This window comes from Rattus norvegicus, chromosome 5, assembly GCF_021556685.1.
Source record: "Rattus norvegicus strain SHRSP/BbbUtx chromosome 5, alternate assembly SHRSP_T2T, whole genome shotgun sequence".
In the NCBI taxonomy this organism is placed as follows: domain Eukaryota; kingdom Metazoa; phylum Chordata; class Mammalia; order Rodentia; family Muridae; genus Rattus; species Rattus norvegicus.
Genome location: NC_141538.1, coordinates 126,527,922 through 126,600,010, shown reverse-complemented (window position 1 = coordinate 126,600,010; position 72,089 = coordinate 126,527,922). Strand labels below are relative to the sequence as shown.

General features: G+C 43.8%; 1 long non-coding RNA gene and 2 pseudogenes across 2 annotated transcripts; 2 read left to right on the top strand and 1 right to left on the bottom strand.

Moving 5' to 3' along the window:
* Nucleotides 1–20,712: 20,712 nt before the first annotated feature.
* Nucleotides 20,713–23,352, top strand: LOC148005956 (large ribosomal subunit protein eL21 pseudogene; annotated as a pseudogene).
* A 20,925-nt stretch (nt 23,353–44,277) lies between these two features.
* LOC120102941 (uncharacterized) lies at nt 44,278–48,522 on the bottom strand. Of its 2 annotated transcripts, none has more exons than XR_015621016.1 (4): nt 48,336–48,522; nt 48,036–48,129; nt 47,459–47,553; nt 44,278–45,143 (listed from the first exon to the last, which is right to left on the bottom strand). It is a non-coding gene; the product is annotated as an uncharacterized LOC120102941 (long non-coding RNA). The 2 variants fall into 2 exon arrangements; XR_015621017.1 differs by lacking the exon at nt 44,278–45,143 and adding an exon at nt 47,059–47,346.
* A 5,601-nt stretch (nt 48,523–54,123) lies between these two features.
* Actb-ps9 (actin, beta, pseudogene 9) lies at nt 54,124–54,641 on the top strand (annotated as a pseudogene).
* Nucleotides 54,642–72,089: the final 17,448 nt, after the last annotated feature.

Sequence of the window (72,089 nt, the reverse complement as noted above, 5' to 3'; positions counted from 1 at the left end):
TGGCTCCTGCCTTTGATTGCCGGCCTTCTCCAGAAGGGGAGCTGCTGAGACATTACCCTTTTTAGAGTATGACCGCCTTTAAAATTAGAAAAAGTCATCGCCTTGATCTGTCTTTTCCAGTCTTCTCCACGACATCATAAAAACAACAAGAAGGGACCCACAGGCATAATCTTGAGTGCGTTTCCGCTCCACTCCCTTCCTCTCTCCTTCCCTTTACATCAGCACCGCCCCTCCTCCAAACACACAGCCCTTGCTGACAGTCTAGCGGTTTACACCACCATAGCTTGTTCATGTGAGACTTCTGTCCTGCTGAGGTGACTTAGAGGACCATGGGATCCTGGCAGAGAGCAGGCTTGAGCATCTGGTTCAGACGCTGGTTTCTTTGGTAGCATCGCTTTACAGACTACTTGTTAAAACCCTAGGCCAACACGATTAAGAAATTCAATAAAAAGCGAATGACTGAAAAAGTAAAGGGGAGAAAGGACAAACTACAAACTATTGTTTATCAAGTAAATTCAACAGCTGTAAAGTTTCTGTGACCACTTGGTTACAGCTTCTAAACGCCGAGTCCCGATTTTGAGATCTGGGTGTGGCACGTGTGCCATATTCTGAATATCATGGGCATCTGATTCTTCCTTTCTCCCAACCTCAGGCCTCAGAGAGGCAGCTCAGTGGAGCGTGGTAGCCATGCTGCTGTAGGTGTCTGTACCCACACACAGGGCTCCATGTCTCTGAGGGGCACATTCTTCCATTCTGAAAAGGGGAGAACGCTTGCCTTTCAAGTTGACTTAGAGGAGTAAATGGGACGCTATATAGAAGAATACAGTTCAAGGCTAGTGAGAGGGCTCAGTGGGGGAAGGATGCTTACCACCAAGCCTGATGACCTAAGTATGGTCCTTGGGGCCCACAGGGTGGGAGAGAAGTTTTCTTCTCAGCTACACACATGTGCTGTGGCACATGCACATACACGCATTCACACATATACAGTAATGAACACATTAAATAAATAAATATACCCAATAAAAATAGTAATTTATCGAGAGCACCAAATGAGAGATCATGACCCGGGTACAGGGTTGCAAGCGCCCATGGATTGCTTTGAATGACATATTTCATCATGGAAGTGTTTACGTAAGCCTTGTTTACAGAACGAAAGAAAGTGATAAGTTATTACATTTAGCAAACTCACTCTCGAATGCATCATGTCCTCCTCAGTCTGATTGATCCTTTTGGCCTCCTACCCCTGGGCCAATTCCTGCTCATTACTTTCTTTCTGATTCGTCATCCCTGGCTGTTCTCGCACTTTATTCTGCGGAACTCGTGGCTTGTTTATCTCACCTTCACAAAGTCATTTATTTAATACTGTTTGCAATTTCCTAATAAGGTGCAGAGCAGTAACAGGTGGCCAAAATATTTGCACACATAGATTTTCCCTGTTCGGGGTTTGAGCTTGCCATTGTGTGGAAGAAGCAATGTCTACCGGAGGACTGACCAGGTGTGGGCCTCAGAAGTTACGGGCATTTCTTTCTAGTACCAAGGTCCAGCAGGGAGAAAGAAGAGCTGGCTCCCCTCTCTGTGCAAATGGCACAGGAATTTCCTGTTTTCCACTAAAGCTTCAGGTTCTCCTGGATAGCAGGAGGTCTGAGGGGTGGAGGTGCGTGTACAGAGGAAAGGAGAAAGTCAGAGCACAGGCTAGCATGGGGGAGGGGAACAGGTAAGATGGAGGAAGACGATTTCAAATCATGAACCTTTGACTGTCAAAGCCATGAGGCTCCTTGTAAGTCTTGGCCTTCAGGACTTTCGGAGATGCCCGAATGTCATATTCCAGTACATAAACCCCAAAATCAGGTAGCCTGGCCTCATCTATTCGTTCACAGCAGGGTAGCTTCAGACCCACTTCTTGGCTCTCTGTGAACCACAATGTCCTTGTAAATTGGTCTAATTGTAGAAAATCCTCATTGTAAGGGTTATAAGGATGGATGGATGCCCACAGCCCATGTGAAGGGCTTAGGTTAGCACCTGGTGCACTGGTGCTATTTGTGAAACAGTTGCTCTTCTTTGACCTTGGGGGGAACTGAGGACTTGCATAAGGATTCGAGAATGTAGAGCAATAGTGGGGGAACCTAGAGTAGAAGTACAGGGTTGAGGTGTCAATCGGGGGAGTTTGGGTTTCTTTAAAAAACACAGAAATATTATAAGAATGTGTTTTAATCCCAGGTGTGGGGATATGGGGATGTTTCAGAATGTCTGTAGCAGATGACTATGATTTGCCTCATGCTTTGGCAGAGGTGTGATTTTGCCAGCTGCAGATAGTTTCTGTGATTGTGTGGCATTTGGAATTCTGGGAACTTTTCAGAGGGTATCTAAATGCTAGGGCCCTGAGAGGCAAGGTGGGTTGTTGGTTGGCTGTTGTTGGTTTGTTGGTTGTTGTTGGTTTGTTGGTTGTTGTTGGTTTGTTGGTTGTTGGTTTGTTGGTTGGTTTTTGGTTGTTGGTTGTTGGTTATTGGTTGTTGGTTATTGGTTGTTGTTGGTTGCTGTTGGTCACAGTTTGTTAAGTAGTTATGGGCAAAGAAAAAACAAAAAGAAGAAACTAGATATCCTGATGATGAAGATAAAAATTACCCCAAGGACTTTAATACCCATAATCATCAGGAAGTAGTCTAACAATAATGCCTCCCCCTTTCTGACCCTCTGACTTTCTTCGGGGATCTCTAGGGGTTGGAAGAGTGGGAGAAAAGGGGTAGAGAATGGAGGAAGAAATAAGAACCCACAAAGGACAGATGGTTACATGGTCTCATATTTCACTGGGTTCTCTTTTCTTAAAAGACAATTTCAGGCCTGAAAGATGCATGCATTTAGTGTATTTTCATCCTCCTGTTTAACATGTAGCATCTCCCTTAATTTCCACAATCCCTGGGAATATTTTCCAAACCCCTATGGGTGCCCAGAGCTACAGATGGTTCTGAGCCATAGCCTTCTACTGGGTAGCTTCTTATTCACCGGGGGTAAAGTTTTATTTATTATTATTCATTACTATTTATTAGTTAAGCACAGTAAAAGAAGAACAATGATTACTAATAACACAGAGAAATTGGAGCAACACTTTGTCATGAGGGTTATTTTTTTAATTTATGAATTGTTTATTTTTGGAATTTTTCACATAATATTTGTAGACTGCAGTGGCCATGGGTAACAGAAACTGAGGTAATGAAATTATGCATGGAGGTAAGGGGATGGTACAGAAAAATCTCAGCACAGAGTCTTGGGGAGAGCCTCCAAATGACTCAGCCAGATGGTATTGGGGCCAGGGAGGCGCATGCTCTTCTGGACTTTGCTCTCCTCTGGGCTGTGTGTAGATGGTGCTTGAGATGTAAGTGGAGGTGGGCTGAGGAGAAATGCTCATGTATCCCATCCAGACCTCCTTTGGAAGCTTTCATCAGGCTAAGAGCATGAGGACTCAGTTTCCCCAGGGGAAATAGAAACTAATTAAAAACAAAGAAGCAACAGACAGAAACAGTAACTTGGTTTTGGCAGAGCATGGCTCCTTCAGCTTTTGGAAGTTATTACAATTGGATAGGGGCATTTTCACTGAGACTATTCTAAGGTGACAGGGGTCTGGGGTGACCAGTCAAGAGCATAAGATCTTGAGTTAGCTGGGCACTCTTATCCATAAGCCTCCTTGGAACTTCTTCTCTTTTCCTCTTTGCCTGTGTACTCACTGCTGGAAGTACATAAGCAGAGCTCTGTACTCCAAGAGAGGGCCTGGAGAGGGTCTGGGAAGGGTCTGGGGAGGGCCTGGGAAGGGCCTGGGGAGGGTCTGGGGAGGGCCTGGAGAGGGTCTGGGAAGGGTCTTGGGAGGGCCTGGGAAGGGCCTGGGGAGGGTCTGGGGAGGGCCTGGAGAGGGTCTGGGAAGGGTCTTGGGAGGGCCTGGAGAGGGTCTGAGGAGGGTCTAGGAAGGGTCTTGGGAAAGCTTGGGGAAGATGTAGGGAGGGCATGGAGAGGGAATCATAAATCCAGTCCCAACCCCTCCTCCCTTCTTTCTTTGGAAATAAAATGAGGAACATAAATACCCAATTTGTTGTTGGTTTGAACATGCTTGGCCCAAGGACTATTAGGTACTATTAGAAGGTGTGACCTTGTTGGAGCAGGTGTGTCACTCAGGGTGGACTCTGAGGCCCTCCTCCTATCTGCTTGAAAACAGTCTACTCCTGGCTTCCTTTGGATGAAGATGTAGAACTCTGGGCTCCTCCAGTACTATGCCTGCCTAGACGCTGCCATCCTCCACTCTTGATGATAATGGACTGAACCACAGAAACTGTAAGCCAGTCTGAATTAAACATTGTCCTTTATAAGAGTCCTTGGCCATGATGTCTCTTCACAGCAATGAAAACCCTAACTAAGACTTGTTCAAGTACTGCCCACCATTGCTTTGCTACAACAGCAGAGTGAAAGAGCCCAGTAATTATTATTCAGCACTTTCTATGAAATATTTGTGGATTCTCCTCCAAAATCAATTATTTTTGAATGCATAAAAGGTTGTCTGCTCAGGCTCATAAAGTCTTTTAACATGAACTTACATTTTGGAGGATATTAGCTTTTGGGAAGCAAACTTCAGTCATAGCTCTTTCCTCATAGGTGTGCCTAGGAAGATGAGTTCTCTCATACAGTGTGCTCAGAGCAGGGGTGGTGCATGATCTAGGCAACACTATAGACGCTTTGTTTTAATGGCCCTGAAAGATTCCCCATACTCTTCAGTACAGTGCTTCTTTTGAAGTGGGAAATGAGGGAACTGCCCAGAGGAGGGATTCAGGAGACACTGGATCTAAGGGGTTTCTTTGATGGAGTAGAAGACACACTTGGGTTTCTTTCTGGTCCATTCATGTATATGCTTCTTCTTTGTAATAAAGTGTCTTTAAGGCTCTGTGAAATGTAAATCTCCACTTACCTTACAAGGAACACTCTGTGATACTCAGGAATATGAAAGAACAGAAGACTGGGCTGAGAGCGGGGAGCAAGCCTTGTCTTCTAGACCTGGTTTTCTAATTAGTCACATGACCTTGGGCAAATGGCCTATGTTTACAATATCCCCAGTTCATCCTCAGGTTATCTAGTGAGCCTGTACTTGATCTTTGGGATGACTGGATAACCTTGTTTCAGTTTTTAAAGATACCATCTTCAGGGATACCATCTGCTTCTTCAAAAGTCACCACTGGGTCTTCATTCTGCATGTTGTCCCCTCTTTGAGATGGCTTCTGAGCAGGTTCACCACTGTAGACTGTAACTAGGTTATGACCATAGATGAGCCATGTATTGTGCTTGTATGAATCTGAGGGATTAACTCTACCACCATTGCAGCAGAATGTGCTCCAAGGACCCTTCACTCTTGAAACCAGGCCCAGAAATCTTACTCCTTTGGAAACTCAAATTCTGGAAGCACTTAACCTTCTTTTCCCTCCATCCAAATGTCTGCATAGTGGCCTGGCATGATGCAAACACTTCCAGCAGGCAGCCGGGGCTCTCACTTGTGCCAGGGGGCTGCTTGCCCAAGGTTGCTTGGCAAGTCTTAATTCTAAGAGTAACCACCTCCCACACATCTACTCTTTCAACTTTCAGTCTTTTAAAGAACACTTACAAGTAGATTCGTGTTTCCTCTTCAAACAATCTTTTACAACTAAGTGTGACATAGACTCCTCCACGAAGGATAAAGCAACTGAAGCCCAGAAAGGTGAACAAAGTGTCCAAGGGAGTAAGACATTTATCTGCCAACTCTGGGTTCTGGGCACTTTCTTTACTATCCAAATATTTTTAAATGGTGTTTTGTCTTAAAGTTCCCACACCTGGCCTTAATGCCACATGAAATGGCTGTGTGTAAAGTCAGCACTGTGGAGTTGGGAGGGAATTGGGTGGGGAAGGAATCTCATGTTCACGGACTTTGAAGCTAGATGGGGATAATTTTTTTCCTTCTTTGAACCAGGGTGAGGAAATCTACAGACTAAATCTCTGCTGAGAAAAAGAAAATAATGTTTTACTCATTTTCTTTTAAAGGGAATTGGGCTGCGCTACCAGGGTATTCACTTCTAACGTATTAGTTTCAAGGGACACAAAGCCTGTTGACATGAGAACTTCTCCATGGACGTGAGAAATAAAACATGCTATTGAGAGGTTCCAAAGGCTTGGGACACTTTCTTCTCTTACTTAAGGTCTTGGTTTCTTTTCCCAAGCAAGGAGGTGGGTGTAACTCTTAGTTCAGACTATGTTTGACTGTTGTAACAACCAGTCCTCAAATATCAGTGTTTTGAAATAACTAAGATTTATTTATTCCTGTCTTGGGTGGGCCTCGGTTGTCTTTTTCGTGGATCACAGTGGAAAGAGCAGTGCCTGTCCAGCACGTGCCATCATGGCGGAAAGGGGAGAGCATGGCAGACCTTTCTTTGTCCACTCTAATTTCTGCAAGAAAGATACACACTTTCCTTCATATTTTTATTTTTACAAATCGTCACATGGAAAAACCTGATGCTAACAGAGTTAAAATTATTTTCTTCCATAGGTCAAGTAGGGAGGGTGTTTAGGAAGGAGGAACTTCAACTTTAGCATTAACACTATTTAAAAAATGGGATCCAACTACTTCCCAAACTTTTGTACTTGGGTGTTCCTCGTGTAAGTTGATGTATCTGCTACAGCGCCAAGGTGTCTATCCAAGTTGGTCCCTAGTTCAAGTGTGTGGAAAGTTGGCACCTAAAAGAGGGAAGTTAAGATGTGAGAGCTCATTACTACACAGGGTGGGCTTGCTGTGAATGTAGGGGTATCCTGTTCCCTTTATTATCTTGTCCCCTGCTTTCACCATGGGATGATGCAGCATGATGACTCTCACCAGATGACAGTATCCCCAGTTGGTCTCCAGAACTGTGAGACAGGAGAACTCCCCTGCTTATAAATCACCCACTCTGTGATATTGGTTTAGAAACACAAAAAGTAATAATGTCCCAAAACTGAGTTTATCTCCTTTACCCCTCAAATATACCCCATATGTCTATGTCTCTTTGCCATGGGAATGTAACTATTATGGCTTCCAGACCTGAGCAATCAGCCTTGGTCTTCTCCCTTGGTCTTACTGCCTAGGTGAAGCAGCTGGTTAAGTCCTTGATTATGCTTCTGTGTCACCCCTTTCTCTCATCTCTCGCTCTACACTTTGTCACTGACATTGTCACCATTGGCATCGTTGTCCTCCTCCTCCTCTTCCTTCATCTTTCTTCATCGTCGTCCTTGTCACCATCGTCGCTGTCATTGTTGTCATCGTTGTCGTCATCATCATCATCATCATCCAAATTGGGGCTGGTGAAGTCTGGACCACAGTAGTTCTTGTGGACTTCACTACTAATATTGGGTATGGAACTGAGGAGCAGAAAGACATGGTACTGACTCAAAGCTATTATAGCTCCAGTAAATTATTCCTGTGGGATCCGCCCACTTAGAAGAGATGGGTCATATCAATCTGAGGAGAGTTGACATCTTCCCTCACCCACAATACAGACTTCTTCAGTGCTGCATTTTAAAAATCATGAACAAAGATGACGGAACGGAGGGATTCTCATATAATAGCCACAGGTTTGCATCTCTGCTATCTTGCAGCCTTGTCCATTTGATGGAAGGAATGTGGGTCAGTTTTTCTCACTACTGCTTTTCTCCAACAACTGCTCCCTTGGCTTCCCAGACTCTGGCATCTCTGAGGGGGCAGATGCAAGTGGAAGGGCAGGCAGAGGTTGGCCTCAAGCAGATATGCTAAGCCTCAGGCAAGTCCATCTGGAGCCCTGCGGAGTCTCCAGATGGTGAGGAAGCTTAGGGAGACAAATGTCAAAAAAGGACCTCAGCTGTGAATTAGTCTAGAACCTCTACTTAAATGTGAACCTTCCAAGTGTCTAAGAAATGCCATGCAAGATTGGCCAGCACCCAGGACACCTGCACTGCAGAGCCATATTCTCCCAGTGAGGACCTCTGGGGTAGTGGAGAGCCTGCTTAGGGGAGCGTCTACATTTCTAATTTGTTTTATGCATTTGTTTCATTTTCTTTAACCATCATAGATTTCACCACTCATTAGTGTTTTGCAAAAACACTCCAAGTACTTCTAGAACTCTCTATGGTATGTGGAAACTGAGTTTAGAGTTAGAAGGATCACACTGTTGGGAGTCTGCTCTCCTACTTGTGTTAGAAGACTTGGGACCAAATTCTGGTTGTTTTTTGTAAAGATTTATTTTATATATATGAGTACACTGTAGCTGTCTTCAGACACATCAGAAGAGGGCATCAGATCTCATTACAGATGGTTGTCAGTCATCGTGGTTGCAGGGAATTGAACTCGGGACCTCTGGAAGAGCAGCTAGTGCTCTTAACTGCTGAGCCATCTCTCTAGCACCTCAAACCCTGTTCTTAAACTCACTTAAGTACAAATTTAGGCTACGGCTTTGTCACTTCGAGTCTCAGTCTCCCTACTGCAATAGAGTGTGATGATGATATGTAACTTTGAGGCCATTTGTTCCTTGGAAGACTTTGTTAAGGTGTGTGTGAAGTTACCTAGCACTAACTTCATCTGTCAAGTTTTCACAGACTCATGGAAGCCCTTGTTCAATGTGAGGGACCAAAGACTTCCAACAAGCACTGGCCTGGAAGTTCACTTATATATGTCTTCTCTGCTCACCAATCAATATGTGCAAATTCACAAGAGGTTATTCAGGGAGCGAGTGATGAATTCTTCCCAGGTAGTCATGGGAGACCCTCCAGAAGGGGAAATTTGAAGAATAAGTTTTAAAAGATGAAACAGAACTTTCTAGGTGAGAAATTAGGGTAATTTTAGAGAAATATAATACTAGAAGCATATGCATGAAGGCATGAAAATGGATAGTTGTGTGAAAATTAAAGTAAGTAATTTAATACACACAGTAGAAGCAGGGGTGGGGGATGGTCAGAGTGAGGAATGAACAAATAGGGTGTGAACCAGGCCAGATCACTGCAGGAGCGAGAAGCTTAGCAGTGGCCATTCACCCTGAGCCGGAACTCAGAGCCTGGTGGCTTGGAGTTACATAGATGGGGCTGGCCTGACTGACGTGTGGCACACTCTCTAACTCTGCCTTCTGCTGTCTTCCCAGCCTTTTCTCTGACATGCTGCTTCCCTTTTCTGTATCTGTCGCCTGGAGTAGGAAGGCTTTTGAGTTTGAGAGGTTGGACGCAGAACTCAAAGTTGGATGTGAGCTTCAGACCGATGGGGTAGGTGCGTTAGAGCAGGAATATTGGCAGGAGAGAATCCCGTAAAGAGACAGTAGTGAGAGATCTGTCTGTCCGAGAGATGCCGAGCTCCTGATCTGAGGCATGGCAGAGGACTTGGAGACAGGGGCAGATCTGAGAATTCCTGTTGGTACAGAATCCACAGGACCTGGGGTAAATTTGGGTAAAGAGATTAAGAGAGAGGAGAATCAGACTAAAGAGTTTGAGAAGACCAACTGTCTCAGGACTGGTGTCCCTCGAGTCCTTCCCAGTGCCTGACACAACATAGAATCTCAATAAATAATTCCTGAGTAAGTAAGTGAATGCCAGAGGAAGTCTAATGGTTTCCAGGACTCTAACCTTAAAAGGAACACAGACTTCACAGCTCTGGCTTGAACGTGAGCAGCACACCCCGAATGATAATGAAGTCTTGACTCCTGTTTTCAAGTCACACCCAATCTCCATGATCCAAATAGCCCGTGGAAGCCTAGAGCAGGAACTTGGCTGGCTCCCGAGATGCATAAATTAGAAGGACTAGCTAAGGGGGATGCTGTCTGCCATTTCCCTTAAGAGACCTGGGCTGAAGAAGTGCAAACAGTGAGTTCCTTAACTTTGGGAGATAAAAGTTAGAGGCTGTCCAAATCTGAAGCTTCTAGAAGGCTGGGCGCCTCCAGGCTCGCCCCTCTCATCACTGAAGCAATAACAAAGATATTACCGACAAAATAAATAAGGGCTCTGTGGATTGAAGAGATAATAATTTTGCTGGCCAAATATGAAAATATCAAAGGTCCAGGAAAGGATACAGCTTTGATGTACAACCATAAAGGCCCATTTTATGCTGTAGCCAGGAGTATTTCAGGGTAAAGATGGAATGATATTTTTATGCTGCCTCTGAGGCATAAAGGACACTTTATGAGTGAAAGGAAGCCAACTTCTCAGATGGCTGCAGACTGGCAGGTCCCTAGTTTGAAATCTAAACACTAACTCAGATTCCAAAACAAAATTCCTCCCTGTGCCCCTTGCCCAGGAGAGATCGGCTTGGATTGTCAGAGTCAATAGAGTGGGAGGTCTACCCCAGGGTGAGGCTGATAAACCCCAGTGGCTCCAACTGCAGCAGGGCCTAGGGACTCTTTAGATGCAGAAGGACCCATACTTACCAAGCTGTGAAGGGCAGGGAGAGCATCGGATTGCTAAACTGGGAAGAAAACAGTGGAGGTCTGAGGTTCTCCAAGAGCTCTTACTGAGTGAAGAGTAATTTGAGGAAAAGTTTGTCCTCTTCAGATTTATGCTCAATAGTTTCTTTCTGGTGAAGATCATCATGCCATGGTCCTTCCCGGCTTCGATTTGTCTCCATTGCTCTGATGTGGTGATGCACACAAACATGTTTGTGCTGCTGCTGTCTCACAGATGAACAGTTCTGGGTGGACACAGCTACGGAATTGGAATTTTCTCTCCAAGCAGAACATCACCAGACACACACAGAAGGGGCCTTACAAACAACTGTTGAATGAATTAGTGAAGTCTTCTGTCTTTTTCTACTGTTCTTTTTCAGTACTGGAACTTGAACCCAGGACCTTATCTATGTCAGGCAAGTACTCTGCCACTGAGCCATTCCTCCAGCCCTATTCAGGTCCCTAAGTTATACTAAGACCTGGGACAGATGGTTCAGGGCTGCCTTTCTTCTTCCATGGATCACACGGTAGAGGGCAAGAATGGTTAAGGCTAAATACAAGGCAATATGTAGGAGGTGCCAAGCAAGTACCTAGGCAAGCCTACTGGAGGAGGGCAGGAGATGATGTCGTAGTCAAAATGGTGTTATACTGATTTCTGAAGGATGTGTAGAGGCTGTCTGGGAAATGACAGGGGGAGAGAATTGTCAGCTGGGCACGTCACTTGTACCAAGTTATAGTGCAGACCAAGTGGCTGAGTCAGAATATATCAAATGAATAAATTGCTTACATTACACCACAGTTTATTTTTCTGATGATTTGCTCAAGAAGCCAGTTAGTGAGTGCCTTCTAGGCTGTCCAGATGGTTGAGTGGGTAAAGCACTTACTACCTAAGCCAGCCAACCAGAGTTTGATCCACAGAGCCCACATTAGGGTGGATGGAAAGAACCAATTGCACAAAGTTGTCTCCAAATTCTGCACACACATCTTGACCCGTGTACCCCCCCACTATATGATACACATATGCACATCACAATGAATAATAATTTCAAAAGTCTCTTCCCATGAATGAATTGCATGTGGACCTGTTTTGTTTCTTTTTTTTTTTTTAAATGGACATGTTCTTGGGGATTTGAGCAGCTGCCATAGGGACTTGGAGCAAACCAAACAAGACACACACAACCCCTCATAGAGTTACTTCCTCTTGTGAACACACATATGGCTGTTTAGGAAGGATTTTCGGTGTTGCCTTTTTGGGGTGTTTGGAGGTAGGGAAGATAGGATTCAGGTATTGTATCAGCCACTACCAGGCAAGTCACCCACCTTATGCTTCTCAGTGGGGATAGCTGAGCTCTGAGAACCAGATGAAATAACTTAGGAACCAAAATCCACAGTAAAAGAATAAACAAACAAAGGACACATGGGGGGCTTTTCCTGCTTCTCATTAAATTTATTCTCTCTACCTATGTGTTGTAAGCAGGCAGCATGACTTCCTCTTCAGTGCACAGTCCTGAGTTCCTAGGTCAGGATGCAGACTACAGGACAGTGCCATCATCCCCCAGTGTGGTCTTTTCTGTGCCACTCCTCCTTACCTCCCCTGACTCCTCCTGACAGCCACTGATCTGTCCTCTGTTACTCTAGAGGACACCTTCGTTCACAAGGAAAGAATAGCAGATCAAGGGACTCATACAGTAAGCAACCTTTTTGAGGCTGACTTCTTTCCCCCCAGCATGGTACCTACAACGTCCACTGAAGTTTTTACACTTGCCAATTCACCTTTACTGCCAAGTACTATTCTGCTGATGGCTGTAAAGCACCTTCAACTTCCCTTGCTAAAAGGTCACGTGGGTTCCATCTACTTTTTAACTGATTGCAGCTAGACTGACTAAACACAGTGTGCAGAGTTTTTGTAAATGTCAAGTTTTTGTTTCCCCAGCACGGCTTGCCAGCTGTGGGATTGGCGTAACCTGCCGTAAACATATGGTTAACTTTGTAACAAATGTCAACTTGTTTTTACTTTGCACAACTACCAGTTTGTGTTCCCAGGAGTTCGGTTTAGTTTTGAGGAGAAAGAATGCAAGGCCCAGAGAACTGAAGGGGCTTCAACTTGACCATAATGCAAATGAAGGAACGTCTGAAAGGGTCCTAGACTGCCACTGACTTCCATTCCAGTACCTTTCTCCTAGATTTGACTCCATTCATCTTTTGTAGGTGGAGTCTAGCTGTGTGTTTGTTTGTTGACATTTTATAGGTTGAAGACAGGTGGGAAGATGGGTTTCTGAGGCAACAGGACTGCCTAGCCTCACACAGCTCAGGGGCAGTGGTAGAATCCACTCCCAGCTTAGTACATATTTCCTCTGGGTTTCAGAGAGTTAGAGCAGGAGTACATGCAAATGAATCAACGTTTCGAGCTTTGTGGTCATGCTATATTACAGGGGAAACTTTCCATGCTTTCACAGTGTGAACTGCATGTTTATTAAAAGCTATCCCTCAATTGCTTCAATTTTCACGTTATTAGAGAGCTTGGCTCACTTGTCATATCATGCTCTCTGCTTGGAATGGATTTTTTTTTCTTCCTTATTTGTTTTTAGTTGGGATTGGGGCCAAGTAGGGAAAAGACGGCTTTAGGTCTGTTGCCCGCTAGCTTGCCAGGCAGTGTCTGCCGTGCCTGAAGCTTCCTTCCTGTGGTCTGTCAGGAAGGAGCCAACACCTTTCCTACCACACAGATGATTAAAGAGGGCAGAAAATCCACTCTAATCCCAGTGTCCCAAGAGGACCTGCGACTCCAGTTTTGTTATAAAAGGTGTTGGGGATGATTTAAGGCTCAAGAAGAGAGAGGCTGACTGATCACTTTCAGAATCCTACTTGTATAAGGAACTTGTGTATGTTTTTAGTGGGCTAAAGCTCCCCCTGTTAAACCTGCAGACAAACAGAAAATGGTAGAAAGCATGGTAGGATGGGAAGGAAGAGAAAGAAAAAGAAGATGATGGGACAGAGAGAGTGAAAAGAAAACAAGAAGAGAAATGAGACAGTGTGTGTGTGTGTGTGTGTGTGTGTGTGTGTGTGTGTGTGTGTGTGAGTGAGTGAGTGAGTAGGGGTGGGTTTAGACGAACAAAGTGAGAGAGAAAAACCCCAGGCTTGAAACTAGGTAGTTTATTTTGCTAAGCTGGTGTTTGTTATAGATTAGCCTTGACTAGCTAGAAGGGCCAGGGTAATTGGACCATGCTAATTAGATCTTCATTTCACTTTGCCTCTGTTTGTTTGACTGCTTAGTTTATGACTTGGCAGAGAGCTTTATCGTACACACTCTGCTAACTGGTTTATCCGAACTGATATTGAGCATGCACAGAATTGACATTGGATTTGCTGCTTCAGACCACACAGACGAGGGCAGAAACTCTTTCATGTAAATATCAGAGTCAAGGTACAGTAGCAGACATGGCAGCAGCGAGGTGCTGTGGACCTCTTGGAGTCCCAGGGACAGCAGGGTTGATAGACACTGTCCAGGTTGAGTCCGTGTAAATGACACCCTGACATGGCAGGGTGCCTGGCTGGAGAATGGAGTCCAGTCAGGCAGATAAGAATTCAGTTCCTTTTGTTCTGGACTTGTCTGCTTCTGGCCCAGAGATATGTAATGAGCAAGAAACTGCACAATAGAGCCCCACCAGCCACATCTTCTCCCCTGTGTTGGAGAGTATCTGAGTTAGGGATTTTATTGCTGTGAAGAGACACCATGACCAAGGCAACTCTTATAAAGAGAAAGATTTAATTGGGGCTGGCTTACAGTTTCAGAGGTTTAAAGGAAAGCATTTAATTAGAGCTGGCTTACAGTTTCAGATGTTCAGTCCATTATGGTGGGAAGAATGGCAGTGTCCAGGCAGACATGATGTTAGAGAAGGAACTGAGAGTCCTTCATCTTGATCCAAAGGCTGCAGAAGGAGATTGTGTGCCACACTGGGCATAGCCTGAGCATATAAGACAAGGCCTGTCCCCACAGTGAACACTTTCTCCAACAAGGCCACACCTCCTCCAAAAGGCCACACTCCTTATGGTCAAGCATTTACACGTGCGAGTCTATGGAGACCATCCGTATTCAAATCACGACATCCCTGGCCTGCATAGGCTTGTAGCCATAACATAATGCAAAACGCATCAGTCCAACTTCAAAAGTCCCTCTAGTCTATCATAATCTCAACAACGTTTAAAAGTCCAGAGTTCAGTCTCTTAACTGTAATCCCCTATAAAATCAAGATATAAAAGCAGATCACATACGTCTAACATGTCCTGGCACAGGATATACACTACCATTCCAAAACAAGGGAAGGGAGGACAGCGAGGAAATACTGGACCAAAGCAAGACCAAGAACCGTCTGGGCCAACTCCGAACTTCACAACTCCATGTCTGCTGCCAAAATGGTCCACAAGTCTCCAACCCCTTCTGCTTTGTTGACAGCAACACACTTCTTGTGCAGTTCTACTCCATTAGCAGCTTTCTTCTTCTTCATCGCCGTTAGAGATGCCGTGACTCTGGGATCTTGGCATCTCTGAAGTAGTCCAGGCTCCACTTTAACAGTTTCACGCCATGGCCTCTCTAGGCCTTCATGCAGGGACACCCCTGACGCATGCCTGGCCTCAGCAACTTTCCTCAGCCATGGAGGGAGATTCCATGTTCCCTCTCTTTCTAGGCTTCCATTTGTAAAATAAGATAATGCCAATTACCTCATGGGGGAGAGGCAAAGACTTAAAGAAGTGGTAAGGAAGGTAAGAGTTAGCTTTAAGAAAGTGTTAGTTCTCCTCACAACCCCTATCTGTGGAGTAATATCTGGGAAAGACAGATGGACCCTTTTATGTTGGTGAGAGAGCTAACGCTGAGTTACACAGTGTCCTAACCACTCATCCACCCGGTTCCCATCCCAGTCCGACACTAGGACTTGTGCAAGGCACCTTTTCTTCATAGATTTTAGACTAGTGAGTTACAATCCCAGTCCTTTACAGCTCCCAACACCTCTGCTCTCTCCTTTGGGGCTCGCCACCAGTATATCCCTGATGTGTTTGCTTCTGACTGACCATCACTAGCTTCACCTCTGATGTCATTCGCTCAGGGTCTGTTCTGCAGCTCCTAGGCTTGGTGCTGTCCATGTGCACAGACAGCAGATGGATCATCTCGGGGACTGTGCCTTGCCCTGCTGAGTCTCCTGCTTTATCTGCCTGGTGCAATGAAGCTCTCCGAGTTCATGAACCTGACTTCTCTTCTTAGGTCTCTAGCTCCTGACAGAAGTTTTAGTTGTGTGAATCTGGGCAAGATACTTAAGCTCCACTCCTACAAAGTCTAACAACAATAGGAAGGCAATATTCATTTAACATCAATCAGGTTGTTAAAGTAAGAAGATGTCAAGAAGCTTCAACACTCTGCAAGTGTTCTTAGGCCGTGTGGAGACGAAAGAACCAAAAGTATCTTTTGTTTCTACTAAAAAAGTCTCTGTAATTCTACAAGTCCCCTGTAGGGGGCGGTGCTGCCTCCAGTTGGGAAGCTCTCAGTCTTCTGTAGTTTAATCAGAAAAGGACCCAAAGCCAGCCCCCAAACCAGATATCTTGTCTGGTGATTTTCGTTAATGTTTTATCTTCCAATGTTTTTTTCCTTTCTGCCTTATATTTTAATACACTATCAATTTTATTACATCAACCCTTTGCTAAAAGAAACCCACAGTTTGCACCTGAAGGTTACACGTGAATTTTCGAACCTGTAAGCCATTATCTTGTATGAGAACCATGGGGAAAAGTTTTCCCAATTATCTTATGGGCAGAAACCCAGGCGCTTCAGTGCTGTTGAAATCCAGAATTCGGAGTGAGAAGTCAGCACAGCCCGTTTCCTCCACCTGGACTGGTTTCCTGGGATTCTTTAGACCAGACAGGACGACTTAGTAATTTTAAGAACTTAGAAACGTCTGAGCTCTCCTTTCCTCAGCTGCATTTATGTGGGATTTTTGATGGAAATGAAAGGTGTGATGCGTGTGACCCCATCTCTACAACCGAGTTCAGCGATGAAAAACTTCTTGCAGATTCTCTAGGGCAGAGCGCAGAAGGTGCAGGACCTTGCAGGGGAGGACTCTGTGAGATAGAAGTGCGTTTTAAACTTTCTGCTTCCACAGTATTGGTTAGCGTGTTTTCCAGTGAAAGTTTTCACGGTCTGCTGGGAGAAGCTCATTCCCAGCGGGCGATTCTCGTTCAGCCATTGACGAACTATCTTTAGACACTACCGGGGAGTTTTGCTCTTTTCTTTTTAATAAACTGCTCCCTTTGGAGTAAAGGTCTCACTGTTTAGTCCAGGCTGGCCATGAAGTTGTGATCGTCCTGTCTCAGCAGGCAGTTTCATCATGATCAACTTAACCCTTTGCCTTTTTATAACAGCATTCTATGTATGGAGTCCTTACTGAAAATACAGTTTCCTTAAAACTCATTCTAGCTCCCTTGTGCCCAGTGAACCATGGAGGAGGGGTGGAAGTTTTGTGTTTGTTCTGTCATACAGTACGTCTTTCTTCCTTTCTTCTGTATAGCTGCCATTGTGGGGACACATGGCCCAGATGCCAGGCATCTGGGTCTTGAATCACCTTAGGGAAAGACTTCTTGTTGACCATTTGATTGGATTATGGAGTGACCAAGAAGTAAATCTCTAATCTCAATGGCTTAGCAATAAGGCTGGTCTGCTACAGGCGCACTGGTTAGCCTAACACAATGGCTAACTCCAGGCAGGCTGTGAGCAAAGTAAACAGATGAGCACACCTCTCCTCTAGCCTCCTGCTCCTACCCACCTGCTCCTGAACGAACCCTCCCAACGTGCAGACAGCCTTTTGAGCTTCTTTCTCAAATGTAGTTAGAGTCTGGAGTCTAAGTCTTCTGCTAGTGCCATTCTTAAAAGGCAAACTACACAGTGATATAGATATTTTTTCTAGAACTTATCCCATGTGAGAAGGTCATCTTGAAGATGAAGAAGGTAAGGCTGAGTGGAGGAGAGTAGGGATGATGGGACCTGTGTTTTGGAGCTGTTGTTGAGATTAAATGACAGCATTGATACAAAACAGCCAGCACATAGAAAGTGCTCAATTAACATCAGTCCCAGAATTATTTCTCCCAGAAGTAAGTAAGTATGTATGTATGTATGTATGTATGTATGCATCATCTATCTATAGATTTATAACACATCATTATATATTATATTATACATGCTACAGAATATATTATATGTAATATTACATATTCTACGTGTATATATATGATATATGACATGATATATCTGATATCTGATTATATAATATATGACATGTATGATATATCATATATTGATATTTTATATAACACATTATAATTTATATTGTACTGTAACATATATAATTTTTCAAAAGAATCACAGAATGTGAAGGATGGTGGCTCAGGGACTGGAGAAAGTCAAATGGTCACTTGCTGGTCTCTCCAGGTTGGGTTGCAGCTGAGATGAAATGTCACCTTTCTGAGCTTCCAGAGTGCAGGAAGGAAGCCTCGTTTTCCAGTCCTGCTCTTCTTCCTGGGTCCAGTTTCTCAGAGTGGCAGCGTGGGCCTGCATGGCCCCCAGCAATCCCTTAGCTCTGCCAGGATGGAATTCCAAGTTAACATGAGAAGCGTGAACTGCGTGCAGAGAGAGACTGCAAGGCGGGCAGGGAGCAGCCTGGACTGGAGGCTCGGCTGTATCAGGTGACCTGTCCCAAAGGATGGAAGCTACATGTCAAGGTCATCTGGGAAAGATTTACAGCCCCAGGCCCATAAATAACCCCTGGATGGTGGAGCCTTCAGACACCCATGACATTGCACCCTAGGATAGGAGCGAAGACCACTCTGTTTAGAAGTCACTGTTAGCATGCATGCTGGCACCTGCCTTCTTTCTCTTCTATTATCCCCTCCCTAACTTCCTCCTCTCCCTGTTTCTCTCCCTTCTCTTTTCCCTCTTTCCTCCTCTTCTCCCATCTCCTTCCTCCTTTGCTTCTCTTTCCTCCCTCTCTTCCTTTTCTCCCCTTCTCATTTCTCCTTTCTTCTCCCCTTCTTTCACACATCTTCCTTCTTTTCCTCCCCTTTCTCTTCCCCTCTCCCTTTCTTCTTCCCTCACTCTCTCCTTCCTTTTCCCTCTCTTCCCTCCTCCCTCCCTCCCTCCCTCCCTTCCTCCCTCCCTCCCTCCTGTTTGTCTCTCCCAGTTTCACCCCCACCAACCCTTTCCATTTTTTTCTCTTTCTGTTTGTTTTTGCTGCTGCCAGCTCATTGCCCTTTTGGCTTTTAAGCACTTTGTGTCTTTCACATCTTTCCCACAGTGCGTGTGTTGTAGCCTAACTTCCTGGTGTATTTATGCATGCTTTCCGGTTTTAATTAAATGGACAGCAGTCGTACCAGGGGCTGGACTGTTGCACTCTTTGATTAAGCAGTCCTGCGGGCCTGGTAACTGTACAATACCAGACTGGCTGGTTTAGCGACTCAGTCAGGAGGGTGCAGGCGCCCTGCATTTAGCTATCACATGCACTTGAAGTCGTGGCAGAAAGGGGTATCATGGAGAGCAATTTAAGGAAATTTGGGGGGAAAGCTGAAGTTGAAGACAGCTAGGTTCTTTTCAACACTGTTTACATAGTACTTAGGGTAATTACAAATTTGAAGTTTTCGGGTACAAAAATCATTAACTCTGACATTCTAATCAACCTTGGAGTTGACGCCAATCTGAACCTTTGGCTACTGAGTAGACTTTTTTTTTTTTTTTTTTTTTTTTGATATGTAGCTGTGTGATCTTTTTCTCTGAGTAGAAAATTAAGGGCACAGTCTGGAGTCATATGGAGAACGTTAGCATAGCATTTCATTCTCAAAGCGGCCTTAATTATAATTACCGGGGTACAGTTCAGGGACAGATGGGGACTCTTCCATTCCATCTCTGTATTATGTGTAGTTAGACTACTTTGACTAGAAAGTGTGACATCCCAAATTCTTATCAAATGCTCAGATAAGTCTTTCCACTAAAAAATGTCAAGTGAGAAGTGAGCCCAACGTCCTGAGCTCCTGGGATATGGGCATTGGCGTCCTGTAAGACCCAAGTACTCGGCTGCCCAGGAAAAGGGTATCAGGGTCCTACCCACAGCGGATGTTGCAGGAATTTGGGGCTTTACAATGCCAGAGATTCAGTTCCTAGCATTCATTCTAAACCTCCATTGTTAGTTTATTCCTCCTGTCCCCCAAAATCCTCTCTAGTCACGGGTGCTTTGGTTGTTGGAAACAAACCCCAGTGCTTACTTTTCTGGTGCAACACAGAAGTTTACCGAGGGTAAACCTTTGAGAAGGGAAAGCGAGCTCGTGTGCTTCCTCTTCCTATAGAGAAGGCATTTCACCGCTTTGTCCCATCCATCTCAGTCAGGAGCCACCTTGGTGTTTGATTTTGCTTTCCTTCTCTGAGGAAGGGTGGGACAAAAGGTAGATAAGAGGAAAATGTAAGAACAACCCCTCCCCGAAACGACTAAATCCCACCAATTGAATCCTCCAAATGTAAGAACAAGTGATTAGAGCTGGTTCCTTCTGAGTCCTCTGTATTGAAGCTGCCAAGTGGGAGGGTGGTCAGCGGAAGGTAGATAGTTCTGTTTCCTTCTACTCAAGTGGAGCTGAGCCTCCAGTGGTGGAGGGTCAGTTACTTAGCAGAGCTGAAGTCTCTGTGGGGGTGTCCCTTTTTTGAGCATCATTCAGTTTCCTTCCGACTGCACATAGCTTTGTAGTCTCTGAGCCAGGCAGGTTCTCACTCCTGAGACATCCAGTTTGTAACCCTGGAGCTGGCATCCAATGTCTAAACGAGAAGGCATCTTCTTAGTGTGTTGGAGTGTGAGAGGGGAGGGTGGAGCATTGAGACCCATTACTGGGAGGACTTTCAGAGCCTCTTCAGTACTGAACAGCCTTCACCAGGAGACGGACTGGAGAACTGGAGAATGGCCTGTGGGTCTGAGCTTTGGAGTTCTCAGCCAGGGGCAGAAAACCTCACGGCTTTCCCACAGACCTCAGGCTCCTAGTCTCTCTTTCCAAGGCCACTAACGAAGAAGCCCTCCATCAGAACTTCCTTCTAGCCCGAGCTCCTAAGCATGTTTGTGACGCTCTGACCCACAGCTGTGTCACGCAGCCAGCTCCCACCAGCTGGCTGTGGCCTTGTGACTCTGGGTTCCCTGATTTACAATTGTTCCTTGTTGTCTGGGTAGCTCTGTCCTAACCACTAAGTTCCCTTCTGTCAGCCACAGACCCCCGAGACATGGGGCATACCAATGGACTTCCTCTCTGCCAGGCCCCGGTTAGTCTTTTCCCAGGGACTCCTGGCTTACCTTTTGCATGAATCTTTTGCTTCCCACTCCTGACCTGGGAGCCACACTGTCGGAGCAGCGGTGCCCTTTTTACTCTGTTTTTTCTGGGTTTTCCTTCTGTCTCCCCCCTCTGAGATTCCTGATGCCCTTCCACCCCCTTCACCCTTTAGAATAGAGTCTATCTAAATAACCTCTTCATTCAGTTTCCTTCAGTCAACACACAGAATCTTCTATTCCTTGCCAAGACACTGATGGAAGAATGTTGGACTGTGTAATTGTGGTTTGTGGTTAGCATGGATGCCCTTAAAACCCTCCTCCTGAAACCAGGAGTCGTCTAACCTAGAGAGATGGCTCAGCAGCTAAGAGCACAAGTGCTCCTGCGGAGGACATGAGTTCAGGTCATACCACTGTGTTAGTTGGCTCACAGCCACCTAGAGCTCCAGCTACAGGGAATGTGATACCCTCTTCTAGACTCTGTAGGCACCTGCATTTATGTGCCCTAATGAGCCCACCCCCACTCTATGCCATCCATACACATAATTAAAAATTTAAAAGGTGGTAGAGAGATGGCTTAACATTACTGGCTGCTCTTCTAGAGGACCAGGGTCCCCAGCACCCACATGGCAGCTCACAATTGATCATGCACCATCGTAATCACATAGTGATCACGACGAGTGTATAAAAAATATGTAGGATATAAATCCATATTGTCCACCATTCTTTTGGAATTAACATGTGTAATGCTGAAATATCTCCCTGGTAGATTTCTATAGTCTAGAATGCCAATAAATAAATGAATGTGTGTGAAATTTGGGTTTTAATTAACCTCTTTTTCCTTTTCAAGGCTTATTTTTAAGGTGTGTGTGTGTGTGTGTGTGTGTGTGTACACATTAATGCAGGCATCTGTGAAGGCCATTGGACCCCCTGGAGCTGGAGGTACAGGTGGTAGTTAGCCACGTGACATGGGCGCTGGGCACCGTGCTCCAGTCTTCAGGAGAGAAGGGTGCAGTCTTAACCACTGAGCATCTCCAGCCCCAACATCTTTTTAATTACCGTCTGCCTTAAACCTATGATGTGATGATTTTTTACAAGTGTAGACACCCATGGTCACCACGTATAGGTCAAGATAACTCTCACAGAACATTCATAGGTGCTTTCACATCCCTCCGAAGCAGCACACTTGATAAAGGCTCGCATTGTTCTGGATCCTCTCACCTCCGACTCACTCGGGCTGCCTGTATAATTCATTAAATGGGATAGCTCAGTCGAGGCTCACTGGCATTGAGCCTCTTTGTCTTACTATATCACAGGTTGGGAGGCTCACATGAGGCAGAATAATAGCATATTGTTCTTCAATGACAGCGTTCATTCTGTGTGTGTGTAGGGGGGGCTTGGGGGATCTCCTGATAAAGTTGCTCTGAGCATCATTGGATAACGTGTCTTTCACTTCATATTATCTAGATGCCGAGCTGTTTTGGTCATGGTCTCTGCATCTATTAGCTTTGACAGAAGCTCCGAGTTTTGCAGAGGTGCGAGAACCATTCCCGTTGGTATCAGCGGTACACAGGCCTGGCCCCTCCAGACACACTGGCCTGTCTGCTATTGTGAGGCTTTTTGTTTTTATCGTTTTAAACTTTTGGTTTTTATTTATTAGTTTTTGTGGCTATGTAATGACATCTCATTGTGGTTTTGATGTGTATTTCCTGTTATTGAACATATGATTATTCACTATCTTGGCATATTATGAAATACTTCCTTAAGTATTTTGACTATTAAAAACTCTGTTATGTGCCCTGATGTTATTGACTTCTGTGAGTTCAGATGTTTTAATAAAAATATGAATTTTTTAATATACTATAGTGTGTGTGTGTGTGTACATGTGTGTGAATTCTTACTTATTGGATCATATAGCTTGCACAGACACATGTGCATGAGTGTGCACGCAGGGGCCAGAGATTCATGTTGGTTGTGTCTGTCTCTCACACTAAAACTGGAGCCCCCCATTTAGCCACCTTGGCTAGGCAATGCTTTGGGGAATCCACCCATGTGTCCCTCTGTCCAGTCCTGGGATTACAGGTACACTCTTGTCTTCTATATGCATGTCAAGCAGCTCAACTCAGGTCCTCATGTTTGTACCAAGTGCTTTCCCGACTGAGCCATCTTCCTGGACCACCACTTAAAGGCATTTTAAACTTTAAATTTTAATTTATTCGCATGAATCTACAAGAAGGGTGATATTGTAGACATCAAGGGAATGGGCACTGTTCAAAAAGGAATGCCACGGCAAAACCGGAAGAGTCTACAATGTCACCCAGCATGCCGTGGGCATCATTGTAAACAAGCAAGTTAAAGGCAAGATTCTGGCCAAGAGGATCAATGTGCGGACTGAGCACATCAAGCACTCAAAGAGCAGAGACAGCTTCCTGAAGCGTGTGAAGGAGAACGATCAGAAGAAAAAGGAAGCCAAAGAGAAGGGCACCTGGGTTCAGCTGAAGCGCCAGCCTGCGCCACCCAGAGAAGCTCACTTTGTGAGGACTAACGGAAAGGAGCCTGAGCTGCTGGAGTCCATTCCATACGGATTCATGGCCTAATGGACACAAAGGAAATAAAGGACCTGGACTGCAAAAAATATTTTTAATTTATGTGTATGGGTATTTTGGCTACATATATGTCTATGTAGCACATGTGTGTCTACTGCCTTGGAAGGTGTCAGATACCCTGGATCTGGAGTTACAGACAGTTGTGGGCCACTGTCTGGCTGCTGGGAATTGAACCTGGGTCCTCTGAAAGAACAGCTAATGCACATAACTGCTGAGCCAGTTCTCTGAGGCACCTTTCTGATGAGCATAAAAAGTTAATGTTACTGATGCTAAATGTGTGTTTTGTTTAGAGATATTTGCTCATCCAAAGTGTACATGAAGTTCAGTAGATTTTGTTATTTTATTTGTTTAGTTTTACCTGCTACATTTGAACCCAAAGGATTCAACAGAACTTGGGTTTTGTGTATTTCGGAACTTAAGGCTCATTGCTCCTATATTAATAGTCAATTATCTCAGCACTAATCCTTTCTCTACTGTGCTGTGAGAACTAGGTTTAATCATGAGACCTTTTATGTGTGCATCTATCCTTGGAATTTTTTTTTTCGGAGCTGGGGACCGAACCCAGGGCCTTGCACTTGCTAGGCAAGTGCTCTACCACTGAGCTAAATCCCCAACCCTATCCTTGGAATTTGATTTTACTTCATTGCTTGGTTGTCTACCCCAACACTTTACCTAATGTGGATTACAAAGAGTATAACGTCTTAGTTTCTTGTACTCTATTCTCTCTTCAGTTTACAGTTGCTGGGTCAGGGTACTGCATCTCCATAGAAAATGTAGAATCATCTTACAGAGTCCATACAGCGAGAGCCCGTAGCCTCTACCAGGTTTGTCTGCTTCCCACCCCTGCCTGCCTTTTCACGTGTTTGCTTCCCTCCTCCCACTCCTGTAGTCTTCCCTGAGGGACCCCCAGAAAGCTGGGATATCTGGGAAAATGGAAATGCTGCAGAGCTCTGGTCCTCCCGGGGCCAAGCTCAACAGTGACTAGCTGGTGTGGATATGTAAAATCCCTCTTTGGTGGTTTTGTTGTTGTTTGATTGACTTATGGATTGATTAATTGATTTCTGGGACAGGGGTCTCACCATGTCTTCCTGGCTGGCCTGGAACTCTCTGTGTAGATAGAGATGCCTTTGAACTCAGAGAGATCCACCTGCCTCTGCCTCCTGGAGTTAGGTGGACCACCCCTCTGGGTTCCACATTGTCTATCTAAAAGCCATGCTCACCCATGGCCTTCCTTGAAGGGCCATGTTGAAATTAGCCCTTTACTGGGTTTCATTCACTTTCACTTTGTTTATCCATTTCCAGATTGTTATTGTTTGTGCGTTTGTTTCTGAGAATATAGTAATAATAAAGTCCTCACATGTAATATTTGTTTTAGGGGTTTCCTAAGACAACTGAAGAAAGAAATGACTGGACATGTGGTTGACGCTGCCCTGGATGTGGAGACAGACTGGTGAGGAACTGGCAAAACTACAGCGTTAAGTTCTCTGACATGTGGATGTTGCCTGTATTTCAAGTCACGCCAGAATTTATTATCACAGTACTAAAGGTTTTCTGATGACAAATGAGTCTTGTAATTCTTTTATTCAAGTAATTCATATATATTTGTTTTTCTTAAATAATATTTATAAAATTATTTTATTGTATATTGATATTGTGATCTGTTTATGCTAATACTTTTTCATATGTTTGATTAAATTGCCTATGTACTTATTGTATTGTCTAGAAGTCTACTTATCTCGTTGTCATTCTTATGCCTTTCTTCTCTTACATTTTTGCATCATTGAGAACCTTCTAACATAATCTTGAATAGAGGAGACAGTGCAAACAGCAAATTTTAGTTCCTTGGCACTGTAGCCATATGATTCTTGCAGTTCAACTCCTTAGGAAGCACATATAGGCTAGCTGTATTGATACTTCATATGTTGATTAAATTTTTTTGTGAACCCATGGAAAGTATGTAATTTATTTATTGTCACCTATGGAACCTATGGATTTTTGACTTAGTGTATGTACCAACAAGGATATATATGGTATACCATTACATATAAATTATATATAATTTGTATATAAACATATAATAAAATTTATGCATTTTTGATTTAGTATATATGTGTGTTTGTATGTATGTGATTATATACCAATCAGAAAATGGAAGTGGGTGGTTTTATGATTTAATTTTGACAATGTTGCATTCAGTGCTGAGTATTCGTTTTTTTAAAAATGGATGATAATATCTATATGTGTACATAATGTGTTTGTGTAGATGCACATGCAGAACTCAGAGGGGTAAATTCATGCAAGTGCCAGGAATCGAATTCAAACTCAAATTATTAGCCTTACGTGGTAAGCACCTTTAATCTCTGAGCCATCTTGCTGTCCCCTGTGCTCAGTGTTCTTTGCTTGGAGAATCTATAATGTATTCTACACAAGGAAACTACACAAATAAAATAGGATGAAGTATAAGGAACGATTTAAAAATCGCCTATGTGTAGGATGGAGAGATGGCTCGGCACTAGGAACCCTTGCTGAGCAAACTGGAGGACCAGACTGGACGTCAGAACCTAAGTGAAAGACATGCACAATCCCACGAATGCCTGTGATCCCAGCACTGAGGAGGACCCAGACAGGAAGAACCCTGCGGTTTGCTGCCTGCCGGCCTAGCTGAGGAAAAACTCCCACAAAAATCTGTGAGCTCCAGCCTCAGAAGAGACCCCATCTCAACGAAACAGGCAGAGTGATATAGGAGGACACCAGACACCCTCCGCTGGCCTCTGTGTGTACTGTACACACATGTGCACATCACATACACACACATGCACTCATGCATGCACACACGCACGCACACGCACTCACACACACAACTACTCTCTGCTGCAGCACCTCTTCCACATGAAGTCCTTCATTGCTTGCTGGGAGACAACTAATGTGAGGCTTCCCAGAGGCCCTGACAGAAGGACAAGACCAGTTCTGTGTCCTCACTCAGGACAGACTAGACAAGGTGGGGATTGGGCCTGGGGTCTGGGCCTTGAAGAAGATGAATTTCCCATTCCTGCGAACCTAGCTTTTTCCTTCGAAGGGCTGTGGCTATCAGTTCTAAGGCCTTGTGTCTGAGGTGTCCTATGGGTTTTTTTAAATTGTTGATTCGATTTTCTGCTGATCATTGCCCATTTTCTCCCTCAAATGGTGTATGAGATGCTGTGCTCTTTTACAAACTTGCTTAGCATTAGCCGTCAGCTTCTGCAAGACCCCTTTTTCCCATCTTTTGCTTTTGTCCTCTTAATTTCTCATCCTCTGTCCTCCCCTCAACTCCTTCCCATGGGCACCTCCAGGCTCAAGGCTGGCTGTTGTCTGACCCTTTTCAGATCACCATTTCCAGGTTATGACTCGGCATTCCTTACACAAAGCACCCACTTCCTTATTCCCGTGGGTTCCCAGCAATTCCTTGACTCTGATGAACTTGGTTAAAGGACTTGCAAGTTCACTCTTATTTATGACATTTGTTGTTTTCATTTTCAGTTCAGTGGCTTTCTCGGGAGTTATTAGAACAGGGTGACACATGTCTTATCTGTTCAGCACTATATATGAAGTTCTAAGCTTACACTAACGTAGACTTTCCATGTCTAGACTCCTACCCAGGATGAAAGAGATCACTCAGTGTTACTCAATCTATGAGGCACAAAGCTCCCATGTTCTCATTCACTGATTTAGCCACGTGAAAAAACGTTTATTTGAGGACATATTATCTACCAGAACTTGCACTAGTCATGGTCCACCTTACATTTTCTTTAATTATTTTATAATATGTGTGCATATGCGTGTGTGCCTCTGTGTGTGTGTGTGTGCATGTGTGTGTGTAATTAAGAAGACACCAATAATTTGAGAGGGATATAGGACATGAGCACAGTTGGCAGGGGAGGAGGGATAGAAATGGTGCAAATACAGTATTTGTGTATAAAATTCTCAAAAAAAAACAAATAAATTAGCAACACCAACAAAATCCATAAAACAAAAGTGATGCTTCACAAATCTAACTGGGAGGATGAGAAGGTGCAGAGTGGTAAGGAGCCTGGTGAGGTCATGGCCCCTGGCTGGCAATGTCTGAAGGGTTAGCATGTTTCTCTGGAGAGGAACATTGTTCTACAGGATTCTGTTAGAAGCTCCTGATTTGGAGTAAAACCAGGAATGAACTTTCAACATGAGCCATCCAAGAGCAGCATGGGCAGCTTCAGAGCTCTGAGCACTTGTTGCCTGTACTTCAGCACAGCCAGCACTGAGGCCCAGACTGCTTCTCGGGAGCTCATAGCCCTGCACTGGAAATGGTGCACTGTGTCACAACCAGGCATTTTTGTTTGTGTGCTTGAGAAGGAAGTTCAAGTTGGCCGAAGGGTGGAAGTAGGAGCATCCAACTGCTCCTCTTGTCTTTGGAGGAATCTGGATGACAGAAGGGTCTACAGACAAAGGAGATAGTCCTGTGAGGAGAACAGAGAAAGGGCCAACTAGGCATGTGAAGAAGTCTGAAGCTCAAGAGTATTGGGCAGATCGTTAGTGGCATAGATGGGCTAATGAGTGAGGAATGCTTTGGTCATAACTCGGAAATGGCAATCTGAAAATAGTCAGATCACAAATGGTCTTGAGCATCCTCAAACTCAGCTATTCTCTGAGGTGTTGTGGTTTGTCCTGAAGTTATCTGTATTTTGATGCTAATTCCACTGCCCCAAGGACAGCTGCCTAGTCAAGTACTCAGGAATCAGGTGACTTCACCAGAACCTTCTCTCCATTGATTTTGTAAAGTACAGGTGGGGGCAGGTACAGGATAGAAGGAGGCCTGTCATTGGAGGAGAAGGAAGGATAGGTGGGAGAGAAGTTTGAAGGAAGAGGAGGAGACTGGAACAGAAGAAGAGACAGGAGAGAGGAGAGAGAGGGGCTGAGAAGCCGTGGCAGGACAAGATGGCAGGTGATGTTAAGATTCTGCTCTGTGTATTTACAGGTTGTTATTAATGTTCTCAAGGGATGGATAGTACCAGGCTTTGTATGTTTAAGTGGGCAATTATATCTTACCAATTGGATCTAAGATTATTGTGTTGTGTGTTCTTTTATGTGAGGGTTTGAGTGTAGGAAAGTGTGTGGCTGGGCTGTGTTTCTGCCAAGATATCTAGCAGATATCTTGGGGCACTGCGGTGCGGACCTAGCGGGATAAAAGACAACTTTACTTTTTTATTTTTATATTTTTACAACAACACTGAGGACCACAGAGTAAAGCCCTGTGCTGAGCCCCCACTCCATCCCCTTCCTGCCTCATAATGTCTCTTAGCAGGCCCATCCTCAGTCCCAGGGTGGGTCATGTGTTAATTAACAATGAAATGCTTGCTCCTCTCTAAGCCTGTGCAGGCTTCCTAGGAAGACATTTTTACAAAGGACACCTACCTGCCTTCTATGTCAGCAGCTCCCATGGTTCCTGTGGTGTCAAGATTCTTGGACCCAATGAAGCTTCTCTACCTCTTGGATGGACCTGCCTCATCACTGCTCAGATCATACCCCAGGTGCCCGCTTCTCAAGCATGCAATCTATCCATTCCTAGAGTCTGTTAGAGATGCAAGGAGTTGCATGTGCCAGGAAGAGCAGTGCAAACCAGGATGATTTGCATGTAGCTCTTTAGCATCCAGTGGTGTTTGTAAAAGATCTTTGTAGAAGGCTAAGGAGTTCCCCCACCTACAATTAATTGATTAATCAATTAACTAATTAATTAATTCATAAGACAGACTTAATTTTATTCCTGTGTGGGTCTTTGAAAACATGGTAAATGGTTTGTTATTTAGCTGAAGTACCAATTAAAGCACATAAATTCAGTGTACTATCACCTCTTGCTATCTTTTCAAGCAGTTTCGCTTCTCCTAAGAAAATGACTTTCATGTTTAATATTATTGAATGGTTTTTAGTAAATAGCTCACTTTAATTATCACATCGACTGTCTAAGGAATGTGTCTTAATTAAATTTATTCTGCTTTAATAAAAATACCCCAGCTAAAAGCAACTTAGGAAAAGTTTGTTTCATCTTATATGTTATAGTCCATCATTGAAGAAAGTAGGACAGAAACTAAAGCAAAAACTAATTAAGCAGAGTCCATAGACAAACACTGCTTGACAGCATCCTCATAGGGTCCTGCTTAGCTAGCTTCTTTCTTATACAGTTCAAGATCACCTGCTCAGGGAATGGTGCCACTCACAGTGGGCTGGGTCCTTCTATATCAATTATAATAAATGCTATCTCTCACAGACACACCCACAGTAGTCAATCTGTTCTAGGCATTTTCCTTCTTAGATGTGTGAAAATGGTACTTAAAGCTAAGCATCAATATAGTATATTTTATGTATGTATGGCACATCATACTATTGCTACTGGTCAAGACAGGTTTGGAGTACATGCATCCAGGCTCCAGGGAGTCCATGGAGGAGTCAAGAGAATCTTAGAGGCTAAGTGAGCACCAACTCTTGTTTCAGACAACATTCATGTGCTATCCTCCAACAAGAAGATTTTTTTCACTCACTGGAGCTGAAGATACCATTTCCTTGTCTAGGTTCCTACAATTGCACATACCTTAGCTCTGCTGGTGGAGAGCAGTTGTCTGTTTTGTGCCTGTGTTCACACTGAAGAACAAGAAGAGGTCTTAAGAGAAAGGTATATGTCTCCTCCACTGGCAGCCATTGTGTGAGAGACTGGGTGTACTCCAAATGCTTCACAATTGGGGAATGCTGAATGGCTGAAACATTTGGATACAGGGCATTTAATTCAAGTCTATGTATATGAATATTAGAAAAGGGGAGGTCAGTTAATTGCCCTTAGGGATCTTGTTTTATATTGAAATTTATTAGAAATTTATGATGTCCTGGTCATTGCTTTAGGCACAGAGTAAGAGTAATGCCACTGCCCCTTTGGAGCATGTAGTGTAGTTATTGATTAATACTTTAGCAAACAAACAGGGAATTAGTTCATGAATAAGAAGACAGAGCAATACCAGGCACTGTCTGAAGAAGTGTTCCGTGAGTGCTACAAAGATAAGAAGGGAGCAAGGAGACAGGACTAGGAGGCAGTGGGAGGAAGCTGTTGTAGTGAACTTGAAGAAAAAAAGAAGAGGGTCTGGAGGCCTTGGTTTAGCTTGGTAGATGAACCCCAAGGGGCAGATCTTGAGAAGGACTGAACTTAGCACATTTAGAATGACCTACCGTTAGCCTGGGCACAGCTGCTGAGAGAAATAGATCAGGGCAGTTGGAGCTCAAGGGCTTCACACAAAAGGAAGGAGGTGCGAGCTTATTCCCAGGGTGAACTTTTTGTTGTTGTTGTTGTTGTTTTAACCACAATAGAAACACCATTTGATTTGTAGCATGAAAATATTTTTTTTCTGTCTGTTTTTATGTAGAGCGCAACATTTGGGCCCTCGAAATTTGTTTCCCTGTTCCCAGTATACTTAAATGTCTAGATAAAAGTCATGAAAATATTAATGATAAAATATTCTATAATACTTTCAATTTTTTTTTACATTTTTGACCACATGTGAATGCCAGGCCTTGAGTCGGGTTCTCTCTCTATTATTCCTATAGAAGTGTAATGAGAAATGAGTAATAATCCCCTCCTAGTTAGGAGATGGTGATGACGGTGGAGATGGCTTTTCTACATGGAGGGATGAGTGGAGTTAGAGTTTGCACATCAGGCAGTCGGTCCTATCTACTTGGGTTCCTCATATCCTGGCTCCCTACTTCTTATTGTCTAAAAATCAGCCTCTAGGGCTTTGCTAAAACATGTGGAGGTATCTATGTAGAGGCCATGCAAATGAGCTATGGGTATAATTCTCTGTGAATATCCTAATATTATATGTGTGGATACTGAGTGTAGACATGAGTTGCATTGGTCTATGAGGCAGGGTGGGAACCCGGCTCTGTTTTATTAGAGCCCCTACCTGTAGAGCATTCTGCAGTGAGGGGAATGGGTCCTGTCTGGGCTTTGCAATCCAGTGTGCACTAGTCATCTGTGAGTTCAAATGATTGTGCCTAGTGAAAAGGAGAAACTTTTGGTTTTATATAATTTTACTTAATTTAAATGTCCTTAATAGCCAGTGGATATCCTAGAGAATAGTTTAAATTTTATCCTGAAAATTAATCAGGACAAAGGCCCATTTATATACTTTCTATCACCTTCTCTCCCTTTAAGTCCCCTCTATTTATTACTTATGCTGGTTACTGAGGTCTAGCCATTACAAAGCAGCAAATGGAAAGGGGTTGTGGTTGCAAAGATGACCAGACCCTGTGCGGTGCCTGCTCTGGGAACTGTTCAGTGTAGGAAGGTTAGACACGTACATAAATAACTGAGGCACAAAGCTGAGATCTAATGTTCTAAGTACCATCTGAGAGTAGCAGATAACGGGCCAGGGGATAATAAGCTTTGCTCTGTCTCCTTGTCAGGCTGTTGGGTGAGCCTGAAGTAATTGCAGTGAATGTGTGTTCCTAGTCACATGCTTTGTAGATTTTTCAAGTACTCTGTAGACATGAGCCGTCAAAGACAACCTTGTCTTACTCAAGGGGCTTAATAGAATTCTGAGAGCTCACCTCTTTGGCCTTTGATCTTCATGGGCCTATCCTGCAGAAGCCTATATAACCTTTCTGCAATGTAGAAAGGCATATTCAGAAAGGGTAGTCATCTATCTCAGAGCCAACTGTCGGGGTGGATTCTGGTGTGAGCCCACGGGCTTCCTGACTGCAGAGTCAATGAGCTCTGCACTCCCCTCACTGCCCTATTCTGTGAGCCACTGACATCTGTGCATCCTATTTCCAGCACTAATGAGGCTCATAACAAAAGAATTTCAGAGCTTTGGGCAAATTGGTTGAGGCTAGCTTGGATGAGCTTCAGATAGCCTCTGATTTATGGGAAGACTTTGTTTTTCTTCACATGAAGACATTTGTCGTAACAGAGGATGTACCAATGTGAAGTCAATAGTGAGGGCATTCTGGTATGGCCAGAGGTGGCCCTGGTTTCCACAACCTTATGGAGTTCCCAGGCTCCTGAGCACCTCTATTCATTTACCTATTATCTCCCTCTTATAGATAAGTAAGTCCCATGGAGACCAAGAACCAGTCACCTCTCACTTCTGCTGGATTAGCTCTACATTTCTTCACTATCATCCCAAACGGTGTCTCCAATTAAACCAATCTAGGCCTTTCTCCAGTCTTTGCCTTGAAAATTAAATACCGAGTCACATGTGAGATTGAATAACTTCGTTTGTTGAAATCTTTAGGGGATGCACGGCTGTTGTAAGGTTTCTCAGAATGGGGTCTGTGTGGTGCACCTCTGTGTCTACCACAAGAGGGAAGACTTCCCAATTCTTTCCTACTCTAGTTTTCCTTCCTGTAAATTCTCAACGGTACTTGTCCGGACTTACAATATACTGCCTCTCCCCCCCCCTCCATTAAATTCAATGGATTGCTATGTTTTGCAATCCAGTATGCTAGCCCAAGGCTGCAGGTCCCTTGACCTGTAAAGCAAGAGATTGGATGGGCTTTCCCATTTTGAAATCTGATGATTCTTATCACCCTTCCCACAGCCAGCAATGCAGAAAGTGGAACACAGTCAGCTGCTGCTGCAAGCCTCTTATCAGATACAGACCCAGACAGGCACGGTCTGGCTTCAGTGTGCCTGGGATTTATTCACCTAGAACACAAGAAAGTACCAGGTGACATCTGAGCTGTGGCAGCAGCCAGCTGGCTCCCAGCATGCATCAGGCACAAGAACTGTTCATGAGGAACACTGAGCTCAAATAATTCTTGGTTCAGACTCTGGGAGCCCCAGAACACTGGGAAAATTCTGAAAAATACAATTCTGATGTGGAAGCCCCAGTTCCTCCTATAACCCAGCAGAAGGAAGCTCACCGAAGCACTGAGGATGCTACCTGGGGCACATATCTTGGGAGATCCCTGATACTGAATTCTTGGGTATCATACAGTGTTGGGGTCTCAACTTAAATGCTCTGTGTACCATGTACGAATGACTTAACCTTAGTCTCTCCATGTAGGTTTCTCTATCTTCAGAGTATATAGAAGTGGTGGATGGCTTAGTGGATAGAGGCACTTGCTTTGCAAGTGTGGGGACCTGAGTTCGAATCCCCAGCATCCATATAAAATTCTGGGCATGGCTTCACACACCTATAACAAGGGGATGTCATAATAGAGTTTAGGAGCACTCTGGCCAGTCAGCCTCACTAAAATAGCTAGACTCCAGTTTAGTGGGACTGAGTTTCAAGGCAGCAAGGCATGGAGTTTTGGGGAAGATACCCAAAACCCTCCTCTGGCTTCCACATGCACCGGCACCCAGAAGCACACACCACACGTGTGTACAACACACTACACCACACACAAGTACAAAGGGCATCTGCAACTTATCTCTCAGATTCTTCCTGAACAGTGAGAAATAACACGAAATACAGCATTCATTCTGATGCCAAACACACACTTGAACAGTTATTATTAGTGTTGAAGAGGAACAACATGATCTTCGAATTAGCAAGGCTCTGTCTGTTCCAGGCATTGTGACAAGCGCCAAGAAAACAAATATATCAAAATATGCTCTTGACCTCAAAGAATTTCAGCCTAATAAGAAAGACAAATTATTGTTCTAATCCAACCCTCGCACACCCCTGCTAAGTGACCTTGGTTAAATCATTCTAGACTGTGGCTCTCCACTTCCTATAAAACAAAGAATTCATATAATTTGTAGCATTGGGGTGCCCAGTGGAGGTGTGGTCAATAAGCTGCCAGGCACAAGGCTAATCTGGCACCGTTGCCTTTGGATTCTTGTCAGTTTCTTGGCAGATCAGAATGACCAATACCTTGAGACCCCAAGGAGTTCAGAGTTCAGTTCAGCCTCATTGATGTTTGACGCTATTTCTTACCCCATGGAACACATTAAGACAGAAACGTGACTTTATGAAGGACCAGAAGCCAGGAAACCTTAAGTTCAAGCACCATGTTTTCCTACTTTGAGCTCAGAAAAGTTAAAGCCCTGGTAAATCAGAGTTTGGGGGCAAAAAATGCAACTCGGGGGTGAGCAGGGTTTAGTCCTTACTTGACTCTTAGTACGTGAAGTCTGATGGAGGAGCCTCAGCGAGGGGCCTCAGGTTCTCATTGGTGTCCTAGGCTAGCTCTCCTTCACAGCAGTGTGACAGCGTTCCTCAAGAGAGTTTGTAAGATACTTTAAACAGACTAGAATGCAGTAGCTGGCTAATTGTCATTATTGTTGAGTAATTTATAATTCAGAGCCAGGCCATGGATAGAAACCGAGATAGGCCAGTACTCGGATGTTAAATTGAGCTAAATTAGCTGTGATCCATCCGTATGTGACTTCACAGGTGACACACACAAAGTACCAGTGTCTGTCTGTTGTCACTGTTTTGGGACACTCTCAGCCTCACACTGTGCTTAGGGAACAGTTCTTTATCTTTTGCTTTTTTTTTCATTTTATTTTTTTTCCCCTATGTATTTTTTCTCCTGCTTCTTGAATGGGAAACCTATTTTTCCTGACTGAGAAATGTGGGCATGATATTACTGTGGTCACTCACAAGGCACACAAGCTGTGACCTTGCCGACAGATGATTTTCCAATCAGGTCTGGGAAACGCAGGCCCTCATACCCTTGATGTCATCCAGCCAGGCCACTCTCGTGGCTGTGTGATAGTTCTTGGTGATTGGTGTTGAAGGAACGAGTGAGTCCTTCACACTTACACACTTGTGCTAGCTCCTCATGACTCATGTCTCCTGCTCATGATGACCAGTCACCACAGAGAGATGGAGGGCTATGGGATAGAGGTTCCAGATGAATCCATCACTCATCTCCCAAGGGGACTCTAAGGGACACAGTGACTCACTGTCCCAAACTCAGAGAGAGGAAACATGATGGTCAGCTTGCACATGAATGATCTTGAAGGCTGTGGCGCCTGATGACAAGCCACATTTCTAGGCTTTCGGAAGAATTATAAAAGTGGGTCTCTCTCCTGGGATCAATCTCCTCAGATACATCTCGATGCGTTGTGAGAACCAGAATCAAAACCATAATAACTCATCATGCAGTGAATTCACAAGCTGCTAGTCCTGGGAGACCCTCTGGCAGAGCCTCGGGTTGCAGAGTGATTTCTCAGCCAGACTCTGAGTTTAATCAGTCCCCACTGCCGAAAAGGTGCTAACATGATCCAGCACCTCTCCTGTTCGCCACCGCTTTCCCTTACGCTCACAGTTAACCCCTCCATTCCTGCGGGAGATGGATGCTCTCCCCCACACTTCACAGGAAATCTTTAAAAGACACACATATCCATGAAAGTGGTGCCCTAGGACCCTGCAATGTCAGAGTCAGAAAGTGGGACCTGTTATACCCGGTTCCATAGTTCCTCCACATGGGGACAAGGGGATCCTCCTTGTTCCTCATCATCTCTGAAGGGGAACAGGGCTCTAGAGATTTGGGTTTCTCTGGGGAGGAGCCCAGGTATGGTGCTTTTAAAAAGATTTATAGTGACTCAGGTAGTCTGAGGTTGACTAGTGTCAAGTTCCCTGTAGCGGGAAATAATAATAAAAGAATCTCTACCATCCCGTGCTAGCGCTGGCTCCAGTGGGTCCCAGGGCCTCTGCGGGATACTTTCACCTCAATCAACCAAGCGTCTCCACTGCTACACTCCCAAGCTCCGTCCCACACTGCCGGCTCCTTTGGGTCACATGGACTCTGAGGGGGTTTTTCATCTTAAAGAGCAAAGTGTCTCAACCAGACTCGCCACCTCCTCACGCTGCCATTCCCGTTACTCTCTAAGCCCCGCAGAAGCCGCCCTCTTGCAACTCTCTTGCTGCCAACTCTCTTGCTGCCGGACTCTGCTCACATTCCCAGCATCTGCCCCCTGGGGTTATAGTCACAACTCCCAGTAACCCTTTAACATCAAAACCCAGTAAGCTTGTAATTTAGCAATCAGATTTGTATCTTAAATCATCAATCCATAAAACGTCCACACAATAAACTCATAACCAATTGATAATGATATAAACTGTCCACCAAGATAAGAGAAATTGTCCTATAAAAATCCATCCCTTAAGAAATATTCGTAACTACCTGTGGCCATTTAAGGCCACACGGATCTGGGTCGTCCTTCCCTGCCTCCATCTTGGTTCTCCTTTTCTTTCTCCTCTCTCCTGCCTTACGAAAACCCTGTCCCCACTTTACTTTTTCACTGCCCCATCCCAGGCCTTGCCTTACCTTGTGTCAACCCTCACCTGCATATAGACATCAACTACAGTTCCCAACTACCACTCACACATAGACCTTTTTAGTAAGGTCGCAGCTGCTCAAGCCAGAAGTTTAAGGTAGACTTTCCCTGTCATTTCTGTCACAGAACTTTCTTTCTCCACAATCTTCTCTTTATCTTCCTGTGATTTCTTCTAACCCAAGATCACAGACCTTATGCAGGATTTAGTAGTCATTGTGTGGGCATTGTTGGCCACATAACTCAGAAAGCTATCACCATCTCCAGTTTAGGAGTGGCTTGACAAAACAACTCTGGCAGGGTATCATCATCTGGCATGGGATTAGGCTTGTGACCCAAGTGGCTTAATTAGACTTAGGAGGGACATATTTTCTTTCTTTCCTGCTGGATATGAGCAAGGAAAAATACAGCCCCAATTGCCTCTGGCAGTCATGGGACTAGGAGGGGAAATGGCTTTACAGTGACATGAATAGGCACATATGCACACACACCTTATATATAAAACTAGCTATATACTCCCTGACATATAATGGATTTATAATAAACATGCAATAAATGAGAATGGAATGAGTGCCTCATTACTTGACTGGAATTGATTTAATTTGGACTCTCTAGAACAGCTGCTTCTGAAAAGGCTTGGTGGAGGGTTTAGATAGAGCATGGTCTTTGTTACAATGACTCAGTTTTGTGGTGATAGAGAAAAACGAATCATAAACAATATATAAATAAATGACAAGGGCTGTGTTTCAATAAAACTTTACTTATAAAAATAGACAAAGGGCCTGATTTGTCCCTTGGGCTGTTTTCTACTGACCTATGGTGTAAATGGTGAGTAGGGTATTAGAACTATTGGACGGGATTAGGATTGACAATTTCTGGTCCAGCTGAAAACTCCCAGGCTCTTTGGACAGACGTAACTAATCAATAACGACCCTTTCCATGATGGAACGAATTTGCTGCCCCCCTCACACTTCAACCTAGCACCCTCAGCTGACCCATCAGTATTGGTGTGCCTCTTTGCTACCCATTCCAAAACAGTCCTCTTACTTGTTTACAAAAGCTGTGGTTGGGAGCTTGCAGGTATTGTAGGTTCTGCTGTGTGACCATTATCTTAGCCACTTTCTGTCTAATGTTGGAATAACTCCAACGTTGGGAATTTTGCTGACAGAAACATGAGAAATTAACCTCTGTAAAGATTCCATCAAGAGAGCCTGCCTGCTTTGCCTCTCTCTGTGTGTTGTGATGTGGTCAGTTAAGCAAGGGATAATAATGTAAGCCAGTTGTGATAACAGAGTTAGAGCTGAGCTTCTGTTTGTCCCCTACCACCTTGTGAGTTACTGAGCGCAGTCCTTGGTTCTTGTGGCGAACAGTGACATCCCATTCCAGATGCCCTCTTTCCTCCCGTAGTGCCACTTGTCAAAGTGTCCACGTGTGCCCCCTTTTACCTTTCACTTTTCCTTTTGAGGCTCCTGACATGTTTAATTCCCTGGCTAAGCTCTCTCCCTGTCTAAATGTTGCCACCCTTGCCATAGAATTTACTTTCTACACACATAAAACCGAACCTGGACATTTTCTCTAAGGTGAACTCTTGAGCAATTGCCTTCAGAGCAGCCATCCGTCCTGCTGGCAACAATGCTCCGAGAGTAAATTCTATTTCGTGGACTTAGCACTATCCATTATAGATCAGATTTCACTGAAGGCAGCTGTGTCAGCAGAAAAAATACCTCTTTTCTGGCTTTGTGTCTGTCCTGTCAATCAATCAAAGGGAGGAGGAAAAGAAACAACAATGAGACATCAGCTCGTGCTGGTCATGTGTGGAGTATGTTCACACTCAGTTCACCTTCAAAGTGAGAGTGATTAATCTTGTTCTGCTGGTGGGGAAATGACTAAATGAAAAGAGAGAGGAGGCTGGAGTAGATTTTATGAATTCTAGTTGTATCAGCCAGGGCCCTCATGGCTGCATATGTGCATGAATGTGCGCACTTATGGAAATATGTATGCATACTTTATATCTTGTTATCTGTCAGTCTGCCTATCATCTACCTACCTACCAATCATCATCTATATCGATATTTGTCATCTATCTACCCATCTTTCCTCAATTTACTCTATCTATCTATCTATCTATCTATCTATCTATCTATCTATCTAGCCATCCATATCTATCTATCTATCTATCTATCTATCTATCTATCTATCTATCTATCTGTTATTATTATTATTATCTAGTCATAATTTATCTAGCTGCCTTCTATCATCTGTCTATTACCTACCCACATCTATTATGCGTCTGTCTGTCTATCAGAAAGGTTTACTTTACAGAATTGGCTCATGTCATGGCAGCAAGTCTGTCAGGTGGCTGGAAAATCAGGTAAGAATTCTAGAGTAGACATGGATCTCAAATCTGATAGGCAAGACAGCAGGTCGGAAACCTAGGCAAAGTTCCTATGTTGAAGTATCATGGCAGAATTCTCTCTCTGGGATACCATGAGATCTGTGCTAAAGTCTTGAACTGAATGAGGCCCACTCATACTGTGGAGGGGATATGCTTTACTAAAGTTACCTGAGAAAACTTTTAATAAATATTAATTATATCTGTAAGACATCTTCATAGCAATGTTCATACTAGTGCTTGACCAGAAGACTGGGCATCGTGCCCTAACCAAGTTCTCACACAAAATTAGCCATCTCAACAGGTTTGGATTTTGCTTGTTCTATTTGTTTTTTTTCCTATTTCTTTCTTTGTCGGACTTCGGAAAGCTTAGAAAGACGGCCGCATTCAAACCTGACACAGCTAACCCGTGTTAGCTCTTAAGCTAGCTAAGGATTTGGACCTGAGGGACAACTTCCATTTAATGAACATGGAGATACTATCCTGTCACAGGAGACACTTAATTTGCCTGGGATTCTGAAGTGACTCTGTTGGAACTTTAATGCTTTTAGAAAATGTTCGGGTACCCAGTGTGAAATCTCTGTTTCTTCATCTTCTAGTGATGGCTTCCTGTACTGCCTTGCTGTGGTGAACAGTGCACTTTCTACTGTTTTCTTGCTGGGTCTTACTCTGACCCTTTCCCTTCTCAGCCAGTACTCACAGGAGTAGAGTCCAGGTGGTCCATCCCTTCACATAGCTATTTTCTCTGGACCATCCCCAAGTCTGCAGCGGAGCCTGCTCTGCACATACTGAGTCTGCTGCCTTTTGGACTGACTGCCCAGCTATCTCTAAGCTTAAGCAGCCTGGGCTGACATCTCATTTCCTCATGCCCAGGATTCTGGACACTACATGGTGCACCTTTAATAAATATTTATTCAGCATCAAGTAAAGAGAAGAACGCAGCTCTCGATATTTTTTTTGTCAACCTTCCAGGAAAAATGAGGTTGCTTTTCTTTTTTTCATCCAAGTAAATGACTGTCTGTGCAGGAGTTCCTCCAAGTGTTTGCCGTTGTATCATGAATGTTCTCATGAGGAGCAATTAAGAGCCAAGAGGTGACTCTCATCAGTGGAATTTGTGTCAAGCACATAATTTTCCTTCTTCTCAAGAGCAGAACCTAGTGAGCTATCCAGGGCCCAGCACATGAAGAATGGTTTGCCATGCAGCCATTGCCCCATGGACTCGCTCTGAGGCTGCTCTAGGAAGGATGACAGCAAGGTGACAGGTATGAACATTAACCACTTCAAGGTGGTCTCGGTCTCTCTTACTGTCCCCAGGAGCCCATTGCTGTTGCAGATGTGACGCAGTGTGTGAGGAGACAGTGATGTATCTGTGTTTAGTCTGAACTGTCCAGCATGGCAGCAGCCCTGTGAGGGCAGCTGCCCAGAAGATGGAGGAAGAGGTGCGTGTGACTCATCATGCGCAGCAGGCCACCTCGTCTTTCCTCAGCTGCCAAGACCACAGCTCTGATCACCATATAATGGAATTTCTAATTTCCTCTTTTCAAAAATAAATGAGATATGTCCTCTGCATTGGGGAACCATAAAGGATTCAGTTCAAGTCCATTTCATTCAATAGTGTCATGATACTTATTTTAATGTCTTTGAATATTTATTCAGGCTGTGAGCCACGCATTAGGAGGCAATTATGAACAAGAAGCCATAAGCCTTGCCCTCAGGGAACTTACAGTCTAATTGGGGAGCATCTCAAAGGAGGGAATGCAGAACTGGGGTCTGCCTCCAGCAGCTCCTACCGCATCTAGAGCATTGGCCCATGTTGGACACTCAGTCAGGCATTCTACGCGTGTCACTGTCCCCTCATGCTATCGGCACAATAATCTTTTGAAGTAGACTGTGTAATGATCTAGTAAGTAAGAAAACATCCCTCAACTCCTTAACAGATTCATTCAAAAGCTTTAAGTCAGGGACAAGAGACTTAAACTAAGGACAAATATCTTTGGAGCCTAATCAATTTCTCATCGCTATATCTGGCTTCTAGGTATATCTACGTGGTCAACCTGGTTGTGTGTTCATCTAAATGCCATAGGTAGGTACATGGAAGACTCAGAGGAGGCCTAGGGAATGGGGACTTGGGTCTAGTATTTAAAGACTGTAGAAGTCCATCCTGGGGAAGACTATAGCCCATCTATAGAAAGTACTATAGAGCTGGGCACAGTGCTGTGCTGGAATGTGTAATGGTTTAGAGCAGTGGTTCTCAACCTTCCTAATGGTGCAGCCCTTTAATACAGTTCCTTGTGGTGACCCTCCGAACCATAAGATTTCTTTTTTCTACTTCATAACCATAATTGTGCTACTGTTATGAATTGAAATATAAATATCTGATATACAGGATATCTGATATGCGATCCCTGTGAAAGCGTTATTCACCCCTAAAGGGGTAATGAATCACAAGGTGAAAAATGCTGAGGTAGTGTCATGGGAGATGGGGAGGAGACGTAGAGAAAGAGGCTTCCAATGAGGATGGGGAGCCAGACTCACAAGAGGAGTTCTGACTGTTTCTAAAGGGACAGAAACGTAGACTGTGTTGAAGTATAAGGGCAATGAGATAACAAATCCAAGAGGCAAAATATTGAGTTGGCCAGTAGAGGGAGACCTAAAGTGCAAGTCTAGGAGCTCATTGGGATGCCACTGTTGGTCTCCGTCAGCTTCTGTGCCCTGCCTCTGACGTGCGTTCGTCTTGGGAACAGCTCATCAGTAGTTACGTTTTTTTAAGGTAGAAATAATTTCCCCACATTTCCCCTGTAAGTACATCAGCATGATTCTATTCCCTAATTGCATGAGGAAATAAAAAACCATATTTATGTAAGTATAAGGACAAGGCAGGGGACATTGGAAACATGGCCCAGACCACTTATCTACATCAAAGGAACTATTTCTCTACATGCTAAAAGGGCTGCCAGCAGACAGCCCTTAGTCCCTTTTCAGGAACACAGTCACTTCTCGCAGCTTCTCCCTTTCTTGAGCCAATCACAGTTGTTAATGGTAGCCACCTCCCCCCAGAATTATAAATGTCCTTATCTCAATTTGGGACAAGTTTCTGAAAGACAAGTTTCCTATGACATTGCTGAGACTTCTCTGTGTGGAGTGCCCTGTGTTTCTTTCTCTTTGACCCTGCTGCACACAGCCCTCTCTACAGACTCCCATGTGCAGGTACCTAGCTTCAAAGGGAGCTTCCTTGCAGCGGCTGATGACTAAGCTTGTGTGGGACACCCCCTATCTCTGTTCACTCCTCTTACACCATGCCAGGGGTATGCACCCCATGATGCTCTTGTTCTTGGGTTCTACTATCACCAACAGCTCTCTTATGAACCCTTAAATTCTTCCTGGAGGGGCAGGACAAAGTTTCAGAACCTCTCAGATTGTTAGAAATGGAGGCCTACATAGAACACATTTCTGCAAGATCATAGAGCTAGTGATGTAGTAGTTTTTTAATTTTCTGGTTAATTCTATTGGATACTGTATACAGAACTGCCCGTGCCTTGTGATTTGATTTTATGTATGTATGTATGTATGTATGTATGTATGTATGTATGTATTCATGTATGTATGTATATATGTGTTATATGTATATACAGAGAGCCAGAGGAGTCAGTATGATGTGTCTTCTTCTATAGTTTTCATCTATTTTTGAAAGAATGTGTCACTGTTCTGGCTGGTTTTATGTCAGCTTGGTACAAGCTAAAGTCAACTGAGAGGGAACCTCAATCAAGAAAATGCCCCATACATCAGGCTGTAGGCAAGCCAGTAGGGCAGTTTCTGAATTAGTTATTGATTCAGAGGGCCCAGCCCATTGTGGATGGTGCTACCCTTGGGCTGGTGGTCCTGGATTTTATAAGGAAGCAGGTTGGAAAAGACATGAGGAACCAGCTAGGAAGCAGCTTCCTCCGTGGTGTCTGCCTTAGTTCCTGCCTCCAGGTTCCTGCCCTGTTTGAGTTCCTACCCTGACTTCCTTTGGTGATGGACAGTGCTATGGAAGTATAAGACAAACAAACTCTTCCTTCCCAAGCTGCTTTAGTCATAATGTTTATCCCAACAATAGAAGCCCTGACTAGGGCAATCACTGAGCCTTGAGCTTGCTGTTTTAGTTAGGCCCAATCTCCTATGTCACTCTTCTAAGCCCTTAACACTGCGGTTATGGCTTGATACTGGGGATTTGAACTCTGGTCCTCTTACAGTCACTGCGAGTGTTCTTACTTAAGGAACAATCTCTTAAACCCTTTTCTGTGTTTCTGTTTGTGTGTTTTCAGGCTTGGCAACTAAACTAGGAGCTCACACATGCCAGGCAAGATCTCCACACTGACCTATAGTCTCAGTCCTTCTTATGCTTTTTAATACACTAATGTCCCAGGCATCTTGGGCCCAGGATTTCCACCTTTGGGTATGAACTATGTATCTATCAGCTAGTAGTCAGCTTTTAACATCCCTACTAAAACTGTGGCCCCAGCCAAACAGTAAGCTGTGGGTTTTAAATAGCATCACTAAAAGGTGCCCCAGCTCTAATGGTGTGTGTGTGTGTGTGTGTGTGTGTGTGTGTGTGTGTGTGTGTGTGTGAGACAAACTTTGTCTGTTTGCTATGGAGTTGCCCTAAGGGCTCTAAAGTGAAGAGGGAAAGGCAGAAAGCTGTGCATCGGGGCTGCGAGAGGGGCATGGAGCCTGGAAAGGAGACAGGCAAGGGAGATAAGGAAGGGGGAAGGGGAGGAGATGGGAGAAGAGAAAAGAGGGGGGAGAAAGGAGGAGGTGGGAGGGAAAGAGGGCTGCTGGACAGGTAGATGTGGAAGGGAAAGAGTAGAAAGAAGGCAGACAGGAGGCATTCAGCTCTTTGCTTCTCTGGCTGATACATAATGGCGGCTTTACTTATTCACCGGGCAGTCTGCTATTTGTGGATTTGAACCTGTCCGGTCAGTATGCTTTATTGTCTGTAATAATCTATGCAGAGACAGTGCTTTGAGGAAAGGGTCTCCTATGGCTGGGACCTTAGTTCACTCTGCCAACAGCACTTTGAGACGCCCATAAGGGCGTTATGGTGCCTGGAGACCAAGAGGACTTGCATCTGGTGCTGAGTGAGGAATGGAAAGAAAGTGGGGTATCTGGAGATGTGGACCCCCTGTTGGTGAGCAAGTAATGTGTGCCCTAGAAAGAGCCTGGAGTTTTAGCTCTGCAGTTGCTTTGAAGGAAAGAAGCAGATCGCTGCATGCAATTGATTATTTGGGGGGACATAATAGCTAACAGTTCTGGAAACACTCTGGCTATGCGCCACAGCTCATCAACTAGCACAGCTCCAAGGAATGAAGGAGAAAGTCCAGATGTACCAGAGTGCTGCTGAGGTACCGGTGCTGTGTTTCCTCTCCTAGGGACCCGGGACAGTCCCCACCTGTAACGAGCCCCTTGCACCAATGTGATCAAGCTTCCTGAATAGCATTCAGGTTTGCTCAGACCCAGCAGGAGTCCTAATTGCTGGTGCTGAGAAGTTACAGAAAGTTCACTCACGGGCTGGGGCAGACCAGAGGCTTGACCTGTCTTCTTTGCTGTGGCTTTGGGATGCCATATGACTGCCAGGACCCTAGATGAGGCCCGGAGGTCACAGTGTGGGCACCTCTGTCTGTGCTCCTGTAGGCCTTGAGGGTCTCAGCCTTGGTGTCATCAGAAGACTCCCAGATCCCTCCAGCTGCATGGCTCTATGTGGCTGTCATGTTGCCTGTGTTCTTTTAAAACTAGTCACTGCCACTGTCCTGACTGTCGGGGCAGAGCTTCATAGGCCGCACAGAGCCAAATTCTTTCTTGTCTTGCACAAGCCGACCACCAGCTGTCCATGGCCTGCAAGTCTTTTATTTGAGGAGACAGGTGGAAACAGACCTCCGGAGGTCCAGGCGTTGGCCAGGTTCACACTTCTGTTAGAGTTTGGCAAAGCTCCAGAGACGATCCACTCATGACAATGTTCATGATGTAGGATACCTTTTCCCTTCACAGGGCTATCAGAGGGTTCAAAGAATGCAGAAGCATTTAACGAAAGCTGAAAGCAGTGCACATTTGATGACTGTTAGTGCTGCATGGCTCCTAGAACATAAAGAATAGGTGCTGGGAGCCAAGGAAGGATTTCTTGCTCTATTCCTTCTTATCCCTTGTCTCCCGACTTTCTTCCTCCTTTTTTCTCTCCCTCCCTCCCTTCCTCCCTTCCTCTCCCTTGCTTCCTTCTGGAGCACCTGCGGATTTGGCTGTACCTTCAGCCTAGAAAAACATGGAGGGATAAGACAGAGATCATGATATGGAAATAACGTTCTCTTAAATGACCAAAGCAGGCAGATAATATGCCTTCTTTTAAAGAAAGAATAAGGAGGAGATGCTGCAGCATGCTGTGGGGGGAGGGGTGGCTCAACAACTCGGCCTTCAGCTGGGACCACCTACTTCCCATCTGACAGGTTGGATCCTCAGTGCCCCTTGCTTCTCTGTTCTCTCTTCCATCACTTGGTATAGTCCTGTCCATTTTTATGGATAGTCATGAGGACTAAATCAAACCTGCCTTATGGTTTCCTAGAAACGAACCGTCTCTGGAGTGAGAGCTTGCTGACCACCCCCCTCTCCCAACCTCAAAGTACATGCTGTAGTGTCCCAATGGGGAAGATGAGCCCTTGTAAGGAGCACAGTCTTCTCTCTGAGCCAAGAACTCATACACGATAGGAGAAACACTTTTAAGGTCTTGGTGTCGGTTCTAGACCTTTCTCGAGCCCAACAGTACTGCTTGGGTTGCACTGGTTCCCTGCTAGTTCCCTGCTCCAGATGTAATCATAAACTGGAGACATGGACCAGCAGTCAGCTGCTTCCTCCCTCTGGGCCTGCCATTGGCTATAGAAGGGGTTGAACTGGATATACATGGTTCCTGCCTTCTAGCATGGACACACTCTGATTTTACTTTAGGGACAGAGTTCTATATGAATGCTTTGTGTCTGTAACTAAGGTGCTCTATTTATATTGCCCTCTATGCAGCCAAGGCTCTGAGACAAAACTTGACTCACTTGCACATTTAAGCCCCTTGCAGGGGTCATGATAGACATGGTATCCTCTAGTTATAGCAACACAGGGCTGGCTTGAGGATTTGGGGGTATCGGCTGGAGAAGTCAGATTTAGCTCAGATGTGTTAGGTGGTTAATGTAGAATAGGTTGTATTCTATTTTGCAGCCACAGGATGGATGGATAGGCATGGCCAAATCTGGTGTGTGTGTGTGTGTGTGTGTGTGTGTGTGTGTGTGTGCGCGCGCGCGCATGTGTGTGTGTATATATGTGTGTGTGTGTGCATGTACATGTATATGTATATATGGGGGGAATGTATGCACATGTATATATGTAGATTCATGTCTTCATTCTGGAATCAAGGTGAATATTGAAGAGTTTATTTGAGTCTTTGCCATGTACACAATTTCTCACCATTCTCCATTATACCCTTCAGAGCTGAGAATTTTCTTTCCTTTTTGCCATTTTTTTTATCATACATTCACTAGTTACGCATCTGTGGATCCCAAACTTCATATAAGTATTTGGCAATTGTGCAAATAGATACAGTTAAAGAAACTAGTGTTTAGGGAGGGTCAGTGGCTAAGGTAGTACAGCGAGGGGATGGTTTTCTGTGATCTGAACTTAAGCCTTTGTGTAACTGCCCATGTGAAGCGGATTTTTACTTGAGAGCCAGCTAATAAACACAGGCTCTTGGAGTCAGTCATTTGATCTACAGGGTCTGCTTACCAAATTCATGGGAGAGTTATTCACCAAGTTCCTAGTATATAGTTTCCCAAATTTTGAGGGAAAGCCTTGTGCTTAGTTTTTCTTTGCCGATATCCAGTGAGTCTGAAGTTTTTAGGAGACAGGTGGCCTAAAACCACATACTGTGTGGCAAAACACTCTTAGGTACTGGAGGTTGAATTCCCCGAGTTAACCTTCCTCCCTCCAGAGAGCCGTGCAAATCCTCAGAAAAACAGAACATGGAATAACAAGTTTATTAATGGCTGTGCAAGCCCAGAAAACCACACTGCAAAGCAGGGGTTGTTGTATCCTGGATCTAGATTTGAGACTGGGAAATCAGCTTTGCCACTAATGATCCAGCATCCAGGACGATCCAAAGGCTGCCTAATCAGGTGGGCAATTGCTTCTCTTCCTCAGTTTGGGGTGGAGCTACCAAGGACAAGCATGTAAGCATGCAGTCGTAGACATGCATTCATTGGTCAAGGCTGAGGTAGGGGCGAGCAATGGGAGAGATGTGTTCTTCCTCCTTGGTTGAGCATCAATCAACAGTAAGGCAGGTTCAATATTAGCAGAAGACACAAATTCCTAATTGCCCAGAGGCAACAGCATCCATTCCATCAACATATATGAGAGCTTACCTCGCCAAGGTGACAGGCTGTTGAACAGTGTGGACCCGCTGTCCTTTGTCACTCTCAGACGAAGCTGACATTCTAGTTGAGGAGACAGTCAAAAACTACCAATGAAAGAGATAAACAGAGAAAACAGTGGAGAGATTTCAGTTAGAGGGCTACGGAATAGAATAATGATGGGAGGAAGTCGGTCCATACAGGATGGTCAAGGAGAATCTCCTCCTACACAGACAAAACTTAAATTGTAATATAGTGTTAAAATATTATGAGAGCAGAGGGAGGAAATGACGACATCTCTGACTGGAAAATTTAAGTCAGTTGAAGTGACTTTACTCAGTCATCTAGTGGGTCATCAGCAAGCCCAGACTAGAATCTGGAGCCAGAGAAATGCTTCTTCTGTATAAGGCGTTTATCTTGCTAGGGTCTTGGATCACTTCTTTTGGATCAAGTGGCCTAGTGGTGGTGGGGATAGCTATCTTCAGAGAGACAACCTTTACATTTGGAAAGAGGCAGCAGAGGTCATGAAAAGAAAATGCTTGTCATGAGAAAAAGCCTCTTTAAAAAGAAAATGAAAATTTTAACTTACACTGGTGAGTTTAAGTTTCAAGCACTTTCCCCTCTTCTGTGAGTTTGGTTCCTCCACAGACTTGTGAGCGAACAGATGGGCAATGATTCAGAGACTGGAAAGCAACAGACACATGTTAGAAATTATCAGATACCTGATGTATGTCTCTCTCTTTCTCTCTCTCTCTCTCTCTCTCTCTCTCTCTCTCTCTCTCTCTCTCTCAAACACACGCAGAGAGAGGAGAGAGAGAGAGAGAGAGAGAGAGAGAGAGAGAGAGAGAGAGAGAGAGAGAGAGAGAAATGGCTATCTTTACTCTTTTACCTTTAGAGAATCTCTTTCCCCACCCCCCTTTCTCTGAAAATTGGAAACAAGTGTCTTGGTTTTGAGGTGGCGAGAGCTCCTACAATATGCTCTTTTCTCGTCTGCCTTTTATCTCTTCCAGGGACACTCAGATGCCAGAAATGTGTCACTTCAAGCAGTCCTGCACATTTCATGAAACATCTTATTTGGATAAAACTTAAATTATTACCACACCAGATTCTGCACACTCCCCACACCCAGATCTTTTCCAAGAATAGCCGTAACCAAGCTTGACAAACTACTGATTTCACCAAAGCAATTTCAATGCCTGTTAGACATCAGAGCCAACTGAATGAGGCGGGCCAAAAACACTGCAGTGCTTTAGAGAGATATCCCTGAGATCTGAGACACAATGAGACTTTCCTCCAGGCAGTCTTGCCACATCAGCCAACAGATCAATAAAGGGCACCTGGGCAGAGGAAGCACATAGGATTCCTCCTCATTCTTTGCTGATGTCTCCAGCCAAGGTCAGTGACAAGGCAGAAGTCTGGACATTGAAGTCTTATGACAACCATAGACTGTAGGGCTAGACACAATCAAGTCAATGACCAGTGATGGTATGTGGGGTTGGAGGAGGGAGGAATACAAAGTGAAATATAGAGGCACTTACCAACAGAGGAGAGACAGAACAATGCTACTCACTGGAGGAGGAGGAAAGGGACCTTACCTTAGGACCGTGGAAAAAGTGGCATGTGAGTTGATCCTGTAAAGATAGTGAAGACCATGTAATAGACCTGTGAATGGATACAGAAGCATTTTTCATTATCAAGAAAATGGTGGTTGGTACCATCCAGGTTCAGGGAGAGTGAGAATGAAGGAATAAAGAAGAGTCTTTGGGAGATGGAAATACCCAGGTGCCTGGTACCCACAGGACAAGACAAAGGCAGCCATGATGGTAATACAGAGAGGGCAAGCCAGTGTGGTGAGAGCCTGGGTTCAAAATGGGTCCCCTGCTCCCCGATTTAGGGTGTAATCTTGAACATTTCTATTCACTCTTCTGAGTTTTCATGTTTGTCCTTAGCCATGAGGGGAAGAATGCTTGCCATCCAGCGTGGCAATCGGATTGCTGATATGTAAAAGTTGTTAGAAGGATGCTTGGCTCAAAGTAACTGCTCAGAACATTTGGAAGCCCTGTTTGGCTCTCATGGCAAGATGCTAGAAGCTATTAGGATGCGAAGCCAAACAGGGCTGATCTTAGCTGGCCTTGTTATCAACAATTTGGACCGTATGCCTTAATGTTTTCACTGTCTTCTTGGATACTGATGCTAGTCTCTTTAAGCTTCTATTTTCTTGTCTGGATTTGAAGATTGCTCATTAGAAATAGACTTTATCCTCAGTCCTTCCCACATTCCAACCTTGACACACAAAGAGAAGAGTTGACATTCTATTTCCTTCCTAATGCCAACTGGAACACTCACAGACTCTGTTTCTAGTCCCTTATAGACCTCTCTGTAACAGAAAAGGAATAGCTAATGTGCTAGCCAGCTGAGGATAGCAATCCCATCTTCTGTTCTGGGTTATGGCTTCTCCATTTTTAGCAGGGAAGCTGTTACTTTGGCTGGGATATCCTACGGGCAATCATGTCATAATACTTTCTCATGAAACCAAGAGCCATGTTCCCTGAAGAATTAGCCACCAATCTGTTATGTTGCATAAATATTGGTCATAAGTTTTCCCTTATTGTGACATGGACTCAGTCCCTCTTCCCCTCTCATCTAGATTGGTTTTGTGACTTTGTTTTATGAAACATAAGAAGTAGACATGATTTAATGAGTCCTGAGCCCAGACCTTGAGAGATTTTGCCTTCTTTCTTGAAATCCTCAGTGTGGACAGCCTCAGGTTAACCTTTTGAATAAGAGAGGCCCCATGGAGAGAAGTTTCATACATTTACTGGCTTGGCCAAGGGCAACATAGACAAACCCCTAAATGACCTAAGAGTTGGTACTCAGCCTGCTTCAGTAGATGTCTGCTGACCTGTTAATGATAAGTCATTGTTTTAAAGCCCTTGCGTTGTGGAGCAATTTGGCAAACAAGAAAACTACATCACATTACATACATGTGATGACCACACAATTTTTAAAAGAATTTTTGATAGTGGGGTATGATGGCAGAGGGAGGAGGATCTCTGTGAATTTGAGGTCTTCCAGGTATATACAGTGAGATTCTCTTTAAACAAACAAACAAACAAAAGAATACCCTGGCCTACAAGAAGCATAGCATCATGAGGTTGCCACTGGCACTAAGAAGGTTTCCAGGAGCTGTGTACAGAGTCACCTGCCTGTAATACCAGCATTTGGGATTTAGAAATATCAAAGTCATCCTTAGCTACTGACTACAAATGAGTTCTGGCTTAATTTACTTTCTCTCACCAACCCCTATAAAAGAGGGCTAACAGGAATGGCCACCCAACCTGTGGGTAGCTCTGTTCTAGGAGGTTTATTCAAGTAAATGTAACACGCTCTGATTTGTGCAACACAGGTGGTCTGCAAGGTTGAGCAAGACAAAATACGTGAAGTCTTGGTGTAAAGTTCGTGCAAACTAAACATTTATTTTCATAGCAACTTCTTGTATTGAAATATTTTCTTTGCTTTATTTTGTGATTATCAATACTTAATTATCAAATAAGCTTCCATTTTCCCCTTAGAGAAGTGTTCTAGAAGTGGTGACGGTGATGGTGGTGGGCCAGGCAGTCCTTGGGGCTCTCTCTATGGTGGCTCTCTGTGATTCATAGACTGACACAAATCTACTTGCAGTGAAGAAGCCAAAACATATGGCTCCTTTGGTGAGTGGAGGACATGGCCCCAGAAGTTCAGCACGGCAGGCCATCTGTCAGGCAACCATGTCAACAGTCAGAGAAGCAGTCTATAAAGCTGCCACCCCCATTCTCCACCCCTTTCTCTGCCCCAGTTAAACAGGAGGCAGTGGCAAGGCCCCTGTGCCTGGATACTGCTTTGTAGGAAGGAGATTGCTATGCTCTGAACAGGAACTAAAGAGTTAATGAACCACCGAGGCTACAAAGAAGCCTTTGGTTTAAGATCAAAAGCAAGCAGCATAGGAACTGAGAAACCCGCCTTCCCCTGCCCACTTTCACATGGCGCTCTGAACCAGTATGGCTGACTCCAGCCTCCAGAACTGGGTCTTAGCAGAGCCTCAGTTGTTACACTGGAAACTGGAGCTGCAATCCAGGAGTGGGTTTACTATTTACCGGGTGTGACCACGGGACTGCTAGCAAAGCCTTGCCCTAGACACAGGTGTGAATGCTCTTGGACTTGGACCTGGTAGCCATTCTCTAGCATAGCCACGGATAGACCTAACTATTCTAGCTTGGGTCCCTGTCGGCAAAGTAGGAATGATCATATCTACTGTTCTGTGTTGCTAGGAGAACCAATTAAGTAGGGGAATCGATTGGAAAGAACAGCTGTTTCCATGGGATCCAGCTTTGTCTGGAATGGCCTTCTGGCTTGATTTACTATATGCATGCATAAAGACCAGCTGTGTTGATTTTAAGCAGCCATCTTTAATGTCCGGAATCTGTCCTGGGTTTGCTTCATGGGCCTGGGTGGGTAGATCCAAGGAAGACTGAGGATGGAGAGTGTGGGATTTGGATCACCAGGCATACATGCTTTTAGACATCCATGCTGATGGCATCTGCTTCTGCAGTCACTCTCTGTGTGCGATCTCAGTGGTATTTAGTACTATTTAGTATTAGTATTGTGTTATCAGTGAAAGAATGAATAGGGAACGTTGTCTCACCCCGTTGCTGGTGGATGTGGGATGTACTATCTGGATGCAGTGATTTATGTGGGCGTGTCCACCTGCACTTAGTAGGCAAGCACCTCCATGCTGCTGAGTCTATGCTGGGTGCTGAACCCATTCTTGCATTTGGACTGCCCACCTCCCCAAGAAGACAAATCCATGGTCAATAGTATACTGTTAAGGGTTTGATCACCACTATCTATGCTAGTAACAACTACTCTTAATGTAGTGGTTACTGACCATGTAACTGTAGCTGTTCAGGAAAGGGCAACGTTGGTACAGGTGAAGAAACATAGGGAAAGGTTCTTGGTTGATCTGGCAGGCCGTATTACCCATAAGCCACTAGTTCGTGTGTTTCGCATTTCTTCCCTGACCTGTCTCTTAATGACTCTATTTCAAGGTGGGAGTTTTCAGTGTTCCTTGACCCGACTCTGAGCCCCCATCTCTCTTTACAATTCCTCCCTGCACTTTGGTGTAATCCACACAGAAGTGTTTGCCGTTGTCCAGACGCACTGCTCTTTCACACCTGTTTCCCTTCTCCAAGTCTGACACACTTTGCTGCCGCCACAACCCCCGTCTCCTGACTTTCCTTCCACACCAAACTGTTTGCTGTTCACCCAATGCTTCCCTTTGTACTTCCCGAACAAGCGATTTCCTCTGCTGGGAGCCCGCCTTTTGTCTGCCTGCAGGGGCACCTTCCGATCTTTTATAAACCAACTTCAAATGTCTCCTCTGAGGAGCTTTCTCCCAGATCTCCACCAACAACCGTGAATTCCTCCTATGCTCTCCTTCCCTTCTGAGTGCTTCTCAGTCAATTATGGACGATATGGGTGATAAAGCAGACAAAAAGAAATGCCAGACTTTGCTCCCTCGGGAAGCTCAGATTTTAAAAATGAATTCTTCCTCTGTTGAGGCTCCTTTGGAGGGGGTGTCAGCCAGTGCTTGGAAACTGGAATGAATTTATCTCCATATTGATCTTGCTTGTCCCTGGTTTACTGTCTAGCTCGTTCTTGGAATCGGATTTCATTTCCAGGTGAAGTCAGGAAAGAAAATATTTTGCAGCTATCTGCTTGACTTTGCGATGTTTTATGCAGTTTATGAGTTGAAAGGCTCGCAGACCAAGGCATCAAGCACACATGAGACCAATCTACAGAAGTTTGGGAGCAGAGCCAAAGGTGGCCCATGATCGAGTCCTTGGACTCTGAATTTAGGTCAGAAAATTGGCTTTGGATTTTATTATTCTGCCTACTCCTAAGACACAAACAAGGTTTGGATTTCTGTTATGTTTCACTTAATTTTATAAGCAAGAATGTCCAAATTTGGAGAACACTACTCATTGTTTTTCTATTACCCTTGCAATCTCAAATTCAAGGGTAATAGAAATCTAAGTCCCTGGGAAGAGCCCTGGGTTCTAATTACTAAAGAGCACAGCAGGTATCTGTTCCCTTGACTTGTCCCCCTAAACTGTTCCATAAAAAGATTACAAAGTTTCTTCAAGATCTTTTACAACTTAAACATTTTGATTCCTGTCTTTACTATGTGTGTTTTCTTGCAGCAGAATCTAGCACACAGTCCTTTTTTCCCCCTGCCAAGTCTCAAGCACAGTTTTGTGCTGTCCTTCTTGCTCCTTGTCACACATCATCTACCAGTTAGCAACATCTAGGCTTACGGACTCCAGCAAAGTCCACCTGATGTGATAACCGCCATTTAGTGTTTTCTGTAATTCCTCTCAAGGAATGTTTTCTGCATCCTGTGTGTGTATTTGTTTTCATCACTCTAATGAATACCTGTAAAAAGAACTCCCAGTTTGGAAGTTGAAGGGCACAGAGCTGACACTGTCATTTCTTTGATGATGACATCATGACTAATGGCAACAGTTGGGAGTATTTGAAGAAGACAGTTTCACTTCTATACATGAGACTGAAGAAACAAAAGAAACATGGAAATCAGCTCGGGCTTGGTAGCAATATGATTCTGTAGAACTCCTGTTGCTCTAGACTTTGAGCAAGACATGGCCACTGCTGCATCCTCTTCCTCCCTGGAGAAGATCTATGAGCTGCCTGATAGCCAGGTCATGACTATTGGCAATGAGTGGTTTTGATACCCCAAGGTTCTTTTCCAGCTTTCCTTCCTGGGTATGGAATCCTGTGGCATCCATGAAACTACATTCAATTCCATCATGAAGTGTGACATTGACATCTGTAAAGACCTCTATGCCAACACAGTGCTGTCTGGTGGCACCACCACGTACGTACCCAGGCATTGCTGACACGATGCAGAAAGAGATTATTGCCCTGGCTCCCAGCACCGTGAAGATCAAGATCATTGCTCCTCCTGAGCGCAGGTACTCTGTGTGGATCAGTGGCTCCATCCTGGCCTCACTGTCCACCATTCAGCAGTGGATCAGCAAGCAGGAGTACGATGAGTCCGGCCCCTCCATCATGCACCGCAAATGCTTCTAGGCGGACTGTCACTGAGCTGCGTTTACACCCTTTCTTTGACAAAACCTAACTTGCGCAGAAAGAAAATATGAGACAACATTGGCATGGTGTTGTCTGTCCTTTTATTCATTTTAAAAAAAAAATAAAAAGTTTTCTTGTTTGTTTTGGCGCTTTTGACTCAGGATTTAAAATTTGGAACGGTGAAGGCGACAGCAGCTGGTTGGAGCAAACATCCCCCAAAGTTCTACAATGTGGCTGAGGACTGTATATTGCTTTTTGTTTTTTTTTTTTAATAGTCACTCCAAGTATCCATGTCATAGATGGTTACAGGAAGTCCCTCACCCTTCCAAAAACCACCCTGACTCCAAAGGGGAGGATGGTCACATCCATGCCCGAGTCCACATCGGGGAAGGTGACAGCATTGCTTCTGTGTAAATTATGTACTGCTAATTTTTTTAAAAAATCTTCTGCCTTAATGCTTCATTTTTGTTTTTAATTTCTGAACGCTCAGCTATCGTGGCCCCTTTTTTTGTCTCCCCCAACTTGATGTGTGAAGGCTTTGGTCTCCCTGAGAGTGGGTGGAGGTATTGAGGCAGCCAGGGCTGGCCTGTATGCTGACTTGAGACCATTTTAATAAAAGTGCACACCTTACAAACAGACAAACACACAAACAAAAGATTCCTTCCAAGAGAAGCAGCTCCATTGGTCAAGAGCCTGCCATCAGGTCTTTTTGTTACTGACCATCATTCATATGTGTATGTGAGTGAAAGCACCTGTAGAAGCCAGAGCTGTCAGGTCCCCTGGAGCTGGAGCTGTAGACATTGTGAACTGCCAGAGGTGAGTGCTGGGAACCAAACTTTGATTCTTGGTAAAGCTGTATATGCTCTTAATCATGGAGCCATCTCTCCAGCTTCCACATCCTACTCCACAAATATTCCCAATATCGTCACTCTGAGGACCAAGTCCCCAACACCTGAACCTATCAAAGAATGTACAACAGCCAAGCCATAGCACACAGCTTTCTTTAATCCAGGGTCTCAAAAACCATTTGCTATTGCCCTGATGTCTGTTGATCATGTACGCTCAGACTTTACATTTTGGTTCACACCATATCCTGCTGACGTCAGCATTTGGCAAATTCTGTGTATGTCACCCCTAGTTACAAAGCCACAGGGAGTTTCTTGTTTGGTGTTCTTACATCCTGTCCCTATTATATTTCCTGCTTATCTTCTCCTACCGTGACTCCTTTTTTCAAAATATGTGGACTTTGCTCATTTTTCTATAATCAACCTTAGAGCTGATTATTTTTTAGTTATGTGTTTGTGGGTGGGGCTGGTTGGTGTGCAAGTATGAAGTGCAGGACTCTGTAACATCTAGAAGAGAGTGTCAATGACCTTGAGATGGGTTACATGTACTTACGAACTGCCTCACATAGATGCTGAGAACAAGGCTTGGGCCCTCAAGGGCAGTTCATATTTGTAACCGTTGAGCTATTTTCTTAGGCCATCGGTCTTGTTCTTTTTGACATATTTGGTAACTGTAATCCAATTAAACCTAAGCCTGGAGATGTTTGCTTGTTCCTTTCTCTAGTCAGAGAGCAGCAGCCTTAATGAAGCCAAATTTATCCAAGTCCCTCAGCTAACTGCAGATGGAGCTAATGTCAACCCTTGGTCTGTCCCTGGAATCTCTTGTTGCTAGATCTAGGTTGTACCTTCCTTCTTGGCCTTTTTTTCTGAGGCTCTGGATGGCTGATATAGAAAGAGCCTTGAGGAATGTGGAGAAAACTCAGCTCTGTAAGTTGTAACTATTGCTACTATGTTTACTACTTATGGCTATTATTATTGTATACAGCCATGATTTATCTTCAATTTCTTTTTAAAACTATTATTTAGTGTGTGTGTGTGTGTGTGTGTGTGTGTGTGTGTGCGCGCACGCGCGTGTGTACATGATGTGTGTGTGTGGACACAGTGTGTCATGGTATGCACATAGAGATCAGGGGACAACTTTGTGGAGTTTGTTCATTTCACCTTCACATAGGTTCTGGGGATAGAACTTAGGTTGTCGTGCTTATGTAGCAAGCATTTTATATGCTGAGCTATATCTCTGGCTCCATCTTCAGTTTCAAGATAAGAAATGTGCTCTTTTGTAGACACCGAGAATCTATTATCTTTTTACCTTCTCAGTACTGCCCTGAGAATATCATTACCTCAGGATGAGATAGCCCCTTCTGTAGGCCTCAAATTTCTCAGCAAAAGGACTGCTCCTTGTGGGAAAACTCTGCTAATTAAGGTAGAAGTCCACCCATGACCAGATAACCTCTTATCTCAGCACAAAAATGGAAGACTCTCTTCATTAGCAGAGTTTCTTTCTACTTCTCTGACCTTGTCTGGGGAGTTCTAAGCCCCCACACTCACCTCTGCCTGAGGAATGTCACATAGCCTCAATTAGTTTATAGGATCAATTTCCTTTCTCCTGACAAAACTTGTTCAGCCAGCACCTGAGATTCTTGAAATGCTTCCCCAGGCTAATGAGGTACGCCAGGTACCCTAAGTCCCCAGCCAATGACCTTGTCCATTCTAGATGTCCCTGCCCTTAGGCCCACAAAATTTTATAAGTCTTCATTAAGTAAAGTTGATCTGCCTACTGTCAAGTGGTCCCTGATGTGGTCATTCTTCCTATGTACTCTCAGGCTTCCGAATTCCCCCACCTGACTTCTCTACTCCTCATGCTCTTGTGGACTGTATCAGCTGGTGGTATATGAGTGCAGGGAGACCCAAAGTTCCTTACAGCAGAAGGACAAAACACTGAACAGGTACCCAGAGAGCATTTACTTAGAGAGAGATGATATCACGGCCCTGACCCACGTAAAGAACTAGAGAAGAAAGACAGTTTAGTCTCATGGACTGTAAAATTTACTTGAGAAATATAAATTAGTGTTAAGACATATTGAAATGACAAAAAATTTTACAGAAAGGTCTTCTTTGGATAGAAGTCCAGGGACACCTGATTATTTTCTTTTGTTTTCAAGGGTCTTAGAAAAAAAATGTTTGAGAACTGTCCAGCCCCATACTCTGAGAAGCTACTAAAGAAGGTGTTGCAGTAGGCCCTGGAGAGTGAGCAAGAGTCCTCTGTGTCACAGGAGCCAGTCATAACTTTCTGAGAATAGTGATAAAGTTGGAAAATCCTTTGCTTGTTTGTTTGTTTGTTTTTGTTTGCTTGTTTGTTTGTTCTTAGTCCATAGCATCAGATTGTAGTGGTTGAAAAGATGAGGCAGACAAAGAAATGCAGACTTCTGAAGTCATCCAGAACGGTGGCAAAGATGTCAACTGATCCCAGGAATGTCCTCACAAGAACACAGAGCTAGGATAGAGACAGGAAGCAAAGCACAAGGAGTGGAGGATCATTGATATTAGGCCGCATCTTTATAGAATTTGCTTATGCTCTTAGGGCCTACTTGAGCCTCATTTCCTATAATCTTCCATACTGTGAAAGCCCAACATTATGGCTTGTTAGAGTAGACATCTAGTTTGTGCTGGTCCCCCAGGTCTCATGGTAATGTGGACATGGTTACGAATCAGTAACAAGCCTGAGAGAGAGATGGAGAGAAAGGGAAAAGTGAGTGAATGACTTGAAAAGAGTAGGCATACTACCTCAAGGCAGAAATAGAGGCAAGCTCATGAGCACTGGTCCAAGACAGATGCAGCCAACAGGAATGATAGAATTATTGAGTTACAATCTTGGGTTGGATAATAAAACATATCAAAGTGTGCTGTGTGAAGAGGCTATTACAGATAGTATTTAAGTTATTCAGAGAATAGCTATAGACAGGGTTTGGTAGTTAGAGGAACCTGTTAGTGGGCATGCCACTTGGCCTGTGACAAGTCTTGAAGGAATGAGAAAAGGATGTAGATTAGCCAATGAGGGAAAAGGCATTAAGCCTAAAGTTCTGCAAACAAAGCAACTTGGCTCCTGAATTTGATTCACCATGGAGGAATTCACCCAAGGCCATCGGCCAACTGGAAGAGCTCAAAGGTCAAGGGCTGCACATTTTCTTCATAGAATTTTTCATTTATTTGAGCTTAAATGAGGCTGAATTCTTATGGGAAATGAGCACATGTTAAGCATCTCCAAAACCAGGAGGCTTCATAGCCAGGAAACTACGTTGGTCCGATAGTAATACAAATGACTAATACAATCCTCTTAGGTCTCCTGTGGTCAGAATCCCAGGAATCTGAGCTAGCAACAACGCAAATAGATGAAGGCAATTATGCAAGAGGTACCTCGGTGACTATCCTAGGGAAATGATGAGAGGCGTTCCCACTGCAGCAGCCTTATCCACCTATGAGATGGATGTAAATTATCCTGTACGTGGTTCATCAGGGTTACATCATAATGACAGCTCTTTAACCACCAACCCCTCTTGCTGGTTCTCCAAACAACTTTACCTTTTCAGTTGCCTTTGCAGGGTCCAGACTCAGGACAAGTTCTTTTGTAAGGATCCTATTGACCCTTTTAGTTCCAGACAGAGGTTTCTACTACTAGGATGCTCCATCTTCCCTTGTTCTCCACAGCATCTGGGAATGCTTAATTGTCATAGTTAGAACCTTACAAAGAAATATGAATGGATTCATTCCTCCCCCCTTTATCCTACTGGATTTTCAATAGAAATTTGAATATAGTTGAGTTTGCAGATAAGAATTCCTAGGCTTCTACCACTGGGCCTTTTTTGTCAATGGACAATCAGCCTACTGTGGTAGGAAAATTTTGGTGGCAGGAGCTTGAGACAATTGGTTATGCAGCACCCTCAGAAGAGTGCTGAGGGTCAGATAGCTTTCTCATTTTTATCCAGTCTAGGACTATAACCCATGGAATGGTGCAGACTACAGGAATAGTCTTCCCATTCAATTGACTTAGTCCAGATAATAATGGCTTCCAAGCATGCCCAGATGTGTGGATCCTAGGTGATTGTAGATCTTTCCAAGCTGACAATCAATATTAACTATCACACTACAGAACCCAAACTTGCCGGATATCTTAGAAAATTATCCCCTTGGTTTGCTTTTCTTTCCAATCTCCTTTACAGGTGCAATATTAGAAAGAATGTAAATCACAGAGTTAAACACACGTGGATTCATATCCAAGGTCAACCAGTTGGTTTCTCAGTTCACTTAACTTCTTTGAGATGACTTCTTCATCTACAAAATCCAATGACGATATTGGTTCTAGTGGGTTATTGTAGGGACTCAAGGACCCAGAGTACATAAAACCAGTTCAGCTGGATGTTTTAACATCTATTATGTACAATTTTGACACTAGTACACAAGGAGGATTCCCTGCAAATTATTTTGAAAGTCAGGGAAACTAGAGGCATAGGTCTTGAGCAAATTACTTTCTTTCTAGTTAGATGATGACAAAAGAGAGAAGCAGATGGCTTGGTCATGCTGGCCTGCTCTGGACCTCTAAAGTGCCTAGCTAGGCTTAGTTCCGACCATCTTGGAGTCAATCCAAATAAAACGAAGCAAAGCAAAAACAAAACAAAACAAAAACCAAACATCCAAAAGCATTTTTCTAGAAAGGTGGATTCTTGGGGGCCATGAGAACTGGGTCCCCAGCTGTGTTTGCCAAAGAAGACCTGTTTGTTTTGGACAATCTTGTGTGTGATCTACTGTCCAACAAGGTTCTACATTGATGTTGTTAGGAGTTCTTCCAGAGGGACCAACTCTGGATGCTGGTGACAGCCATGAACTTGGCACTCATCTGATACGTGCTTGCTCACTGAATCTTTAGCAAACCCCAGTAACAAAATGCCCCTTATCTAACATGAGGGAAAATTGGAGTCAGAGGATCTCTGCTATTTAATTCTTCAATGTAGTTGTGTTCTAAAAAGTGGAATTCTTCCTATGATATCACACAATGGAAAGATCCATTTTTTTCTAAATAAATACACTGATAATCACAATAATAAAAGTTAAAGTAATAAATATGTAACATTAGCTTTGCTATTATTAGGGATTTCATAGACAGAGGTTCTCACAAGCAGTTATTTTGCCCCCAGGAAACATTTATACTGGGGGGTGGGGTGGGTATGCTATAAAAGCTATTGGATTTGAGGGCAAAATGCTTCTAAATATCCTGTAATGCACAGCACAGTCTCCCACAACAAAGGGACTTATGGAGTTCATCATGTCAGTAATGTGGAGGTCAAGAAGCCCTTGGATCAATGTTTTTTAATTCTTATGAACCCTCGGATAAAGCTGTGACTCTGGAGCACAGAAAAGTTGGGTTGCTTCCTGAAAGGCGGTTCTAGGAAGAGGTGGTGTGATGAACCCACATCCACATTCTACAATGCCCATTTCCCACCAGATCCATGTCCATAGTTTACTCAGGGAGTTTACAGAGATCGAGAGGCTCTTGAGAAGAGGATGAATGAGAGCTACCTTCTTGGAATAAATCCTGGACTAAAATCAGGGTCTTCTAAAATCCCACAGGTGTAAGGGGCATGTTTTAGGGTCCTACTCCAGCCTCTAGAACTCCCCTCCAAGAACCACCGGCACTATGGTATATTCATATGTGAAAATTAATATGGATGTGTTAGGAAAAGGAGGATTGATGTAGAAACTGCTACAGGAATACATGCCATATTGGCTTTTTCTAGAAGACTCTCTTAAAATCTTTAACATACACATACCTTCAGAACTCTTCTAAAGTGCAGTGTCACTGGTTGTGGCAGGAGGGAAGTGCCCTTGGGTACCACCTTTCTCCACAGTAACATTTACTCCAACCTCCGTGAGTAGGCACATATGGGTTTATGCTCATGGCTGGCCATTCATAAAATACAGTTGTGTTTTAGTAGCCTAAATGCACTTGCTAATTGGTTTTCTAGGATGTGGTTTTGGACTGTCTTATTCTCTTTTACTCCAGGCTTTTAAATTGACAATAGAATTTAATTTGACAATTGTTTTTGGTTCACATTACAAAGGGGGGGGGGTGTCTCCTCTGTGTTTCTCATAACTAGTTCCTTAATTTGTATACCTAAAATGCTCATGATTCTTTGCTAATAGAGTTCAGAGAGCTCTAGAAACTATTTGGTGAAACCTAAATATTTTCAGAACATGGTAATTGGGGCTCAGGGGAAAAGGAAATGACTTTGCTCTTTTAATGTAGTCATAGTCGGCAAGAATTATGATCATGACTAATATCTGTATGTTTAAAGCTTTAAAGTTGATGAATCATTTTTATTTAGTGTTCCCATTTGCAATTCAACATCACAGAGCAAGTAAGAGAGGGAATGGTCTTCTCATGTTTCATATGGGAAATAAATGAGTTGAGTGGCTTAGAACTATACAATTAACAGAAGAATTAAAGGGGATCCTAGTCTCTGGAGCTATTCCCCAGTCTTTGGGCAAAATTGTTGTGTACTCTTGGCACTGTAGGACTCTGCTTGAACTTTGTATAGCTACTAATTTAACAAACCCCAGATTTTCCTACCTTCACTGGTGGGTGACTTCCTGCTCATATCCTAATGAAGAGTTGCTGCAGCCAGGGGTATCAAAGGAGGACTAAATGAGTATTTTGAACAAATAGAATGTTTCTTTACAAATCACGAATATGGCCTTTCCTAGTTCCATATGATAGTTGTTTTGAAGATGTTTTCCCAGTGTCATGTCAGGCAGGGTTGGCTTCAGTATTTGTTCCCTCTAGAACTTCCTGTATTGTAGCTCAATGAGAACCAACAGACCTTGTGGTTATCATACAGTGGATTTCACAGTAGGCAGTAGTACTGATGTATAAACACCTACAGTATAGCTCTCCCCAGCCCCTGCCACTGTGTGCTTCTTTCATTTTACTGAGAAGTTCTGTCTCCATTAACCACTCCTGGAGATCTACAAGCCAAATGCTTTTGAAGTGCCCCAGTCCCTAGTAAGTGTCATCAACATCTCTATTATCAGTCAAAATAGAAATCTGGCAGCCATCTTTAGATAATAGAAATGAGATCACTGTTGGCTTAAGGGCTTCTGTTGAAATGTTTCCCCAGCTACTCCTCACTTGAAGTTCAAACCCAATTACCTTGATTATGGCCAACTCCATTCCCACATCTGTGGTTAAATAGCCCTTCTAAGAACGCCTTCCAAGTTTAGAATCACTGGACAACAAATGTAAAACTTTACAGAGTCCATCCACGACTGAGGGTCTCCATCTGTTATGCTAAAGAAATGCTGGGGTCTGGCTTATGTTTTTATTATTTATTTTCATCTTTTACTGAAAATAGGGTTTTTTTCATATAGTATATTCTATAAAGGTTTTCCCCTCCCCTAGCTCCTCCAAGTTTCTTCTCCCCTCCCCTCTTCTCCAGATTTACACCCTTTCTGTCTTTCATTAGAAAACAAACTGGTATCTAAGGAATAATCATAAAATAAAATAAGTTAAAAGAAAAACAAACAAATTGGAATAGCCAAAACAAACAAGAAAAAGAGCCAAAGAAAAGGCATGAGAAATGATGCAGAAGCAAACACACAGATATACACTCATTTGCACACATGGACATCCCATATCAAAGGACCTGTAGGGGGAAAATCCCCTGACACAACATTATGAGACAAAAATGTCCAAAGATGGCGTTGACTTTGTTTTGTGTTGGCCATCCACTACTCATCATAGGGCTACCCTTAAGAGTGATTCATTTCTCCAGTGAGATTCCCTTGGAGAAAAGGAACATAGCAATAAAATGACTCTTAGAAACATTCTGCCATTTTCATAGATTAGTGTCTTGATCAGCCACCGTTAGAGAAGCTTCCTCTTCCAGCAGATGGGAACAAATACAGAGACAAGCAGATATTGTGCAGGGCAAGGGCCTTTAGAGCCCTTAGCCCTAATAGGGATGTCTCCATCAAACTCCTCACCTCAAGGCTCAGGGAACTCTGAAGAAGACAAAACATAGAGTGTAGAGCCAGAGGGGATGGAGGACACCAGGGAATAAAGGCCTTCCAGACACAACTGGATCGAAGCAGATAGGAACTCGTAGAGACTGCCTGCCCTAGAGGGAGTCTTAGGGCTGGGAGGAGAAGTGGACGCATGCCTCCATTCATAGCGCAGGAGTTAGCTTCAACTGATAACCACCCGCAAATGGTTTCTATTTTAGAAAAATCAATCATTTTAGACCAGAAGGTTTGATGGTGACTTGAAAATGAGTGGAGAAGGGAGAGAGAAAACTAAGACTAAGAGGAAATTGCCAAGCTTTTGCTGAAAGGTGACTAAAAGTCTCAGAGAGCCAGGACAGAGAGAGAGAGAGAGAGAGAGAGAGAGAGAGAGAGAGAGAGAGAGAGAGGCAGAGGCAGAGGCAGAGGCAGAGAGGGACAGGTGTGGAGAGGAGAGGAGGGAGGGAGGTGTAGGGAGGGAGGAAAGGTAGGAGGGAGGGAGGAGGGAGGGAGGAAAGGTAGGAGGGAGGGAGGAAGGAGGGAGGGAGGAGGAACAGTGAGGTAGAAATGTAAGGAATGACTTGGTAGGGGGTAGTGGATGTGGATATAAAGATAGAATCTGGGATAATGGCAAACACCCTGTTTTGAAATAGATGGGAACATTGGAAAAGGAAAACCTAAAAGATGAAATCTCTCTTCAAATACCTAGAGTGGTATAGAGGAGAAATGCCCCAACCTAATCAAGTTCTAAATGTCTACTGAAGACACGACGAAGAAGGCTGAGGTTGGGAGAGGCAGGTTTGGACTGGGTATAAAGATGGAGTCGAGAAAGTTTCTATCAAATTTTGTCTCCTTGTATACTCTGGAGAGAATCCCTTAGTTCACACATAGTCTGTAGTTGATAATATGAGGTGAATGACTGATGGACACAAAGATTTCTTGAAGTGTAACAATTCTATAACTCTCTGAGAACCAGAGAATAAAACTAGGAAAAGACACAATGCATCAAGATGCTACTGGGTGGGCAATTGGGTGGCCAGTGTTTGTGTCTCAGCTCTGCACTTGCCAATTTTGCAAGGTGACATAAAGCAGGTTGTTTCCCTCACCTGGAGTCTAAATTTCATCAATGAACACTAAGATGAGAAAGCTGAGAGCAGGGAACACGGAATGAATGGAAGCCTTTGTTGGAGCTAAGCGCCATGCCCCTGGTTCCCACGTATCATGTCACTGAATCTTTACTACTGCCCTGTGTGTAGCAGCAATCTGCTCACCCCGCAGAGGAGATCCCCTTTGCTGAAACTGGTATCAGGCCTTCTAGAGAAAGCGTCCACAAGCTACTGATGAGGTCCCCTCTTTTTCTGACTATTTTACCTTTCCTGACTTCTGGAAAGGACCCCAAAATATTGCTTCATTCTCAGACAAGCCAGCACTTGAACTAAATAAAAACTGTAGTCAAGAATCCTTAAGCTTGGTAAACGCCATTATTTTAAACATAAATAAGCACAAGTGATTATCTTTCCCACTTTTTCCTCCCTGGAGGTCAGGTACTGGGTAGGATTTGCTTCTGTTTATTTAGGGACTAAGGCAAGCCTGACCCTTCTTGGGAACCCTGCCAGGGTGTATTGGATGCAGTGAATATGAAATACTCCATGATGATTACAGAAATTCTATTCTGGATACTTATCAGAATATGTATACATTAGACATCTGTGATGATCAGAGACTTGAACTCAGAAAACCAGAGGAGGGAAGCTCAGGGCTGAAAAAAGTTAACTAGCACATGTTTAATCTGAGTTACTCAAGCTTCCACCTGGAGCTCCTGCTCGGCAACTGCGTATAAGAAGGAGAGAAAACCCTAGTGATGGCAGCCCCATAAGGCAGCACTGAAGCTTTCTGAGGATGAGATTACCTACAGATCAAGGATGGATAAAAATAGGAAGTGATGGAGAAAAGACTCCTGTGCCTCTCCACACTGGAACAGGGGGAGACACGGGGAACCTGTAAAGAGAGCTATCAGAATAAAAAATGTTTATGGTAAATGTCCCAGAAACCATGTGAAGAAAAATATTTAACAAGGAAAAAGTGCAGTTGAGAGTTGAAGAGGAGACTGGCCATGGTGCCAGATGCTTGAAGGTCACTGATAATACTGACGAGGGTTGGTCCGATGCGCTGTGGGTGAAGGTTGCCCAGAATGATGTGTATGATTTGCGTGTTTGATCTTACATCCATCCCATTCTTTTTTCCTCACTCTATCTGTGCTGCAAAGACATGGCTTCTAATAACATCCTTTGCCAACTGGCTTCAGACCAGGTTGACTCAGTGGGAGACCTTGGCAGTCGAAGAAGCAAAGGGAAAGATAAAGGTAGCATCCCCAGCAGAGCTTGTTTATCTTCTAGAGTTCTGGCCACCACTGGACAGTCCCTTCTCTCTGGTCAGAGCTCTTTGTGGACAAGCCTGCTGAGTATCTGGCCCCCCTAGAACCAGGAAACAGTATCTCTTTCCTGGGTCTCTCAGTCTCTGGGAGGTAGTAGCCTTCTGCTATAGTTAGTATTTGGGCTACCTTATCCTGTCACCACCTTTCATCTTTTCCTTGGGAAAGCCAACCCCCTAGAAATATATGAGTATAGTCATTCATTTACCTGGGTTTGTCAGCATCCTGGGGCTCATGTTCCCCATATTCTGGGACATTATTCAGGCATCCCTGTGGTTTTCAGGCATACTTTTGAGAAGGACATGAGGAACCTAGGCCCCAAGAACAACAGAACCCTGTGTGTTCTAGGGAATGGCCTGTGGGGTTCGCTGATAGCCTTTCTGTGTAACTATGTAGAGACCCTGCTTCTAAGGAATAATGGCTTCTCCAGATGTAGTGGGTAGGGCTTGTTCATAAGAAAAGCCTAAGCAAACAGCCCTGCTGCCATAGTTTCTAAGTATCGCATCTGAAGGAATGAGAAGAAGGTAGCACACACAAATTAATTCAGCATGTTTTATGTGAGTGTGGGCAAATTCTTTGGGCTATATAAGTGGAAAGGGGGCCCTCAATTTCAGCAAGTTGCATTTGTTTCTTAGATTAAGTATGAGTTTCTGATATTTTAAAATTTTAGGACTCTAAGCTTCCTGGCTGTTGAGTTTCTCAGTGTGATTATTGCATTTGCAGTTTTCCCAGTGACAGGTATTACCTGTCTAACAATGACTATCCACAGTTTGCTAGTTATTTTCCTTGTCTCTTTAGCCCATCTCAGATTCTGTATCATGGGCAGCTGTCCTGTCTCTCTGCTGGCACTCAGCTACTATCTCTTTATGGTGGAAGTTCTCACTAGGCTTGGTCATTACTGCCCTTTCTCCCTCTTACTTCCATCGCTTGTCTTGGAAACCCTTGATGGATGCCTTCTCCATCCATGTGCCTCTGTACAAAATCCCTTCATCTAATCCTCATTCCCTGAAGTCATCTTGGCATTGATTTTTCTTTCCCACCATGCCCAGGATGACAGATCCAGATATTCCCTGGAGTTCCAGGGGAAATTAGGAAGAACAAGCAACCTTTGCCCTCTGCCACTTCCACACTGTCGATCATATCTGCTCCTTAAGGTTCTAGCTGCCCTTGATGAGTTTTGCTTCAAGATCCTTCGGTGACTTCCCACTCCTTCCAGGTTCTTGACAGTCTTACACCATGGCATTGCTACCAGTTTCCTGACATTTTCAATCCTGCAGGTGTTTGGGGGACCAAAGCAGACCCTGGAGCCTTGATCACCACAAAGCCATTCTGATTCACTGGGAAGAACTCACTCCTCAGTGCCACAGGACACAGCTGTCCCCAGTGTCTCACAGAGAACGCTCCCTAACAATGAAATTAGGTCCCTTTTGGATTTCCTTGGAATCCCCTCCCTTACACTCAGATTTGGTTTTGAGCAAGCAATCGTTAAATGGCTTCTGCTACTGGGTCCTGGAAACACTAAATTCAAAAAGACAAAGAGTTCTTTTCAGTTTCTTTTCTTTCAGAATCTAGAGTCTTTGAGTAGACTATGAATTTTCAAAGGGGGACTTATAGGGTGTAGAGTGCTCCTGTGTTCTTTGCTGTGGACCATGTCCATTGATGAGCATGTACAATCCTGGCCTGCAGTTGGGCAGTTGGGGCAAGCTGGCTAATGGTGGTGTCACTGATTTTCACTAGGGGCAGTGAGATATTTAGCATTTTCACTAATTTGGAACAATCATGAAACCTTTCCTGTTTTTTAAAGTCTTTATCTCAGGGTGACCGAATGGACTTGCCCATGAGAGGTTATCTCTCCAACAGATGACACAATCCCATGGAAAAATAACTCAGGCTCTGTGCTCTGCTAAACTGGAGCTTGAATTTTGCCAAGCGCCAAGTGACACTGGAAAAAAAAATTGACCTTCCTGAGACTCAGATTTTGTATTAGTAGAATGGAACCAAATGCAGTCCAACCACTGTGATAAGGATGGAGACCCCGCCCTGGTGCCTACAGCACAGAGGGATTCAACAAGTGCGTGCGGCTTCCCCTTTGTTGGGCAATAGAACTCAGACACTGTTCACCTCTTAGAAGCCTCATTCAACCAATACCTCCAAGTTTTCTCCAGTTTGTAAGCTATGGGTGGAAACTGGAGGAACAGGTAGAAGCTTGAACATCTTAGGGAAGATCAGACGGAGGAAAGCAAACCTCTCTGAAATGTCACGTCATCAAGAATGGCAGCAGTTGGAGTAACTTTGGATTCCTGGACTGAATCTTGACACAACACTTTGAGGTAAAATCCATAGGGATTTCTTCATTTCATATTCCAAATCTGGGAAGTATTTTCTCCTCTAATGCCAATTTATTTTTAATGCGGTTATACAATCTTTATTATAAAAATAACTCACACTAAATCCCTCCACCCAAACATATCAGATATTTTCATTTTTTTCTGATGACTCTTAGACTTTGTGATACATATGGCTTGAGGCTTTGTCTTCAAATATTTTTGATTGTATAATACTAAATCAAATATTATTATGAAGATTAAAGTATGGCAAGGTTTGAAAAAATATGCACAATCATGTTTTTGCTCTTGGATAAGTTCGTGGTTTGTAATCCTTTACCATTTTTTATGTCATGACAATCTTCATGCCTGAAGCTAGAAAGATATTTTGAGATACAATTTTTTCATATTTCTGACCTGCTATCCAAATACAGAGAGGTGGGGCATTTTCTCCACTTGGAGATGGCTCAAGGCTCAGCTAAAAACACAGGCATCTACAATGACTAAAGCTAAGAAGGCGTTTATAAATAAAATGTGGATTTGCTTAGACAGGGTTTATACTGAGCCTCCACCCTTGGTATTTAGTTTTCCCCTCTCTAGTTTGGTTTTGCAGAGGTGGAGATGTGGGTGGAGATGGACGAAAGGCAGAGGCAGAAACAGTCTGGAGAGATACAGAGGATCTTAGAAAATCATGGGTGATAGCATGGTTCTCTCTTCGTTAGTGTCAGGGGAAGTGAGCAGGAAGAAAACAAGAGCAGAAAAGGAAGTGAAAACCTAAGATCTACCTCTTGGTAGGACAACCATGAAGGGGGCGAGGCCCTCCTGATAGGGGCTGTGGGTGAGGTTGAGATCCCAAGAAAAAACGTTCCTAGCCTATCATTACCCACTGTGGGTAGAGATAATAGACACAATGACAAGAGGCTGAGCCCCCAAGGCACTGTGAAAGTGGAGTCAGGAATAACTGAAATCAACCTCACACAGTCCCATGAAGCTTCAGCATAAGTAATCCCAGGACATTGTTGTAATATATTCAGGAAAACCTTAATGACCGAGAATAAAACTTCCAGGATCATGGAAGACATGATTTTCAGAGTCAATACTGAATCGAGTTACAGAAATAGAATAGCTAATTCACTCTGAAGGTGGAAACCAAACTCTGCCACACACAGGATTCTGTCTTTGTTCTTGCCAGTTTATGTTTGCTCAGGAATTTATTGACTGGTTACTTGATTGAGCATAAGGCATGTATGTATATGAATATGCATAAATGCATCGTTTGCATTATAGATTATTTTGTTTTTATTTTTATTATATAGATGGGTATTTGGCCTGCATGTATGTACGTGCATCACTTGTATGACCAGTACCTGCAGATGCTAGCAGATGGCATTAGATCCCCAGGGACTAGAGTTGTGAGCTACCATGTGGGTTCTATAAACTGAATCCAGGTCCTGTGGAAGAAAATTCAATGCTCTTAACCACTGAGCAATCTCTCCGGCTCATAGATAGTTGTAAATTAATTTCTTTATGAGGACTTACTAGGTTAAAATATATAAATAATTTTACATCTCTTGTTTCATAGTTTCAGATAATTTCCCCCAAGAATTGCTTTAATTTACCTGGGTAGCCAAAATAATTACAGGTTTGACCTAAACATATAGTCAATAGCTTTAGCTACTACTATTCAGGAGAAAATATTGCTAATTGAGTGTTAGCAGACTATTTCGATTCAGCTGAGGTTTCTTAAATTGCTACAGGGCTTGGATCTTGTGTCCAGGACTCATTTGTGAATTGAATTTCTATGTGTATTTGGTTTCACTTTGTGTGCAATAATTATTTTTGAATGGAACAAACCATCTTTGTTTTTAACAGCTTCCCCTTTTGCTTGTGAACAAAGCATTCTGCTAAGCAGTCAGCGTGCATCTAGAACTTCCTTACCATCCTGAGTCCGTCCTTAGCCTCTCAGAACTGAAATGCCTTTCATCAGATGATCTCAGACACTGCTACCTAAAAGGCCAAGTTCTCCCTTTTTGGATGAGACAGACAGGTTCTAATTAGGCAGCACCATAATTATAGGGAAATTATTCAGTTAAGAAATGCAGAGGAATGTGGCTGGGCAAAAGGCAAACCATCACATTACATTAATAGTTGTGGGCAACTTGGGAGTTCAGACTCAATATCATTGGCTACACATTTATTGAAGGAAAGAACCCAGATGAGGAATATACCTTGGGCAGGGACAAACAACATAAGCCTTGTGTAAGCAAATCCACATTTTATTTATAAAAATGAGCCTTAAAAATTGTAGCCCCAGAAACATTTCTAAAGATTACTTTCTTCTACTCAAATTTAGGCAAGTCGAGAGGCCCTAGAGGAGGAACCAGAAGGAGCCTTGTTGGGAAAGAGTGCCCTATTTTTGGTATAGTTTCTGCATCAGGTGGGATAGCTGTGACCCTGGTCTGTGCTTTGGCTACTATGCTCGTTGGCTCTCTTGGAAATGCCTCCCCACACATGTGCTCCCCTTGTCCCTGTGTATTAGATTTCTTTAATTCACAATCAAGCATGCCTCTGTGTCTTCCAGCTCATGTAGGACTCAAGGTCTCTCATTCTTCCCCATATGTTGGTAGTTTTCTTTCCTTACCTTAGTAGCGAAACTGTTTATCAACTCATGGTCTCTGATATTTCTCTACTTCTTTCCTTTTCCATCCCTTCCAACACACTGCCACTTGGATCAACCTTTACACTTCCACCAAATTAACTCTTGCTGTAGTTTGCTAGACTCATGCACGGTGCTAAATCTACTAAATATCTTTGGGTTCTTCTTGTACTGGACTTAGTGTAGAACTTATCTCTTGACTCCAGTCTTCTGTCTTGGTTTACTCTCATCTTAACTGTCACATTCACTTGGTTTCCTGTTATCTTTCCTGTTGCCCTTCTGGAAGCTTCTTTGTTAGATATTTATCTTTGACCTGAATCTTAATTCTGACCCTATTTCCCTCATTTGCCATCTCTACTTCCCTGGGCTCATCCCTCTATTCATCCGGATGCCCATGTCTTCTGTACTCCTACCTCAGTTTTGTGCATCACATTTGATGTTTAAGTTTGCCCATATAAACCATCTACATGGCCTCTCTCCAAGGACCTTTGAAGTTAACTAATGGCATAGTGAATTCATCACAACCTGCTCCCTCTCAAGTGTCCATCATTTGGGAATATTCTTTAAAAAAAAAAAATTCCCCAAGAAAACTTCAGGGAAAATACCTTGAAAGTTTTAGGTTGTTCTGTTTGGTTTTTTTTTGTTTGTTTGTTTTTGTTTTTTGTTTTCTAGCTTATTTTCCTTAAAGATTTAGTTGTTGATTAATTGATTAGATTTACATTGTTTTTCCACCAGTCAAGGAGAAAGCTTTGCACTTCATTATCAGCCTAGAAATACTTCCTGTTTAACCAAATATTGCTTCCTCAATTCTTTCAAATCTGCTTAAACAATATTGTCACTGATATCTAATTTTTTTATTTTGCAAATCTTGCATTGTTGAAAAAATAGGATATGTATCTTTTCCTTTTAAACTATTAGCCTTGAACACATAAATATATTGTGTTCTCAGGCACTGGTGGAAATAGGCTAAATGGAAATAAATTGGAATTCACATTCAAAAAGAAAAGAAAAGATCTGGTGCTTTGAAATGTCTCCAACTATGTAAGAAACAATCACAAAGCCTGATTCTTTCCCTCTGTGGCTATTGGATGAAGCTGCCCTGGCAGAAGCTACTCATCTGGGACATATCTTAATCACATTTCTAGCCAAACTTTTGCAAAAACACATCAGCCAAAAAGACCCTGAATACTAA